Below are 72,089 nucleotides of genomic sequence, written 5' to 3' on the forward strand. Positions count from 1 at the left end.
GGTTATGTCTTTATTTCTTGATTAAAATTTTACTATTGTGACTACTCTTTATTTCTTTGATTTCAGACTTTTGCGTTGAATCTTTCATCCTTGTTGTTGATTTAAATTGTGAGGCACTTTCTTTTAAATTTTGTTGGCAAAGTGACATATGATGGGCCTACCCAAAAAGGGATTCCTGATGATTAAGTGGGTGTTTAACATTAGGGTTTGGGGTTTTTAGTGAGAGTATCTGTGCCCCACCCTCTCCCAAGACTTCGAGTATATGATCGTGGATATTTGTTCACTGTTTTGAGTAATGAAATTTCACCCAAGCATATAACTAGATAAGGTTACAAGTTAACCAAATGGACTTCTAGAGAAAAGGGTGTAGGTGTAGCAAAGGATTGTATAGTATCCCATCAAGAAATCAGTACGTCGTAAGTAAAAGTGTTTAACCTTAATAAAGAGCCAAGTTTCTTATAATGAAAAACTCGTTTGAGGGAGTCTCATACAAATGTTACTCTAAATGAATGGGTGAGTGGAATATGGGATATCTATGATATTTAGAAATTTATAAGTATGTTATTCTAGATTTGAATGTTGTTTATATGTGACCAATATGTTTCGAGGAGTATTTGAGCTTTGAAATATAACCATGTCAAATTTTTGGATTGAACTTTACTTTTAGTAATTTTAATTAGGCAAATAGGTTATCATTCCTATGTATGTATGTGAGTTATTAATCATTTTTTTAATATAAGAGTAAATCCTAGAAGAAGTCTAGACAAGATCTAGCATAAGTTAAACATTTAGTTGCACAACTTCCAAGAGGAAGTCAAAGGCTAGTGGGGGAGGATGTAAGATCCCTCCTCATGTGTACTTGTTCAATATGAATTTCTCTATTAAATATGTTATAGGAGATTAGAATGCCTTAATGGAAAATTAAGATCAGTTGATACATCCATGATATAATACTCATTGATTTGAGAACTTCTACATTATCTCAATTGTTTTACATTGAAATTTCACTAACGGTGATATGAGGCATTTTCACCTAATGATAAGGGTGTTGATTTCGATATCTTGATGATTAAGTTTTATGCTTCAGATAGTTTAGTATTCTTTAATTGGTGTTGTTTATGATGTTAGGTATATGCATGCCTAATGATGATTATCTTAGTATTTTAATATGAATTAATGAATAAGTTATATGTTATATTTATTATGTGGTTTCTGATGATTAATGTGAGTAGAAAGGAATTAAATAGTTAATTTATTTGGAAGATGGATGTTTTAAGTTATGTAATTTCCCTGATATGTTATATACATGTATACATGTGATTTTCTTGAGCTACTGATGTGTGCAATGAGTGTGTAGGACATTTTAGCCGAGAAACCTGATGGAGGAACAGAACTGATCCCTATGTGCCATTTGTGGAAACCTTGTTGTTCGTATCTTAATTGTATTGTGGGATGTATGAATGTATCATTTTGTATTCAGTAAATGTTAATGTTTTATAACAATGTTTTTATAGTGTCACTTGACACTCGTGAATTGTATGTGCATTCTAGCATGCTAGTTAGGGTTAACCAAGTAGCCCTTAAATCTAAGTCAAACCAAGTTAGTGACCTTTTTCGCTAATCTATTTTTAATCAAATTATTTACCCCTAATCTAGATTAGTGCTTAATCTACATTTTGGAGTTGTTAGATAGTCTTAAAAATTCCTAGCATTTGTTTGGTCCCAAATCAATTCCTAAGGCCTTAAATCATGAAATTTGAATACCCAAGAGGTATGGGTATGGGTTGGGGGCATTTTCCACCCCCCTAGCCCCTTTTGTTGACTTTTGAGGTCACTCAAAAAGTCCATTTTTTCTTTAGTGCGAAAATAGAATGATTTCACCATGGGTTGAATGACCCTAACCCCACCTTGAGGTTAGCCTTAGGTTTAGTTGAGTTAGAAACCTCTAGATTTTTAGGAAAGTGGGGGAATTTATTGCCTTTTTAGGTAGTTGAGTTTGGATCTTATTTAGAGGCATTTTTTTGAGTAGTTTTGGGGGTTACCCAATCTCTAGTTTTGGAAGATTGAAGGCAAGGAAGGAAAATATCTTCTCAACTTGTTCATTTTACCATAACCTCTTTGTGAAGGTAGGAGTTCTTCATCTCCTATGTTCATGTTGTTCATGTTGTTTCATGCTTGGTTCATGCTTATGTTATTGTGTTGTTCATTAGTATGCTTGTATGTATGTTGGATATGCTTGGGAAGGATTCAAACATGTTTTCTTGAATGCTTTTCCTTGAATTTTGAAGTTTTCTTGTATCGGTGTTTTGGCATTACTCACCCTCAGATGGGGCAGAAGTGGCCAATTTTGGGAAAGTTCTTCAGTTGGACTCCAACAGTGTAGAGTCTCTTCTTAGGATGAGAAGAGGGAGAGAGGGTAGGGTGTTATGGGCCCCTACCTGTCAACACAAATCACGTATGATTTTTGGCATGTAAGAATGGAAGAACGAAAGTTCTTGAGTTATAGCCCCGATTGGGTACTTGTTTTGGTGTTGTGTCTGACATCTCCTGTTGGAAAAATCCACCTTCTCCCTAGTGTTGATTCAGTGTTGAACCTATTGTGCAAAATTGGGATAGGGATGCATGCTTGATTTGTTCTTCATATTATGTTTGTTTTACACCAGGTCAGTTCTTGTCTTCTCCATGATTCCCTTGATGCATTGAAGATATTGAAAAGGATCCCTTGTGAAGGACCTAGAAGAGAATTCATATTGTATTATAATATTATGTAAAAAAAAAGTATTTAAATTTTTGTTGTAGTGGCAAGGATGTTGGGTTTTCTTATTGGTTCTTTCTCGACAGAGCCTTGAACCAGGTTGATTAATAAAATAGAAAGGATTGAGAAACTTTCTTGCATTGTATCTTATGTTATTCAAATCTTGCATATGTGTATTGAAAAGTAGATAAAATGGTGATGTTCAATTATGCAAATTTTCAAGTTCAAATATGTTAAGAAAAATTTGCATTTGAGTTGTGCTTAAATTTTATAATTATACATGTGTATGAGGAAGTTAAGTGAATTTATTTGAATACTTGTTTATTACATTTAATCCTATTATCATTTTTAAATATTTAAAAAAATAAAAATTTGTTGGTGTGTTTTTGCCATGTATTTTTGGGCATGACAAAATCACATATTTTAATTCATTTTCCTAAATTATTAAAGAAAGCTCACTCTTTTTTACAAAAATATGAAAGAAGTGAAACTATATTAGCATTGAATAAGAATAACTTGGAAACAAATAAATAGGTTGAAAGTAATTCTTGAAAAGTTTAATATTGTCTATGAATAATATGTAATTTTAAATATTTATTTTTCAAAATGTTGTACCTCATTGTTGGATAGTTTGTGTATTAAAAAATGAAATGGATTAATAAGTCAATACATGTGCATAATACAATTGAGCTTAGATAATCTCTGAATATCTTGCTAATTGAAATGCAATATGGATGGCGCTTCGAAAAAAGGGGTCCTATAAGGTGAAACAAATTGAACCAATTATAGTTGAAATAAATCATTTTTTATTATATATTTAATTGATAATAAATATGTAAACCTTAGTTTTATTGAAATGATATAAAATTACTTGAATACAATTGGTTGATTTAGTGTAAAATTAATTCACTAATAGTACATATTGAATACAATAGTACTAGCCTATGACAAGTACAAGAAGAGCTCTGGTGGACCTCGAGTCCCTACCTTATGACAAGATTGTAATAAATTGAAGGTTAATGATGTATGACAAAAATCATAAATTTCCAAAAAAATAAAATTGAAATATAGCTTATTAGTACAAGCTTAATTTTAAATAATAAATTTATTACTATAGAAAATTGAAGATTGTACTTATATAACATTAAAATATTTTTTAAAGAATGTAAAATATGTATTTAAATTAATAGATTCAAGAATTTATAGTTTTGTATTCTTTTAAATTTTTGTTGATTATTTTATATTTAATATTATAGGTTTTGTTTTACAATTTTCAAATTGACATAAGAAATAATTATGTTTAAAATTGATTATTGACCTTGTATTTAAAATCCTTATTAACTTTACATGTTACTAAGATATTTAAAATAGTTCATAGTTTAAAATATGTTTCCCAAATAATATTTAGTATTATAGATTTAATTTTACAACTATTTTATTTTTTAAAATTGACATAACAATTTAATTAATTATGTTTAAAATTGATTATTAATTTTATATATTAATGAAATAATAAGGTTTCAAAATAAAATCTTTTAAAACTTAGCAACATTCATTAGAAAATGAATATTTGTATGGTTATTTATTTAGTTTAGTGGTAAAGAGACAAAATTCTACTCATGTTGTATTTTCATATATTAATTATGTTTGACCTACCTGAGTGATCATCATATTTAACTTGCACCAATTTACAAATATTATCCTACAAGAGACTCATATTTGTGTTGCCTACGAAGGCTAGAAGTTGAATGGTGAAAGTGTTGAATGGATAATTATGTACATAGAAAAATATATAGACAAGTAAGGAACCAAACTTACATGATGCATTTTGTCATGCCAAAACTAGGAAGAAAAATACACCAACATTTCTTTTTTAAAGAGGGTTGTAACCAATTTACACACGCACTAACTTAAAAGAAAAGTTAACGGTAGAGTGAATGATGATAAGGTTCAAGTTTGAGGATTTATGATTAGGTCACAAAGTGTTTAGGGTTTAAGTTTCAAATGTACATCATTATTCAAGCTGATAGTTAGCAGGCAAAATTAAAGAATGTTTAAAGAGTTTTGTTCATAGTTCCAGGTTTGGACATACTATTAAATTAAGAGAAATGTTAATAGAACCTAATACATTACAAGTTTCACAATTTACCATCCACATAAAAATGTAATTATGTTTAGTTCCAATTAATATTTACTATCTGGATGATAGTTCAATGAGGATAGTAATGCAAGGTTGCTAAGTTTCATTAAGTTTAAACTTCATGCTTAAGTTGTCCTATTTACTCTAGGATCCAATTCCAAAAGTTAGTTAAACATTTATCTATAATGTAATTCTTGTTTATGAAGACATCTATAGGATTTAATAAACCAAATATGGCACCCATATGTCCTTGATAGGAACATATATTATAAAAAAATTTAAGAATCTATTACTAATGTTTGAGTAATGTGACTTGTATACAAAGAAGAATACTTGTGAAATCAATTTCACATGAATTTATGTAAATAAATTAAAATATAAATAATAAAATAATATCTAAAAAGACATGCATACTATATTCATTATAATATATATAGAGTAATATATAAAACTATGTATTAAAAATATATTATAAAATTTTAATATAAAATATATAACAAAATAATATATATAATAAATAATATAAAATATAGTATATTTCATATTATCTAATATCTACATACATCATTCAATATAAAATATTATATATATATATATATATATATATATATATATATATATATATATATATATATATATATATATATATATATATATATATATATATATATATATATATATATATATACACACACACTTATTAAGATATACATTATATATATAATATTAATAACATAACTACATTACTAATAACCAAATTAAAATATCTGAAAAGATGGCGGAGAGGAGAAGGAAACCAAGGTTTTGAGAGTTTGGGGATGATATCATTTGCAACAAGGAAGAGAGAGACATGCAGGCTTGAGGTTCCCATGGTGACCACCCAGATTTCAACAGGATAAGCATGAAGGGCATAGGGAGATTCAGAGAGAGGAGAATTGGCACATAGTTGATGGTTCATACCACCAAAAGGATATCACACCCATTGAGTTCAGGAAATCGGGAGATGCAGGGAGATGGATCAGAAAGGATGTTAATAAGAGGTCAAATGCAATAACTAAGGACTCCCAAGAGATAATAAGCAATAAAGTGATCAATATTCAAATAGATTTGAAGGAATGGAAATCCACAATATCTATCTTAAGAGAAAGGGCTTTCTTCATGAAATCGGGGGTGTTGGAGTTTGAAAACATTACCAAGTTTTCAATTATCCCAATGAGAATATGACATATCTAGGGGCAGCTAACTCCCATTTTCAACATGCCATTTCTGACACTGGGCCAACCATAAAGCATGACCCTTCTTCTACTTTAGGGTCTACTAAACCTAGGTGGGTAGACCTCAGATTCAAATGATATCGTACTAGTGCAAAAACATATCCCTAAATCTATTAAGCAAAATTTACCCTTATTTCTCCTAATGACTCATGAAATGACACAGATCTACAATAGCTAAATGCAAAGCTATGAATCTCATAAGATGAGTGAGGGTTAAACTATTCTAACTCTTCAACATAAAATTGTAAAGATGATTTGAATTTGATTTGATTTTATGTGGGTGGGGAAAGTGGATGAAAACCATGTATAGACAACAACTCAATGACCCTGTAGTTGATCAGTGCCTAATCCATTGGGAAAATTCATGAATCTCCCTCATGTATTTTGGATATTTGATACTTATTTATATATTCAGATATATGATCTATCCATTCACCTTGTAAATAGACATCAATGTTTGATCTAAATCTCATTCTTACCTGATATTCCCTTCAATAAAACTGCAACCCTGTTAAATCTCTAAAGCATTTACATAATTCCTTGATTTACAAGCAACAATGAAGCAACATACAACCTTAAGGGACTACACTTATGATTTAGGCTCTTTGTTCAAAGACCATAAAACATCAAAGCTCAACTGAGAAAGGAGACAAGATTTAGACTAAAACTAAACACTTGTTGCTCACTGTATTAATTTCCTTGAAATAACACATGAAAATACATGAAATGACTCACAAATCACCTAATAAACCAGACTATACAATACCATATGTTGTCATACAAGAGAGAAAATGGCAGGAATGAGAAACTGATGGGATGGGAAGGGGGTATCACGGCCAAAGCAAAGCTTCATGGTCTGGAACCAGCACATCCTAGGTCTTCCATTCAGAATACCTCAATTCTAGGGCCAATCCTACTAACTATCTTCATACCAAAAAAACTTTCCAAATTTTCCAACCCTTACAAATGAGAAGAAGAAAGTATAATTATCAAGAGGGCGATTCTTGAATTGAATCTGCAACTGACAAGTGTCCCCTTTGAATTCCTTCCTAAGAAGATCAAAAGCCTCTCTGTACCTTCTCTTTGTAACTAAAAATCAAATCCCCATGATTCTGGGTCTTAGAAGCATAAAGAATATCAGATATTTGGTAAAAAATATAACTAATTTCTGATGTCGCATTTAAACTCAAAGTAAAAAGTGAAAAATCAGTGATATGACCTTTAGGAACCAAGAAACCTTAATATCTGTCCTTTAACCAATTTTGCTGATCAATGATGAGTTTTTCCTATTCTACTGAGAATTCCCTAAATTTTACAATTTGTCTTATAGCTCAAATCGGTGAGCACCTATGCACAAACTAACTTTAGAAATGGATAGTTCATCTTTTGCCAATTCCAACGGTATATTGGAGTGCATATTTTGCCTATAGGAAACCCCCTGAAAGTCAATTTGAAAAATAGTCCCCTGCTATAACTATCAGGTCTGCAACATCTTTGATTTTAAATTTCAAAAAATTTAAAATGTCCCTAAAGTCAAAACTTTATAAAATGACCCCATTTTTGATTTAAAATGAAACTGAATGTGCATTTTTTACAAAATATATTAAAAAATTTTATCTTTTCAAATGCTTCATATTTTCTCTCTCCTTCAATTTGGGTCAACAAGCTTTGACTGACCTTTTGCCACGTGGTGGCCTCTGATTGGTTGACCTATCATGTGGTGCTCACCAGCTTGCTAGCATCATATAATGACCTTGCAACTTCATTTTGTGGGCAAGCCCAAGCTGTCGGATCTCGCCACATGGCAAGATTTGATAGCTCCTATCAATTCTTTCTGGTTATGCCACATGGCATGCTACCATTGGCCGCACAAACTACCACATCATTCACTAACAAGGTCACCACCTCATCTCCTGACCCAGGCCTGCTAGGCACTTGGGCTGCCACATGGTAGCCTCTGATTGGTTAGCCAATGCCACATATTCCACCACATGGCCCCGTACATCACTATGCATCTCGGGCCCACTACCACGTGGCACTTGGGCACATTCCTGCATTACTTATCTAGAGTGCAACTTTAAAATGCAAGATTGTGCCAATCGTCTAATTTGGACACATGGTGCAATCTCACGCATCTTGCCACATCATCCTGTATGCGCATTTATTTAAAACTTTGTTTATGTCATCTTCAGCTGTCTTTCTTGTTCAGCATACAAGGGGCCCACAATGCATGCACAGCTTCCAAAAGTTGATGTCTTTTAAGACATCTCACTAGTTGCATGGATTTATATTTAAAACATTTTGAAATCTAGCCCCTCCCCAATGTGGGATAATGGCTCAAACGTATCTGCTCTTTTCTGCCATTTTAAAGACATTGGAGCTCTTTCCTTGTATCCATGGGCATTATTTTTGCTAATGCTCTACCTTTTCCATGGGGCTATGGACATTTTTCTTCATAGCGTCATTTTGTTCCTCACGTGGCCTTTAGCATGAGCTTCCATTTTCTTGCCTATGCGTGTGAATACCTCCTATATGCTCTGTTCTTTCTCATGTGCAGGATGCTTTGATTGTTCTACTTTTCTGTGATGCTTTTAACTGGCTAGCTCCCATCCAATAGTTCTACTCATGCCCCTTTTTCTATATTAAAGACATGGATTTCACTTTATTGCAGCCCTAGTCATTTTGTGTCTCTAGTCCCATTTCCAATTCCATTTTCTGTTGTATACATCAGAGTTAGAGGACTACTCTCCCCATGAAAAAGTGGTAGATCTTTCCATGCTTTATCCACCCAAGTGCTAGATTGGTAAATCCATTATGGAGTGTGACCATGGTGAAGAGTATTACGAGTATGTTTATCCCAAGCTTTATCAACACAATTTCTAGATTCAAATACCCACTGTGCTATATGATTCTTCATTAGAGCATTGTCCACCCAGATGTTGTTTTTGAAGACCTGTTATGAGATATGCTTTGTGGTCACCCTTGCACATGTTTCTCCTACTTCACCTCTTACAACATGGCATCCTACAATTTTGTCATTGTCTAGCACTGTGGATTCCTTTCCGCGAACACCTTTGCTGCTTTGGAATTGGCGGATTTCCTTCATGCAATGGCTTTGCTTTGATCGGTCCATTTTGTTTAATGCTGGCTATCTTCATTTTTGCATGGATTACGTGAGAGCTCTTCTTTTGTGCTCAAGTACCCTTTTTTAACTAGTGTTTGACTTATTGCTTCATGCAAATAGCATAGAAGCTTTCCTTATAGATGCATGAATCTCCTCCAATAGCAACTCATGGAGCAACATTTGTTGCATTTACTCTCATTTTGTCATCTTCCTTTCGAGCCAACTTCCTTTTGTTCCTTTAAACATATCACTAATTTTTGGTTTGAATGCATGGCACATTTTATTTACTTATAGATTTTCTATTATGAAAATGCATGGCTCTTGACTGTTAGAAGGTTCTTTAGAAAAGTCATCATCTCAAATCTTCGGAGTTGTGATCACTTTTTTAGTATTCTATTTGAAATTATTCATAACTTATTGAAAGACTGGTATCTTTGATGTGCATCTTCCTCTTTGAGTACATGGATTGATTTATGATAGCTAATCATCTGGCACACTTTTTCTCGTGAAAGACTCTTCAAATATACAATGATAATCACTTCTCACATCTCCTGATACTTCTAAAGCTTGGAAGACAAATTGAAACAAGACCAGTCCAAAAGCCTTCTCCCTAATCCATTGTAAAAACTTCAGTGTTCCTATCAATCTGATAAAATTAGTCAGACCCCAAAGTGGGTTTGGCTAAAAAAATTTCATTTTCTATTGACTAAACTATAAAACTGATCCATTCACCATCCAACACTGAATTGAAACAAAATAGAGCACTAAAAACAAATTTGAAACTCATTTACCCACTTTCTACAAACTGTGAAATTAATGCCAAAGGGTCCCTTGACTGGCCTTAAAAACTAACCAAATCACCTAATCATGCCCTGAAATTGAACACACTGAATCTTTGCTCCGCATTCTTGTGCCTTGTCAGATCTTGTCTCATGAAAAATTTCTATTAAAAAAAAATTGTCTGTCAAAGTTTCCTTCCCAGAATTACTTGCAAGCAAACACGTTAAAAAACAACAACCTGGGTTTGGATTTGGCTCAAAAAATTGGGCAAATGAGCACATGGGGAAACAAAAACTGGGGCACTAGTTCTCTGTCATGGGGACATTATGGATATGTGATCTCAACTCATGAAAAATAACTGGGCATAAATGGAAAACGGTTAAAGTAGGCTACTTGGATTTTACAGATTTAAACAATGGCAAGATAACGATTTTTGCAAATGTAAATGACCTGGAAAAGTGTGCATACGGATTCTTCATGACTTGAAAACTGACACACTTGAAGTATTTTCAGAGGAAAACATAGGATTACAATCCATTCAATCTATCCAATCATGTATTTGGAGCTATTGCATCCCGAACAGGGGTTCCAACAAATCTACAAATGCTGACATAGTAAAACTTTAGCAATTGCATTTGGAATCGCGTTTGAAAATTGATCAAACGGATTCACCATAAGCTAAAACTTGAAACATAACAAGTCTCTAACATCTACAATGCAACATAATAGGTATTTCAACATTTGGGTCAATTGGTCAAAAGTTATAGCACATCAAACAATGCTTCCCAGAATTATGAACATTTTGCAAATGTGTGGAAATAGTAACTAACCAACTTTGAGGGATTCAAAACCTAGTCAAATGAACTCAAAATGACTCAAAATCTAAAACATAGGCTCTCAAGTATGGACATTATATATTCCCAAAGTGGAAAGTCATGAAATATTTCTAGGTGCAAGATATTCAATGGCAAACACAGCCTCCTATCACTGTCTGACACGTGAAAATGCAGATTTGAAACTAGCTCAAAACGAGACTTCACAAAATGGCTCAGAATCTCAATTTTTCTTCATGGAACACTTAGACAAGTTGAATGGAAGGTGCTAGAAGCATTGAACACCTCTTAGGCCTCCTTGATAGCTAGGTACATGTGCAATTATGGGCAATTAGAGGGCTTGAAATCTCAAAATTTTCAATATGCAACTCAAAATTAACCATGCAATTTTTAGTCCCAACATGGGGGAGGATGGCCATCTTTGGTCATGATGAAGCAATGGATTTATGAGACTTGGGGACTACAAATAATGATCAAGACCCTGAGCAACAACTTCTTTATAATCATAATGGTGTCCAAATTGGAGAAAACTAGGGTTATGTTCAATGGTCCCTTTCTGATGGAGGGAGTGAGATTCTTTATTAAAGACTGGGTACCCAACTTCAACCCTAAGCAAGAAAAGGTGGAGGAAGTGCCAATTTGGATCTGGCTATACAACCTTTTGCACAAGTATTAGAATAAGGATATTTTTAAAATGATAGGGGATAGACTAGGTTCTTTCATTAAAACAAATGAAGTCATTGAATAGAAAGATTTTAAATAGTATGGAAGGATTTTTATTATGTATAAACTACATCCCCTACTTCATCATGCTATTGAGATTAGAATAGCTCAGGGTTATTGGTGGCAAGAGATAGAGATTGAGGAAGCAATCAGTTGATGTAAACTCTATAAGATTTGGGGTCACACAGAGGAAGTATGCAACATCAACAAAAAGGAAAAGGAACTGAGTGAGGAAAGGACTATGGAGTTAAGAACGGACCAAGGTCCCTTAGGAACAACATGGGATGAACCTAACCAGATGGAAGTGGCAACTGAGCTCCTGTCATATCGCAAAATAGATATTGGCATGTTTTCCCTTTGGTAGAGGAAGGTATAGTTAGTGAGGAAATGTTGGATCCAAGTTTAACAGGTATGGTAGAATTTTCTTTGGGAGGGTAGGAGGTTGGTAGGGAGCATGTTTTGAAGGTGCCACAGGAGGACTCTTTAAAGCTTATGGAGGCTAGGATGGTAGAAATTGAAGATACAATTAATTAGGATGGAGAGGAAGGGACTATTATGAGTGCTTTAGACAAATTTTCAAAGGACTTGAAGACCTCAAATGAGGAGGATGGGATCATTCCACTCTCCTCACCCAGAAAAATGGGAGTTTCCTATCTTGGGGGAATCTCAAAAATTGAAGAGTGGTTAGGAGATGGAGATTCTTTGAAGAGGAAGGATTAGGGAATGTAGAACCATGAAAATTTTCATAAACCAAATCATGCAAGGCTATTAAGTAGTTAGGAGGGTCACAAAAGAAAAAAGGGACAAAAAATAACTTGGAATTATTAGCAAATGTAGGGAATATGTGAGGTTAAACCTACTTGATATCCAAGAGGAACATTGTCTCTCCTAGGAGACTATGAAATTCCTAACGTGGAATGTTAGGGGTTGTAATGCTCTTGACAAAAGATGTTTGATCAAGTGATCCCTTGATCAAGGAAAAACAAACATAACATGTATTCAGGAAACTAAGATGGAAGTAAAGGAGGTGGCAGAGGTTTTTGGAGTTGGACATAAATGGTCAGGGTTCTTCATTGAGATGATTGGAGCCTCGAGAGGTTTGGGTATACTTTGGAATTCAAGGTTTCTAAAGGGAGATCCCTTGGCGAAGGCTATATTTTGGAAAGATTTTTAGGTTCTCTTCTCAAACTATAAATCAATCTAGATTTTTGATCAATATGTATGGGCCTACTAAGACAGAAGACAAAAAGGATGTTTGGGGGGAGATTTCTACTTTCAATGCCTCTCTAGGAAAAGAGTTTAGAGTGATCACAAGAGATTTTAATACCACTCTGACAATGATAGACAAAAAGGGTGGGGCTCATTTTATGGGTTATATACAAGAAGTACGTACTAAAGGAAGACATTTCACATGGAAAAATAGAAGAAAGGGCTTCTCTCACATTGGTGAAATATTAGATAGAATCTTCCTATCAGGAGAATAACATAAGGTACTAGTAGTCTTTGAAGGAATAATTTTAGAATTATCAGGCTCTGACCATTGTCTGGTCTCAATGGTGCAAGTATAGAATGACAAAATACCAATCATATGCCCTTTCAAATTTGAATTAATGTGGTTCAGAGAGGAATGTTTCATTGATAAAATGCACTACTAGTGAGCGAATGCCCCACCTATTGAAGGTAATGTGGAATTTAAGTTTTTCTCAAAACTCAAACATCTAAAGGCCATGCTCAAGGACTAGAAAAATAATCATTTTAGAAATATCTTTTAGAAAATGGTAAGAATTGAAGCTGATCTTGTAGCCTTAAATAATGAATTTTTGAGTGTAGGGATGGATGATGTTGATTATAGTATGGAGTAAGATCTTCTAGGTGAGTATCAAGAAGTCTTAAAAAGAGAGGAAATCTTCTTTTAGCAAAAATTAGGGGAGAATTGGCTTAAAGTTGGAGATAGTAACTCAAAAAAAATTATAGTTCAATGAAGACCAGATGAAGTGTAAATCGAATTCTATCCATCAAGAATTGGCAGGAAGTTCTCTTGGAGGATATGGAAAACATTAACAAGGAAGCTGTGGAATTTTTTGAAGAACTATGGAGGGAGGATCAGGTGGATAGGGGTAGGGAACAAGAGAAAATTTTGAGCGTTATCCCATGATCAATTTCTAAAGAAGATAACAAAATGTTAATGGAACCAATTAAAATGAATGAATTGAAAGCTATAGTTTTAGGATTAGGAGGGGAGAAGGCACTAGGTTTGATGGTTTGTAGGCTTTTTTTATCAAAAATTTTGGGAGTGGTTGAAGGAAAAATTGTTGGAAGTGGTGGAGGAATCAAGAAGTGTGGGTTTTATTTTGCAAGATTTCAATAATATGCTAATTGCTCTCATTCCAAAGAAATCACATCCATCTAGGTATGAAGAATTCTGGCCTACTTTGCTTTGTAATATAGTTTATAAAATTGTTACAAAAATTATTGCAAAAAGGTTAAAGTTGTTGTTAGATTCTATTATCTCACTTGAACAAAGTGGTTTCACCCCGAATAGGAGCATTGTGGAAGGTATCATAGTTTCCCATGAGGCAATACATACAAAAAAGAAATGTATGGACAAGAAAATGATGCTCAAATTGGACATTAGGAAAGCCTATGATAGGGTTGATAGGGGTTTTCTTGTGAAAGTGCTACAGAGGTTTGGATTTGAAGACAAATGGTTGTAGTGGATTAAGAGTATGATCTCTAATTTTAGAGCTTTAGTGCTAGTGAATGGAAGTCCATAAGGTTTTTTTAGAACTGGCAGAGGAATTTTTCAGGGAAATATGATGTTTCCTTCCTATTTATCATCCTTTTGAAAGCCCTAGGTAGATCTATTACAAGGAAAAGAGTTCAAGGATCATGAAAAAGCATCTTGATTACCTGGTCAATAGGGGCAACCATCCATTCTCAATTTGTTGATGATGCATATTTCTTTTAGGTTGCATCCATGGTGGAGGCTAAGTGTATGCAACAATTTTTAACCAAATACAACATGGCTTTAGGGCAATTAGTCAATTGGGAGAAACTTGAAATGTACTTTTTCAATATTGAAGTGGGATCACAAAGGGAAATTATAGAACTTCTTGGAGTCAAAATTGGCACATTACTAGGAAGATTTTTAGGTACACCTCTATTTGGTGGGGTAGGTATAGGGAACATATGGGACAAACTAATTGAAGATTGCAAGAAAAAGATGGAAAGTTAGAAGGGACAATGGTTAACTTTGGCAAGAAGAATCACAATGCTAAGAGTAGTAATTTCAGCCTTGCTGATATACTCTATGGCCTTCTTTAAAATCACTAAGAAATTTATTTTTTCAATTGCATGAAGTATGAGAAAATTCCTTTGGAATGGGGCTAAGGAAGGTGAAAGGGTTCCCCTCATGGCCTAGTCAAAAGTTTGCAAACCAAAAGGGCGAGGGGGTGCAGGGCTCAGGGACTGGTCCCTCCTTAATTTGGCTCTCAGAGCCAAACTAGTCTAGTAGATTTATAATGTAGGTAATCAAAGATGGATCAATCCTCTCAAAGCTAAATATCTTGACAACATGGAAGATAATCACATATTAACAACAGAAGATCCCACAAGGGGTTTGGCTATGTGGAATTTCCTAATGCAGTGCATATTTTTAATCACAACCCACTTAACATGGAAAATTGAGAATGGAAGGTAACCAAATTTTTGGAAGGATTCATGGGATGGGGGCCCTCAACTAGAGATATTGAGAGTCTCAGAATAATTGATAGATACAACTAGGCAATAGTGGGAACATAAAGTTAAAAGCTTCATTGAGATTCTAGCAAATGAAAGAGGTTATATTAAATTAAAATCTAGCAGACAAACTTAGCTTGTAAGAAATTTTTAAGCAAAGAATGTTGGCTCTTTCTAGATATAGGGACTAGTTGTTCTAGCGTGGCTCAAAGAGTGGCAAATACATAGTCAAACTAGGATATCAGATACTTGAAGGTAATCGAAACCACATACCATGGGGATATAATTTGTGTTGGATAGTGCATGACTTCCCAAGGTGGGAGCATTCACATGGCTGGTAGGAAATAGAAAGACCCTGTCAGGGGATAGATTGCTAAAAATGGGCTTCCAAGGTCCATTTCGATGCCCTCTGTATAAATGTGAGGAAGAAACTGTAGACCATCTCCTTCTCCATTGAAAACTTGTGCAAAAGGCTTGAGATATGGTAAAATCCAAACTGGGGTGGGCAAGTCTAGTATCATCCACCTTACAAGGATGGTTGGAAGCCTAGCCAACAAAAAAGAACAAACAACTGTTCAGGTTAGCATGGAGAGTCATTCTATCCATAGCCTTATGGGAGCTATGGAAAGAGAGGAATAAAAGGATTTTCTAGGAGAAGGAAGAAGCTTGACTGAGGTTTGGATAGAGACTTGAAAGGGTGATTATAGAGGTAATATCATCTATGCCATTAGTGCACAATGCCCAATATTTAGTATACACTAGACATGATGCTCACTTACAATTTGGCTTCTCATTTATTAAGTATTTACCCATTCATGGGTGTAATGGGGCTAATCCAATCTCAAAAAAGGAGAAGGCATTATGGATACCTCCAAAGGAGGGATGGATCAAAATTAATTTTGATGGGGCTGCAAGGGGCAACCCATCTGTATGAGGGTGTGGATGTGTGGCAAGAGATCATAAAGGCAATATGATTGTTTACAACCAAAAGATTGCTAGATGGTACAAATAATATTGCAAAATGTTTAGCTACCAAGGAAGCTTTGGGATTTAGAGTAGAAATTGGATGTCGATGTATAAATTTGGAAGGTGATTCAAAAATCATTATCAATGGCAGCAAGAAAGGAAAGATGGAAGCATGGAATTTGGATCAAAGTATATGAAAAATCAAGGAGTTACTATTAAACTTTTAGGACTTTAAAGTTTCACATTGTTACATGGAAGCAAATAAAGTGGTGGATTTGCTAGCCAACTTATGTGCCAATTCAACATTGGGTCCTCAATATGTAATTTGTGAGGACTTTCACCACCTTGGAGAGTAAATAAAGAGAGGAAATTTGATGACCATTAGTGTAAATATTCCACTCATGGTATCACAATTTGATGTCTGAAGCATTATGATTTAGACTCATGAGGACATTAATCACCCCAAGGTAAAGAGAATTGATCATGATGCCAAAGCATCCCTCATGTGTGTCAAAGAAGTGTTTGGTTGGCTTTGGTATGTTTTCCAAAGAGTTTCAAGGATGTTAAATTTAGGCCAAAGTTAAGGAAAGGTCATTGTTTTTCACTAAGACAAAAATGGAGGAAATTTTTTCTCTTGGTTTGGATTTGCAAATATAGACTTATGAAGGTTAGATTTCTCTATGGTGCCTAAAACACATTTTTGTTATTGAGGACCCAAGCTTTATGAAGGGTGTTTAGTAGCTATTTGGGCCAAAGTATTTGGATGATTTCTGGAAGAGGAGGTCCAATTTGGACTTGGCCTCTCTATTCATGGAGCTTTCTTTGTTGGTGGGGGGATCAAAAGATGAGGTTTGACAGGTGGTAGCTGCAAGAGTTGATAGGTAATGGCTTCTGGGACTAGACACAATTATTGACCGAGAAATTTTGAGGGTGGGAATTGAAATGGGTATCGAACCTTGGCGATTGATTGGTGAAGGGGATTCCTCTATCCAACCATTGGTGGTGTGGTCATCTTCAAACTTGCAAGGCATGCATATCCCTAAAGTTTTTGAAGGATGGAATTTGATAATGGATTACATGGATAAGAACATTTGGGTGTCCAAGGAGGAGGGGCATAGTTTTATGAAGACTAAGGCAAGGAAGAGCACTTTGTACCCTAGACAAAAATTCTAACATCAGATTGTGAAGAATTCTCAACTGAAGAGGAGTCAACTATAGAGGGAATGTGGGTTGATGCTTCTTTGATGCCAGAGGAGGGAAGAGGTAGGGGAAAGCATCACAGGATGGGGTAGGGATTATTGGTGGAGGATGACCATGCAACCAAAACATTTACTCGTAAGGAAACAACAAAATGGTTCAAGGTGTAGCTGACAATGGAGGTGGTGGCACTTCTTTTTGTGTTTAAGTTTGGATAGTGTATGGGTGGGTGTTTGTACTTTCATAATGTTAATACTCTATTTTGTGTTATATTTACCTAATGGTATATGTAAGGGTAAGGGTAGCTTAAAATGTAGGGCTTGATGACATACAATATAATGTACTCTCTTTATCAATATCAATACAAAAAAAATTACCAATCAAAAATAATAACATAACTAAATTATATTAATAAGAACTACCCTAGCTCACTTTTGAAAAGAGCTCCTCAAGCTCAATAAAACAAACTCCAATTACATCAAAACCCTCGCTAGACACCTCATAAGATGTTCTGAATAAGCATTAAAGATATCTTTTTAAACATTTAATACATATTTTTTTAATTCCAAAAATAACCATTTTTTTTCTAGGAAAATAGTCATGACCTACTCACAAAAAACCTTACTTGAGAAAAAAAATTCTTTAAAAAATTAATGGAAAGGGACCATCAGGAACATTAGTTCCCTGCCTTATATAAGGTAGGGACTAACAAAAGTGCAACATTAAAAGGTTGTGGGCAACACTTAAAAGATGGAGGGCCTGCTGTGGTAAGGGTGGGGTGAAAAGACCCCTCCCAATTTTTTAATTTTTTTTTGAAATTTTCTTGCCAAATATTTATATTTATATTAATAAAGATGTGTCTTATGCAGGTTGGGGGTTCGTTTTCCAAGGGGTCAAAGTCTCCAAATTTAATATCAATTTTGTTTTATTTAACAATCATTTCTTGGGAAAGTGGGGTGGGGTGTTTTATTTTTAAGGAACTCTTGTTATTATTAATTAAGTATTTTTTTAATTTTGCAAGTGGAAAATGAGATATTGTTATTTTATTCTGTATATTTTTTTTTGGTATGGGAGGAATTAATTTTCCTTCCATACATTTTCAGGTCTCCATTTAGAAAATTTTCTTTACCCTTATTTTTTTTCTTCATACTTTTCTACCCCATTTTTTTTTTTCAACTTTGGAAGTTTATTACTTAGAGTTTTATTTGCTCATTGTTCTACTCAATGAATCTTTCCATTTGACAACTAATATAATTATTGTTCCTATTCATTTTATTGACTATTAATAAATTTATCATACTAACATTTTATTTACTTTATCAAATCATTCAAGAATTATTGAAGCCACTAAGTAGATTTAATTTTCCTATTGCACTAAATTACACTTAGCTTATATGAACTATATTAACATGGTGTAGAAATTGAAAGAGTTTATTTTATAATGTTTAAATTTTCACTATAAAAATAGAACAAAATTCAAGATCCATTTATTCTTTCATTTCAGTAATAACAACAAGAATAAGAAACATCCCCATATGATTTTAAATGAACTTTTATTGACATCAGATACTCCTTTTTTCCATTTCTTTTCAAACTAATACAATGAAAGTATAACAAGAAATAAGCATTTCTTTCCCAATTATTTCAACATAAATTCAATACACATTTTCTTAAACAAATTTATACTTTCTCACAATGATAAATACTAGTTCACAAAAAAATCAAAACTCCTTCTCACAACTCAATATGCATCAAGATTACAATAATAAAACAACAATAATGGAGGCTTCTCCTCTTCAATGTTACAATAAAGTAATACCATATCTTTGCCTCCACAATGATACCAACATGAAGACTTTCCCCAAGGCTTTACCCATAAGATTTTGGTCACCATAACCTACAATAAAATAGAGCATAACTATTAACCATGGAGTGCTCACCTCCCAACCTAGGTCTCAAAGAGACCAACTAGCAAGCTAGGAGATCTAGTAACCAATGAGTAACAACCATTTCAAATCACACAATATATAACACACAATAAAAACCCATCCAAGGCTTGCATAATCGGATTCACCTTGAACCCATAACAAAGGGGTAAAGGTGGACTACCATGTAGGATATTATCAAATGTAAAACATATTATAACCATGCATTTCCAAGACTAGAATTCACATAAACTTCCCATACTTTCTCCTCCTTATCTCCCCCAAAGCAAGATAAATAAAATTGGCATGCAAGGGCCCATACACCTTGCATTTCTTCCATCTTCTTTCCATGAGAAGAGACTCTACACCTCCATGGAGTCCAACTAACCCCTTCCCCCATACTTGGCCACTTCTTCCCTATCCAAGGGTGAGTAATGTCATTAAACCCTTCACAAATCCCTCAATACAAAACCAAGAATGAAATCAAGCCAAAATCTCATCCCTTACATTTCAACAACACAAAACACATGAATCACATATGCAAGAGAATGAAATCACATCTCTATTTGACAAAAAGAACAAGAATTCCAATGTCAAATGAGGTGACCAACCTTCACAGGTGTTATGGTAAATGATATTTCAGAAGATCCCAATCCCTTTTACTTCCCTCCATATGAAATCCTAATGTCTCTAAAAGTAGAGAGTAGATGAACACTCTCTAACTCCTCAAAGAACCTCTAAAAATGCCTCCAAATCCTACCCACCCACTAATATTAAATTTAGAATTGACCCTTGAGACATTTGGCTTTCCCTTGTCCCCTATCATAAATTTTATATTGGAAAGGAGTGTGTGTTTGGGTAAAGGTCAAGATTCCACTCAATTTTAAAAGGAATATTAAAAGGATCACCAAGGCCACTAGGGGGTTCTAGTAGTGTTATAAATATTCCTAATGCATACTCCTAACACTTAGGTACTTTGGTTTTTCTAAAATTGGCCCCTAGGACCACTTTTTGGCCTCTATAAGTGACTAGAAAAATTTAAATTCAAATAACCTAATTGGTGGGACTCTACAAGTATCTCCAAATGAAAGGGGTTTAATTATGTTTCTAATAAGTCAATTATTTTTAGGGTTACATTTCTAACCTTAGTAGACATGTCGTTACATATACACATGACAAGTGTCTAGTGACACTATAAAATAACATTACACAACATTGACATGCCACTAATTACATAGTAAAATCACTTAATACATACATACAATTTACAATCACAAATTAAGTCACTTAACAATGAGGTTCAAAATCTTCATTAGATTCAACCTTGGTTTTATAGTTTGCACATATGGTTGGTTACTGATTCTCCAATAATTTCCATTGTAATTTTCCTACACACTCCATTTGAACATTAGTAACTTGATAAACTCACATGTGTATATAAAGAAAATTACATAATCAATTGACTCGACAATCTACATTATTATTTTAATAAAAATTTCTAGTTCTACTCCTGATAACACATAATTGAAATACCATATCATATTCATCAATTTGAATTAAAATATTGGAATAATCATCATAATGCATGTATATACCTAAACATATAAACATCATGAATAGAGCATACTGAACTATCTAAATGCATATAGCCTAATCATAAAGGTACCATAAATAAAATCATCATCATGAGGGGAAATAATTCATGGCATCTTTAGTACATACTAAAAATCACTATTAAAATAGTGAAACAATGTAGTAAGCCTCAAATCATAGGGTATCAAAACATGAATGTATCAAGCGATCTCAATTTCCATTAGGACACCTAAACCATAAAACCTTAACTCATATCCATTGAGGGATAACTTTAAGAAATCCCCCTTTAGAAAAAAGTATAAAATTTTGGTGAATTGAACATTAGTTCAAGGGAAAAAAAATAAATTTCTATTGGCAAAATTTTAATTTTAAGTATAATTTTTTAATTTTATTGGTGATTATTTTTTAATCATATGAATATCATATAAAATCCTAGTGAATCTTTCATTTTTGATGAAAAACATGGAAAAAAAGTACACATGCCTAGAAAAAATGATTTTATTATTATTATTATTATTATATAGAGCCTAATTAATTATCAAACTTTAAGGTTAAATTTAGCTCACTTTTATCATTACAATTTCCCTCCAAATTATTGAATGATGGTTTGGGGGAGGCACCCCTATTATTTTTAGTCATCTGATGCTCCTAAATCAATGGCCTAAATCCTATTTCAAATCAACACTTTAAAAGGATACCAATATTTATAAACAGTTCCCAAAGTAAAGACATGTATCCCCAATCAAATCTATTTGACAAAAAAGTGAGAAAGGATAAAAAAATTTCATGAAATGTCTTTAGAATAGAGATACATGTAAAATCTACATACTTAAACTATAGTGTAAGTTAATTTTTTACCAAATATTAGCAAATATGACCATCAATTAAGACAAACCTTAAAAATTATAGGCAAAAATATTTAATTTACTATGTAGAAAAATCAGATTCCATTGACGAAGTTATCACTAAAATATAAATACTTGTATATTATTAATGGTCATTAGCCTAAGGATGGGACCCAATTTTGGTAAAGTGTAGGCAACATGGGCACCCCAAAAGTGCAAAAGAAAAGCCAAATCTAGGGTCCTCTATTGGTCTTAGATTGGTTTTGACAATTGAGTGTCAGTACACTTAAGAAATTTCTAAGTTGATGTTGAGCATAATATAGATGCCAAGTTACGATATGTGACCAGTTAGAAGTTCAACAGGTGCCGAGTCATTCAAGTGTCGAGCAAGTTTCAAATGTTGAGTGACAATTGATGCCAAGCCAGTATATGTGCTAAGTAAGGTATAGGTGTCAAGCAAGACAAAGTTACTATAGGAGCTAAGAAAGACAAAAATGCTATATGTGTCAAGCATTAGTAAACAGTAAGTACCAAGTAACACAAAATCAACATAAGAGTTTGTGCCTTCACAAACTCAGATGTAAACCATTTTTGAGCCAACTCAAGATGAATCTCAAAGGATCTAAAAGATAAGATTGAATCTATTACATTCCCTATGTAATCAACATGAAACTAATTTAAAAAATGGAGAGAGCATGCAACCAATCAAAAAATTGGAAAGAATTGTGTGGGAAAGATGGATGAATCTTGATCATAGATTCATACCTAACCCTAAGTCTCGAAGCCTTTAAAATGAGGTTAAAAACCTAATTCATAAGTGTAAAAGAGTCATGTGGAAATGCATGAGTAAATGGTAGAAAAGTTTTGGAAGGGGTGAGAAGACTTAGAGGAAGAGAAACACTATAGAATCAAGTTGATCAGAATAGAGCATCAGCACTACGAGTAGAATTATATCAGATCAGGAAGGATCAAATCACATTGGACAGAACAAGAATCTAGAATTAGCAATTAAGGATTGTAAGTCATTAGGTCAACACATTCTACTATAATTTCTAACCATTGTATTAGGAGAATGAAAGTCCTATTAAGATAGGTTGGCTTAATAGCTATTTGGTAGAAACTTTAACAATGCATTAAATCCTTTAACAGGGTGACATTTCGAGTGAATGTTTGTAAATCCTTTAACCAGGTCACTTTTAATAGGGTGTAAAGCCTTTAACAAGGTAGGCCTTTCATAGGGAAAACCATTGATGGTGGTCAAACTTTGTAACCTTAACTAGTTACATATTGTTGTAGTGATAAGTTGTGGGTATCATCCCCACCCCAGTTTTACCTTCTCATTTTTGGAGGGTTTCTAGGTGACCAAATCTTATGTTATCTATTTTCATGCATGTATTTACTTTCATATTAATTAGATATGTTAAATGCATGTGATTGATCTCAGTTAAAAGTTTTAGAGGTTAAAGTTTGTTACTTTTGATTCACCCCCCCTCTCAGAAGTAAATCTTCCCAATTGTAAATTCCAACAATTAGTATCAAAGCCTAGTTCTCACAAGTAGAAGCCTTACAGCTTGGAGAAAAATATCTAGAAATGGAAGTCTACAAACTTGGGAAGATCATATAAAACCAAAATATTGGGATACATCTCATTCTACATTCTCTAGAAGAAGCCAAGGAAGAACTGAGGAAATCCCTAAAGAGAAGAAGAGAGTTTTCCATAGTTGATACATAGTACAAGGAAATTAACACCTCAAAAGTGTTTACAAAAGGATATTCCAAGGAGTTTGATGCATCAATAGCAGATCTAATGGAGAAGAATAGAGCTCAAGTAGAAGAGATCAGAACTCTCAAGATTGAACAAGAATCGCAAACCGTGATGCTTGGTGAAGTGACATAACAAAAGAAGAGAGCTATATAAGATAAGGCTAAAAAATTGGAGAAAAAGTCAACTACGCTTGCAAGAATTTCCAATATGTAGCTAAACACCCTAAGCTAGATGATGAATGCACATCATGAGCTGAATGTCAAGGACATTGAGATCTCCACACTGAAGATCCAAAATGAACAACTACAAAATGACTTAAGAAGAGAAAAGAAAATTTCAAAAAGCTTCAACAAACCTAATGAATCCATCAAGTACTTTGAATAGCTTCTGAAATCACCAAGAGCCAACAATGACACTTTAGGACTAGGATACACCAGCATTGAAAAAGGAGATTCATCTAAGAATACAAAAGAAAGAAGTGACAAAGGTAAGAATACTAAACCTACTTGTCATTTTTGTGGTAAAAAAGGACATACCTCTAATGTGTGCAGGAGCAAGAATGCCAACCAGCATGACAAACCCAAAAATATGGGTCAATGTCACAAGTGCAACAAGCAAGGACATCATGCACATGATTGTAGAACTTGAACCATCAAAACACCAAGATTTGAAGGTCACTGCTACAACTACAAGAAGTATGGATATAGAGATTTTGAGTGTAGATCGAAGCCTATGTGGACACAAAATCAACCAAAATAGACCAAAAGTCATGGATATCACTACAATTGGGATTAAAACACCAGTCATAGCTGTCACTACTATCAAGAGTATGGACACATTCCTAAAAATTGCATAAGAACACATTTTAGTGGAAACTATAGTAGATGGTTGAGCCAAACTACATGCTTTAGTTGTTTGAAGACTAGTCACATCAACAGAGATTGTCCAACAAGGTTAAAGGCACCCAACTCAGAGTTCAAAAAAGGAAAAGGGAAGATAGATGTTGAACACATCAGAGGAGAAATGAATAAAACATGGAATAAGAAAGATGGAGGTAGCACATCCAATGAAGGGATCACTTCACCCAAAAGGTCAAGTGGTCACACTTCATCTAACTAAGAAAAAGAAGGTATGCGGAATTGATATACAAAGCTTTATCACATATCAATTCCAAGAAAAGTAAATACTGAAAAGAAGAGATCGACATGAATAAAAATACAAAGTTAAAATTTCAAGTTTTTACAAGTGTATATTGAGTTGTCTACCAAAGTCAATAGAAGCTGAGTGATTAGTTGCAACTGAGTTAGCAATGGCTGCCGAGTGAAGGGAAATTCCAATGGAAGCCAAGTAAGCCAAACTCCAGTATATGTCAAGTGTTTTGGAAAGACATTGGAAGCTAAGTAAAGTAGAATTGCTTAAGGAGCTGAGTGGATAGCTATAAATGCACTAAGCATTAAATGCTATGCAATAAGGGTATATGATCACATTTTGAATCATTTTTCACCATCGTGAGTAAAGGAAAAAAGACAAGAAGAGTAAAAAATGATTTCCAAGCAAAATTTGAACATTTGAGAAAATTTCAATAGAGATTCAACATAGTTTCATTGATTTCAAGATATTTATACTTGTGTCAAGCTATGCAATTTCAAAATTTCTTTGTGTTTAAACCATAGATTGCACAAATGGCCTCTAGCTCTACAAAACCTTAGGATAAAGAGTCATTTGAAGTTCAATTAGTGTCAAATGAAGTTAAACAACTCAATTCCATACCTATCCCTAAAGTTGCATATAAGAATGACCTTGTCAGAGCCCTATCCATAATTCCTCATAAGGTTGTAATGGTTCAAGATGTTAGGAGATGCTACAACTACAAAATAGGTGCTACTGGAGACATGGAAATTTGGGAGGCATATGATAGATTATGTGAGAATGGAGTCTTGAAAGAAGAGTTTTAAATCATTAAGAAGAAGGGCTTAACCCATGCTGTAGAGTTCCCTACCATCTTTAAGACTGAATGGATTAGAATTGTAGTTAGTAGGATTTGTGATGATAGTTTGTGGTTAGAAGATGGGCTAGTTAAAATATCAAAAAAGATCATTCATAGGGTAACAGGGTATCCAACCCTAGATTAGCCCAAAACACTAAGGAGTGATTCCAAGGAAGCTATTGAAAATAATACTAGAGCTAAGTGGAACAAGAGAGGCATGACCATAGATACCATTAAGGATCCTCTTGTTGATTTTGTTGTCAGAGTCATATCCCACAAATTGTACCAATCTAGAAAACTCAATAGTGTTCCATCTATTGCAGTAGATGTTGGCTACAAACTTTTTAAAAAGGATCATATCTATGATCTAACAGAATTGCATCTACAATAGCTCAATGAAAATCTAGGAGTTATAAGAAGAACAAAGGGAGCTCAATGTAAATTTGGAGCAATTTTGATATGTATATTTTTCTATGTATAGAATGAATTCCCATCTTTTGGAAAGGTTAGTTGGAAGAAAAATAGGTCCATAGTAGCTCAAATGAATGAATACATGGAACAAATGGGGGCAAATTTTGAGACACTCATGACCAGCTACTTTGAAGATTTCAAGAATTCAATGAAACAGAGACTTAGTATTCTAGTCTCAATTGTGGAATAGCATACAAATGATATTTGTCTTCTTGTTGATATTGACTACACTTACATCCAAGCAGCCATACCAAGGGTAAGATGGCTTAGACTACTTGGGTATGAGATAAATATTGATGAAGCATCTGTAACAATTATAGCACTACTTGCAGAGGAGGTAGATAAGATTGCCCAACACTTTGGCACTTATGATATAGTAAGATCCAAGGTGGATATGGAGCTAAGGTGCATAAGGACCAAGAAAAGAAGAAATTCATAGAATAGGGAGGACCAATAGAGAAAAAGAGGGGAAAATATGTGGCAACTCTAGAGTCAGATGAGGAGAGAATTGAGTCTAATGATAACAACCAGTTCAGAGTGGTAAGTCACACCACTAAATCAGATTTGGAAAATATTTGTGACAATATAAGAGATAATGTAGACTTGTCAAGACTTAAAGGAATTTATTTTAACTAGTTGACAATAGAGGAGCAAAACATAGTAGAAGAATCAGTCTACACTATGATGGCCAAGTTCAAGAACACTCCACTTGAACTAGATAATACTATGCCTAAGGAGCTATACTCAATTGTAGAAAATAAATGGCATTATTTCCTAAATATGGAGAAAGAAATAAGAGAGTTAACATTGGCTTGTGTGATTCCTGAACTAACAAAAGGCCAAATAAGTAAGGCAAGTAAAAAACATGGGAGAAAATTTGCACCCAAATACAGAGCCTTCAACATTTTACAAAATAAAATTGAAGATGTTGTGAAAAAGTCCACTCTGATGTGGAAAGTAATTTATGGCCTTCAAATAGTTAAGGAAGGACAAGAAGATCCCTTTGAGGGAAAGAATGATGAAGATAATGAAGAATAAAATGACAAGGAAGAAGAAGAAGAGAAAGAAAAGATAGATGTTATAGTGGAGAAGGAAACACAAAAAGGTGATATGGCAATAGTTGAGGAGTAGCAATAGGAAGAGAGTGTGAAAGATACACAAATGCCACCACCTAGACCTCCACATGTAACACCCACACCTATAGAGAAAATAATTGTAAAGTATGTTCTTGACACCTCTAGTTAGAACATCAACCCACTAACTACAGAGGATCTTAGAAAGATCCTTCACCAAACAACTCTGCAATCATAGCTATGTACCAATCTAGTTTTGGTGAGTGTGGAGGAACTATAGAAGGTAGTAGCTAAGATAACAATAGATAAGGTGAATCCACAAGAACCACCTTCACATACTCCAACATCTACAAGTGGACAACTACAAGAGAAACTAGCACAAGATGCATCCGCTAAGGTTGATTCCATAGTCACAATGACTTCAACTACTAAGGAGCAAGCAAAGGAGAAAATAGGATAGAAGGATATATCTATTCCTACAACACAAAGTCAAGGTGCACCTCCTTAAATCACTATAATTTATCAAAGGAAAACTAAAGAAGACACATAGGAGAGCCCTAAGGAGAAGGAACAAGAGGCAAGCCAAACATTGGTCAATTTTCCTACTATAGGGACTCCTATTGGAATAACATAGTAGTCAAGCATTGATGTAGTACCTCTACAAATATCAGCACCAGACTCGAGCTCTACCAAGGTAGCAAGGGTACTTCACTATGGAGACCCTACACTTGATGAGGAGATAGTCATACCAAGCTAAGATTATAAAATAATGAGCATAGAATAGATCAATGAAGTGCAAGAAGCACTGGAGAAGAAGAAGAAGCAAGAGATACTTAGAAATGAGTATAGGCAAAGGCAAGCATTGATAGAAATTAAGGAAATCTTTCTAGATGCTTTTAGCTTGCAACTACTTGATGAGACAAGGCCCATAATGGAGCAATTATCCAACATAGTGGACTAGGTACAAAATGAAGACCTTGATACCAATGCCAAATTGCTTGAGTGGTCTAAAAACAAATTCCAGATGAAGCTAAATGAGAAAATATCTGGTGAGATAGCACTGTCATAAGTGGAGCTAGCAAAGAAGGTTGAGAAGGTAAAAGTAGTACTTGAAAATATATTCTCATTGTACTCCAAACTATGTGATTCCTCATACTTCACACAAGACACCAGCCAGAGAATATTGAGCTTGGAGAGGAACCTCAAAGTATCTAGCATGCAACTACCAAAAGATCCAACTCAAAGTGAGAAGCATTTTGCTACAACACTTCACACACAAAAAGAATTAGCTACACTCATAGCAAATGAGGCAAACACCAAGGCCAAATTAATACAAATCTAGTCTACCATAACCCCTCACATGGAAGTTTTGCATAAAGAAATGGTCTATGCAAAAAATATCTTGAAGAAAAATCCCAATCTTTCTACATTAGAAGGCCTAGTACACCTTGTAGTAGAGACAACCATCCAGCTTAAAGCACTAGAAATTGCATTACACAATTGAGATGTTGCTCTGAAGATCATAATGGAGGTCAAAAAATCCTTTTTGGCTAAGTATTCAATTCATTCATAGAACCCTTTGACATAAGTGCCAAAAAGGGGGAGATTTAATAAATTAGGGGAGATAATACATTATGGAGATATTACCCAAAGGGGTAGATAATAAAATTTTGAGTTTTGAGGAGAGATAAGGAGATAAAGCCAAAATGATACAAAAATTGCAAGGAAAGGTGTGTGAAAGGGGGAGTAACAACAGAGTAAAAATACAATAAAAAAGGAAAGGAATGATAAGGTAGAGCATGGAAACAACATGAGACAAATCCAACATAAGGAGTTTTGGATACAGAAATGGTACATCAACTCAGGGGGAGTTACAAGTTTTGAGGTATATTGTCTTCTGAAAAATTTTGAACAAATTTTTTGAAGTTTTGTACATATGCCAAACAAGATGAATATTTTACTCATAGAGATTAGATTCATAATGCATAGTTAAGTGTTTTTGACATTCATGTCAAAGGGGGAGATTGTTGGTCTCAGATTGGTTTTGATAATTGAGTGTCAACACACTTAAGAAATTTCTAAGTTGATGCCAAGTATAATATAGATGTCAAGTTACAGTATGTACTGAGTCAGAAGTTCAATACCTAGGTGCCAAGTCATTCAAGTGTCGAGCAAGTTTTAAGTGTTGAGTGATAATTGATGTCAAGCTAGTATATGTGTCGAGTAAAGTATAGGTGTCAAGCAAGATAGAGTTACTATAGCAGCTGAGCAAGACAAAAATCCTATATGTGTTGAGCATCAACAAACAATAAGTGTTGAGTAACACAGAGTTAGCATAAGAGCCTGTGCCTTCAAAAACTCGGATATAAACCATTTTTGAGCTAACTCAAGATGAATCTTGAAGGATCTAAAAGATAAGATCAAATCTATTACATTCCCTATGTAATCAACATGTAACCAATTAGAAAAATGGAGAGAGCATGCAACCAATCAAAAAATTGGAAAGAATTAAGCAGGAAAGATGGATGAATCTCGATCATAGATTCATACCTAACCCTAAGTCTTGAAGCCTTTAAAATAAGGTCAAAACCCCATAATTCATAAGTGTAAGAGAGTCATGTAGGAATGTATGAGTCACTAATACATTAGGGGTCAATTTGTGATGCCAATTTATGACATTTGGCAAATGTTTTTTTTTTTGGCTTTTTTTTTCAATTATAGCTCGACGAAATTGTAATTGTGACATCAGGCAATGTAGGTGTCGCAATTGTGATGTCGTCGGGCTATAATTGAAAAAAAAAACATTTGGAATGCAAGTTTTGTTTGACAGCATACAATATATGCCATTTCAAACATTTTCACCCGTCACATTTTCATTGGTACAGAGCCAATGTGGAGGAGCGCGCAAATATCTTAGCCTCATCAAGGTGTGGAGTAATTATGGTAGATCTTATCTACTAAGGCATGGGCAAGGGGATTGGTTGAATGCTTTGAGAATTTGGATTTTGATCAGGTCTATTGAGATATGAATTTGCTTTAGGGTGTTTGGTGATCTTGAAGTTCGAGCATTTTGGATTTGGAGAGGGTGTCCACTCACATGAGGAGATCGATTCATTTGTCAAATGTTATTTGATTGCTTCAATTTTTGTTGAGATTGATACAAATGCAATGAAATCTTGTATCAGATTCAACGAGTGAGATTTTTTATATCTTCATTTTGTTCTATTTCTTTTATGATTGTAGTGCCACAAACCCTCCAGTACCAGCTATGAAACCAACATACATTTCTTCCTCCAGAATCTCAGACATACATTAACCACGTTCCAAGGGAAAGCCTAGGTTTTGTACTATATAGAGTAGCTAGTTGAAGGAAGGGTGATTGCCAATGTTTGGTATTTACATATCTCCATTTTTTTTTAATGTTAATTGTTATGCATACAAGAATGTAGGGTTGTAGTTTTTTTTAATCACTTATATGTTAGTTTGAGATATTGTTATTATTTTTCCCATAAGTTTTCCTATGTTAAGAACTATTCATTCTATATTTTAGCTATAAAAAGAATTCAATCATGTATATAAGAATGTTTTCTTCCCATCTTGTGCTTCATTCTCCTTAATGTGCGATGGTATTTTCCTTTTCTATTTACCCTTTCATGTGTTCTATTTTATTCCTCAGGAACTCCAATCCATGCCGATCCCTCTGTATTTCTTTTCAGGATACTCATGCGATGGTTATACTTCATATCCACCAATGTATTGATTGCTTCTAATTCATAACCCAATACTCACAATAATCTCAAATCAATGCAATTGTGGGTTTGTTCAAATTTGTGACAGGAAATATTGCAATATTCAGAAGAAATTTTTCTTTCACTAAAGAGAAGGCACAAGAAATGAAAGTTACTTTGATACCATGATAATAATATGAATAAATTGATAATAAAAAATTATTAATCTGAAGGCTGATACTTATATTTCTATTGCTGCCTATTATATATATTTTCTAAGTCAACCCTCATACTAATATATATACTGATAGCCACTTAAAAGTCATACTTTATTAGTAATGACCATTCATACAAATGGTGATCATTCATAATGAAAATTAATTATAATTATGTTTATAACTTTATATATATGCATATATGTATGTATGTATGTTTATTATTTCCACATATATATTAAATATACAAATATATATACAAACTCATATCCATTCCAAATAATAACCAATATATTTCATATAGAATTCAAGATTAATTCTATATTAATCCATTACTGATTGACTGAAGCTATAACACTAACAACAATATCATAGATTCATGAATTCAAATACAATTGGCCACAAATAATACAAGCTTACAGAACATACAAGTATATACCTATGCTCCACGGTATAATGGTCCGCCTAGGGAAAGACATGAAAAATAGCAAACTACATTTTTTCTACCCAAAAAAGATATAATACACTATACATTGAATGCCCTCAAAAGGCTGTGAAGCACTGTGGGAGTTCAAGAAAATGGCATGTTTATTCAACAAACCCTGGTTCTGGCAGTGAATAGGCCAGTGGGTTTGGAATTTTATTACACTGTGCCAAACTATTCACAAAGATCTACCAAAACACATAGAGAAAGGAATCAAAGAAAACTAACTAAGAATAACAAGAAAATGTGAATTTCAATTCATATTAAGGTAGTTTCTCAAGTTGCAAGCCAGACTGTGATAAAATTGCAGTGTAAATGTTATTGCTTGCTATTAAGGTTTGAGCAAAACCTCAACCAACACGTACAATAGGCCTTGGATGACCTTATATATCTCTATATGCCATGTTCCAACTATTGTAACTGACCCATGACCACCTTTGGAGATTTTGTAAAATCTTGCCCAAATGTTGAAGTTAAAATGACAACTTTACAACTTTTCAGCATCTTGAATCCTATCAACCTACCATCACCTCAAATCAATGTAGAATGCCTTCCTCAGCTACACGAACCATGTCTCCATCCTTTTCAAAAAATTACACACTTTTTAGGGTCATTTGGCATGATCTCATTTTGCCAAACTTGGAAATTTCTTGTCACCTATTGGCAACTTTTGTCCATACACACACAAACTACCCTAACACACCACTTAGACCCTCTTGGAGTCTTTATTCATCAATGACCTAGCTAGGATCACAAAGACACACAAACTACCCTAACACACCACTTAGACCCTCTTGGAGTCTTTATTCATCAATGACCAAACTAGGATCATTTACAAGCTAGAATATCTTGGGGTTTTAGCCCAAACCCTAGGTCCTCCTACACCACGATGCTAGGAACATGTCAAATAGGTCTACATGAGAAAAGCAGCCAATTCAAAATAATGTTGAAAGAAACATAGAACTAGAATGAAAAGGAACAAACTCAAAGCAAATGTTTTTGGTTGATTCAAGATTTCCAAGAACCACTTATGCTCCTACGTCACCTTTATAAACTTCTAAATTTGGCATGAGCTTTAATGGACATCCACTCATCGAAATTCCCATTTGGCACAAGCATAGATTAAGTTTATGAGAATAAAACAATCATGTGTCCCACAAGATGACATATAGTGAAGAAACCTTTCAAATACTTCATACAAACATGTGTCCCCAAAGATGACATCTACTGAAGAAACCTTTCAAATACTTCATAGGCTTGCAACTCCCACTCCACATCTAGTAAAGAAACCTTTAAAATATTTCATAGGCTTACAACTCTAATTCCACATGCTCTAATAATGGTCAAAAGGTTGTATAACTCGGCTTTATTCTTGCTAATGGCATTTGATTGTTAGTTTACCATTAACTTGGTGAGAGAACTTTTTGGGTTGGGTTAGGTGTTTGAGGACCTTGGAAACCATAGTAGAACCCTCATGAAGTTGAGTCCTTGTATTTGTATATGTGAGCCATTAGTAGCCCTAAGGAACATTGTTAGTTTGGATTGCAATTTGATCTTTTGGCAAGACTTCCTAATAGTTGATAAAGAGCCCTTACCCATCTCTGCATCATTCCCCTCATCCTTAGTAGGGATGAATCTTCTACATAGTACCACGTAGATTTTTTTGAGACAAAACATATGAAAAGATTAGATAAATTCCATCTAAATTAACCAAATTAGATATATAAATCCTATTTTAACTATAAGTTTGCACATAATTATAGAAAAAGACTATATTCGTATCTCCTTCCTAAAGCCAATCAACCCTTACCTTCTACTTCCTAAAAATAGTTCTTATTACTTACTTAAGTTCTCAAATGAATTGAGACTCCTCTCTACTCAAATCCTATGAAAAGACAAGATCTTGAATTTTTGTAAGTGACAACACACGATCTTGTGCCTACCTCTTCCTAGCATAAATATTACCAATACATGACCATTTCTTGATATGCCATTTAAACATAGTGCAATTTTTTACTTCTATCATATGCTCATATGGCAGGCCTCCATCTCAGAACCACGAAGCCATGAAATGAAGCCACATTGGTTGGAACTTAAAAGGAGGATTATTAGGAAGTAAAACTTGAGTAGCATAAAACTTAATAGGACAATTATCTAAACCCCTCCAATGAAGAACTTCAAAAACTAGATAATGTACCCAATTTTGTTGTATTACTAATCTCTGACTACTATTTCTGATCTTCCTATCCTCTGATATTGATATTCCTATTTACTCACTATTTCCATGTCACTGTTATTCACATTCATTTTTTATAATTTATTCATAACATCAATCACTATTTTGCATGTATATTCACCACTATCTTTCTCTCTGATGTCACTATTTTTTTCATTGCAGTAGCACTATTTGAATGCATATCTGCTCACTATTTCCTTACATTGTTTGATCACTATTTTTTCTCTTATACATATATTATTGCTACTTTTATATGGCACACACATTGTTTCTACCCTTGGCCACCTCACTGCTCTTTGTTGTCTGATGGCCATCATAATATTCTTACTGTGTTTCTAGGTCTACTTTGTGTAACCAAGAGCATTGTTTCATACAATAGCAAATATTATATCTTCACCAAAAGTGTTGTACCATTATTAATAGAAAATGGTCTTTGACATTAGTGCTTGGACCCCTTAGACAAGACAGTAAATTGATGATAATTATATGGTGAATATCCTTCAAATAAAAGCTGTGAATGTATTCAAGGATAGTGAATCACCTTGTAAACACTCTAAATACCTTTAACAAAAAGGTGAAATTATCTCTCTTTCTGCCCCTCATCATATGAGTCATGCTCTCTAATATTATCATAGTTTTGATCTTCTTCTTCACTGAAATTAATTGCGATCATGTTGTTTTAATGTCATTAAATCTACTCATATCATTGTTGATAACTCTTTTGTAACCTCTGATGATGATGCTCCTCTAGACAATGGTAAATGTACATCTTGTCATGTCCTATCATCTCTAAGTTTCTATAATAGTCCATCTCACTATCTCGTCATCACTGTTATGGATTCCATTTGATGACATATCTATTTTGTTATTTTCAACATTTACCATTGTTCTTGATCTATGCTCACTGAACATACATATAAAAGTGTGTCAACATTTCTTCATCATTGTCCTTTAATGTCATATTTCTTTATCACTATCCTTTAACATTGTTCCTAGATAACAGTGACTGATTTTGATGACTTCTAATTGATCTTTGCTCAAGATATCTCCAATTCCTTCTCACTATTTTTAGTCTTTTGCAGCACTTGTGTTTGTCTTTGAATGAGCATCATTTAATGACTTGGCTCTTGTCCATTGATTTTATTTTTACTATCTTTATTGCATGATTTTTGACTGCTACTGTCCTTTAATTTGTTGATCACTATTTTGCACTGGAATTCTCATTCTTTGGGCTTTCCTTTTAGATTTCAGTATTCATCTTTTCAACAACAATGTTCTTGTCTTATTTTATGTAATTCTTTTCTCTTAGAAAAACTTGTATCTTTTTCTCTAAGACACATGCCTTCCATTATCTCTTTCTTACTGTTATAATATTCACGAGACCTTATGCTCTATTGAACATCCTTTTGACTGAGTTATCATGACCATCACTTTTTTTTCAAAATTCTATAGTGGTAAATATCATTTAGGACCTAATATTCATGTAAAATCCCTCTAAGTCACAATATTTTCCATGGATGTCTAGATCAACCTAATCATCCTACATTTGATGTAAGGTGTCATTCTTACCCAACTACCAATAGTAAGTTTCCCAAAATCATAAAGATTTGCTTTGCAAGCAATGCAGCATAGATAGATCTTCATTTATATAATGAAAGTTAATAAAAATGGAAAACTGTTATAAGAACTCCTATACTAGAAACATTTGTGTAAAAATGTATTTCATCTGCTTCGTATCTTCTCTAATAGCTATCACATTCTTTCGATGTTTTCATCAGTGCCCTTGATATTGTCTTCATTTCTTAGTTTCTTTCCTTTTGTCACGACTCTTCATAATGCTGCTACTAACTTCTCTTATCATCTTCAAGATCTCTATAATATAAAAGACCTTACTTGTCATAGCAGTGACATCTATTGATCATCACTGTCTTTTATTGATGTCTCATTTTCTAAGAGATGCATACTGTCTTAAAGCACTGTTGATATCATTGTTACATTGAATATCACTATTCCATTGAATATCACTGTTATCTGTCACATTTTTTTCATTCTGAACATCAACACCAGAATGCACCCCTTGAGACTTGGGTTCTTTAGAAGAAGAAGCAAGGTATATACTTATGAATAAATATTACATCTTAATTTAAATGTATGAAAATAATTTTCATTCCTTTTAAGCTTCATTCATCTCGAGGTGCAATTCACAAACTCAATAATAGTGGCTTTTGTTCTTCAGGATACTTTTAGGGGAAGAGTATGTGAATTCCCCCTCATTTGTGGAGTCCAGTTTAGAGGAGATGGCTATTTACACTGCTAAGGTTTGTTGAATCTAATTCTGAATAACATTGCTTGCTATTGTATCATCACAGAAACGAAAGCAAATGATTTAAGAGTTAAAAGAACAAAATGGATTTTTTGAAAAGGATTTAGAAACTTTCAAGCAAATACTATTGCTAATGATTTATTGCTGCTCTATTTTGGTATTTGATGATTGTCCATGCTTAAACATTTAATGTCATTATGGTTATATGAATGGATTCTTTGCCTTAGAACACTATCATCTTCAAAATCTCATATGAAATCTATATGACCATTTCATTTCTTCAATATGCCTTATGGATGTCCCTATCTAACTTTATATATTTTAATTGCATATAATAACTAATTTATGTGCTTTTCATGACTATGTTTGACTCATATAATTGTGATCTCGCTAGCACTATGATGTTGTTTAATATGTCTTGCTAAAGCTTGTAAATTTTGTTCCTTTTTCCATGTCATGTAATATGTCTTGCCTTGTAGCTTATATGTTTTGAAATTATTGTTAGGACTTGTAGCTTGTATAATTTGATTGCTAGAGAGCTTCTATAGCTAAATAAGAAGGCCATTGCATGAGTTATAGCCACGTGATCGGGTATGAAAATTGTATATTTTTTAATCTAATGTATATTTTAACTAGACTTGTAGCTTATATGTTTTGAAATTATTGATAGGCCTTATAGTTTGTATAATTTGATTGCTGGAGAGCTTCTACAGCTAAGCAAGAAGGCCATTGCACAAGTTATAGCCGTGCTCTCGGGTATGAAAATTGTATATTTTTTATTCTAATGTATATTTTAACTAGAATTTTAGCTTATATGTTTTAAAATTTCTTTTAGTGGCTTAATGTTGTAAGGTATCTTGAAATAAGACCTTCAGGTGATTGGTCAAAGTTTTACAAATAATCTTATCCACAAATTTTCCTAGAGCAATTGATTGAATGTTATAAAAGGTGATTGGGTTAAATGTCTTAGGAATAAAGTCAAAGAAAGTATTTTTAAAATATTAAAGTATTTAGCTAGGTCTAAGAATATTTGTGTACTTTCAACAGTTTTTCTTAGTTTGTGAAAGTTGTAGATCAAAATTTTCATAGCCCAATTTTTGCTTCTTGCAAAGAATGATCATGTCAGATAATATAAGTAAAGAACAAAATAGGGAGACAATCGCTAGATTGTGGTCTAACTTGAAAAGAAAAGGTGATGGAAAATGTTATTGTCCTTGCAATATTTGTAAGGGCTTAAATCGTAGCAGACTGCTAATCAAAACAGTTAAGAGACATTGTAGAAAGAATGGTCACATTGAAGGGGGGCATGACTATCATCCACTAGTAAGTCATTCATTATATCATCTTAACAATTTATATACATATGAAATAACTTGATGATGAGTTGATGATCATGGTTTATTTATGTTAATAAATTTTATATAAGTTGATCTCCCTAGGGAAGTACATGATATGAACCACAACAATCCAAAGAATATGGTTTTCGAAGTGGAGGAACATGGAGGTGCAAATATCCAAGGTGAAGATAATGATCCCATGGAAGATGGCGATCATGCACTAGAAAACATAATTGAAGATGATGGTATAAATACATTGATCCATGAAACATTTAGTCCAAGCGTATATGATCATGATGATGATGATAGCCTCGATGTACCTCTACTTGAGAAGGCATACGAGCCCCTATACAAAGACTCCCAAACAACTCTTCTCTCTATTGTATTGTTGTTGTTGAACTTCAAGGTTATGAATGGTTTATCCAACATAACAATGTCACGTATGTTAAGGTATGTCATATATGTCTTTATAGTTAACAAAGGGTGAATAATGTACCACTAATATTGTTTATATTAACAACTTATATTTTTTGCTATAGATTGATAGGCGAGTTTATGTTACCATCATCAAATATTCTACCTTGCTCATATTGAGAATTATCTGCTTTTATGAAAGATATTGGAATGGAGTATGAAGTAATACATGCTTGTCCCAATGATCATTATCTTTTTAAAAGCTACAAGTTTCAACTACAAATAAAATACTGCTAATCTAAATTAACTATTAATCTAAATTAATTAAATAAAACTATTTAAAACACATATTGATGCGTGAATGTATTGAGCCTTATTTTCTTTTAGGTCAAAAGCATTTGTAAGTGTTTAGTTTAGAAAAGGGAATTCATTAAATATCTATAAAAGGGAGTTGTACCTAGAATAAAATTCATGGGGAAAACATAATATAAGTGATTACCCAATTTTTTGGTTAATAATTCTACCTCTGTAGGTGATGCAGAGACCCTAGGTGGACTTGCAATCATTCATAACAAGAGGGACTTCCATAGTATTCTCACAATACCAACCAAGCATCTTCATAAGATCCCTCTCCTTGATCCAAGCCAACTCCATAACCTATTAGAGTGCACACCAAATCCTTATGCCACCTTAGGTTCTACATCTTTGGAATAATCCCATGAATGTCCCTCAATCCATCCAATGGATTCATCCAAGCAATCTAATCAACAAACTATCAAATGCTCACAATGCCTCAATAGGCGCCAAACTTGACTTCACCTTAACTAGGTGTTTCCTCCACCTCCACACACATCAAAAAACTTCAAATAGCATGTCCCCAAGGTGACTAAGCCCTTAACTCATCAGCTAATACAAAAACCCAGTTTTAGCCCTTCACTAAGCCTACTTCCCTAGTAGGCTTATAATGTGAGCCTGATTTAAGTCTTTTATTGTGTACCTTTTAATGTTTTTAATTTTTATGTGATGCTAATGATGGATGTGATTATGATTATGATGTGATTATTCTCACAATAATTGAATTAAATTTGTAGGAAACTAAACCCCTTTTAGGAGCATCCCGCATAGTCTCATGGATCGACAAGTATAAGTCAATACTCCTTATAGACAATCTATTTAACACACTTATCAATAGTAAGATTGATGTCTTCTAAGATCTCTCCCATTTGCAGGTACTAGTGAATAGGTATTTGTCAAAAGTGTCTTCCTTGAGTGAGGGAAATATAGGAATAGAAGAGGAAAGTGAGACATGTAGTTTATCTAGAATAGGGAGATTAACTAGAGGTCAAAGGACTAGAAGGAAATTCAATAAATGCATGAAATTTTTCCTTGCTCAAGGGGGGTCATGTTCTTATGATGATGAGATGGAAGGAAACATCGAGGTGCCCTTGAGGTACCAACATCTACAAAAACATTGGGTACCCAAGGAACTTCCTCCAATAAACATCAATTTTTGTGTTAATGAGAGGATATATCGCATAACACCATCATCATTACATGGTTTGGGCCTATTTTCTATGGACGGCATAAAAGTGTCTTACAACAAAATTTCTGAATTGATGGAGTATGTTGAACCATGTTACGATTACAAAAGTTGGATGCATATTGTTCAATATAAAAAAAGTATGCGTAGGTATGCCCTCTCAGAAAATTATATACAACAACAAGATAATAATCAAAGTAAAAGTGTGGCTATATACATTGATGGAAGGCCAAAAGAAACAAGAAATATTGCAGTTTTTATAAATAGTACATGACCTAGGTCAACTATAAAGCAACCCAATTGCATATCCGAGGCGCACGAGGGAAATCGTGTATTCATCTATGTGATAAAATCAATATGTGCAGGGGAAGAGCTTCTTATTGATTACAATTTGAACCGCATAGATACAAACAAGACTACTATCATGGGGGTGGTACATACTATTAAACCAACTTCTAATCAATGACTCCAACATACCATTTAGTCAATAAATTTTTTGCTAACATTTTTATACTTGATCTTTGACACAGGGGCACAATATGGAGCAACCACCTAGAGGGGATGTTTGCGATGTTCTTGACTCATCTACACATGAGACGGTAAAACTCATTGCAATGGTGCAAACTAGATAGAAGCAAAATGCTATTTTTTTAATGTTGTTTTCTTCATTGTTTTGGAGTAATTTTGATAATACTAATACTATTGTTGTCACAGAGGGCCAGTGGTCGGAGGGAGGGAAAGGAACCTATAGTCCCTAATCAGCAGCCCCCCCTGAGGAGGATCCTTTCTATATTGATTTAACAGACACCGATGACCCAATCAGTTCGACTAAAAAGTTGCTAAAGAAAATTGGCAAAGAAATTCTACATTTGGAAACCATAAAGCGTACTACTCAGGAAATAAGAGATAGGGGATCTAAATTGATGCACACCTCTAAAACCTTAAAAGTAAGTATTAATGAAATTTTTAATTATAACAAGAGTTCAATAATGGTTTTAATGTTATGCTCTTTTATGGCATTAATTAAGATATGGATGCATTGTCTTTACAAAGTTTTTTGCATGATTTCAAGCCCCGTTCCCATGATGAGGGTGCTGCAAGTGGTTCAGGTAGATCGCATGTTCCATTCCCCACTTGTGTTTTCCACTAAATATATATAGGAATGATCATTATCATTGACAATACATGCTCAAAAAGTCCTTTTTTTTAATGCTCTAACAATCTTTTCCATGCTAGTCCATGCATTCTATATTTATGCATGCTCTAACAATTTTATTCTTTAGCTTCACATCAATTGAATCCTATGATGATGTCACCTCCATATAGGAAAACCACAAATCTCTTTCTGACTATTGAGTCGACAACACGCAGCTTACAGGCATCGACTGTTGCACCATCTATTGGTACACAAATCCCTCTTTTTCTCTCTTATGATAGCAACAAACAATTTTTTTTTTACAACTTTTTAACATCAATTATCATTTGTTCTTTTATACTTCATGACAAAGACTTATGAAACTTATGAAACTTTTTGCAATAGGAGCTGGAGCATCATTTCTTGGATGTTCCTATGTTCCTAGTATGGGAATGGTGAAGGATGTCATATTGATCGTCAGCGACGATGAAGGCATTCCATTAAAAGTAGCCAAAGTTCTAGGTACTTTAAAGTTATTATCATTCTATAGTGATATAATAGTAATTTATTTTTTGATCACTCTTCATCGACTAATGATCCCATGATTGTTTTGTAGGGAATGATGTTTTTTGGAGAAAACTTGGTGATGAGTGTTTGTGAATATTCGGGCCCACCCTGTGTACCTAGTGGAACATCATATCCTAACTAAAACCCCAAACCACTATTTTGATTTCATATCATTGCTATAATAGTTTTCCTTTTCATCCATTTCTTGAACTATATTAAAGGTAGCTTCACTTCATTTATGAGTCTAACATGTTTTTTTTTACTTAAAAGGTGGAATAACCAAGACAAACCATTGAAGGATGATCTTATAAAGAGCATGACCCAACTCTTTGGACCTCATGCATTCGAGAGAAACAAGCTCCTTGAAAAAGCTGGTTTATGTTTGAAGTATATTAGGGACCAGTACAGAAAAAAATTACGAGATGACCCCAGGTACGAGCTTTCGCCCTATGTTCCTGAGGTTGAGTGGTAGGCTCTGATTTTGGATGGAAAGTATAAAGCTGACAAGAAAAATAATATTACACCAGTGGAGAGTACAACAAGGTATGTGATACTATTGAGAATCTAATTATGTACTAATTAACCTCTATATTTATACTATCTAACAAATTTCAAACTTTTCATAGATTGCTTGACACATCAAAGGCAACAAAGGCAAGACTAGAAAAGCACAGGACACACAAGCTCAGCTCTGGTGGTTTTTCAAAACTTCAAGCAAGAGTTGTAAGTATTAGTAAATGAAAAATTGTATCAAATTTTTTATATAATGTGATGGGAAATGCTAGGATAGACTAGCTTGTCTATGCTCCTGATCCTCAACTTGGATCTCAGTGTTCCTCCACACCAATATATGATGCAGAGTAACATGCTTTGGAAGCACCAAAAAACTCCTAGCACCTTGGAACAACTAAGCAATTCAATTTATCACCTCAATCCTTTGTTCTCCACAAGAACATTCAAGGCTTGATTCACCTTCAAACAAGGAACTAATCTGCTGTTACAACTGCTCCTTTAATTCATGGATCCAACTCATCATATAAGGTTGCATACTAGTTACTTCTCCCTTGTACCATTCAAGGCCTCATACAACCAACCTTGACACCAAGTGTTTTGGACAACTCCAACCCTCTAACATAAATGAAAACAAAAATAAACATCAACACAACCCAAAACAAATCAGGTCTAAGGAAAACTTGTTGTTACCAATCACAAGGAAGATTGCAGCACTTGACCTTTATTCTACACACCCAACCAAGAGTGCAATTGGATCCTCTAGGACTCCCAAACACCAAAGAAAATTTAGAACAACTCCAACATGACCAAAATAAGGTTTAACAAGGGTTGGAAACCCTGCTAACTATTTACCATTTCCTTTTGATATTTTAACTACCCTCTATTGTTTGATGAAACAATGCAAGTAAAATTCACCATACCATGCAAAAATGTAGGGCTCAGAGTTCAAGAGATGCCTCACAGAAGAGGATAAGAGAATTGGCTTCCAACAAGGCTATAGAGCTATGGCTGAACGGCTACGAGCTAAAATCAGTGTGGATGGTTCTAATAATGATGCATCTGAGCCATAGGTAAATAAGCTAAATGAAATTTATTTCAAATTGAATACTTTACCAATTAGTCTATTTGATTTTAAGTTCCAATATAAAGTGAGTATATCTATTTTAAGCAAGCAATGATAAAAATGAATAGGATGTTGGAATGCAGCCTGACAATCCTTCTACACAATATTTGGATGCTGAAGGTTCGCATGATGTGCATCCCAGTGGTGGAGGTATACATTTGCTATTAAATTTTTTATATGTAATTGTAATTGGTGTTTGGATTAATGTAACATTTTGTATAGCAGTTGTAGAGGATCGAGGGATCGATGTTCATGAGCATGTTGACATTGAGTCCAGACAAAATGATGTGGTCAGATCAGGTAAAGAGCACCACCGTTATGTTATTTAAAACAATTAAATACTTGTAACAATTATAATAATTTTTTTAAAATTTGACTCTTGTATTTTTTATTGCAGAGGACCCCCCTTTGCAATAGCATAGGAATTTGAGATCATGAATAACAGAGAATAGAACAACTGATGAGGGGGGAATTGATGATGACACTGATGCTCCTCTTAGATCTTACATAGAAAAAAGAAATAGAAAGAAAAAAAAGAAATGATTGTCATCTACATATCTTAATTGATAATGACTGAATTTTATGTCTCAATGAATTTAATTATGTGCTAATGAATGTTCATGAATTATGTGTTAATGAAGAATATTGATGAATGTTGCATGTTATGTGTTAATGAATGTTATCATGTGATATTGATTGAATGTTACATTTTATTAATGGTTGAAAGAATGAATGAACGTTAGATGTTAACAGGGAATGTAGAGTGATTCTAGGGGGAGGGGGTGTGGCCAAATGAGCTTCCATCTTCATGTGGTTGGCCCTATTTAGTAGAGAATATTAAACTATTCTCGAAACAAAGTGAAGCTCAATAAGATACTAAATATTTCTCTATTTTGTCCTATGTTTAGACCTATAACACTGTGTCTTGCTAAGGACCCTTTCAAGTGGAAGGACACGAGGATCTTTTACATAGATGCAAATTTGACAGGATCTATTGATGATTGCAAGTAACAATTGGGTATACTGTCAACATGAGCTTAAGAGCAGTTTCCTAGGTTTGTAAGAAGAATATTACAAGGAAGCACATTGAACAATATGGAAAACAATCTGGTATTATAGAATCTGAGGTGATGTTTTTATTTTCTCCAATCCATCTCCAACAATATACTGCAATGCTCAATGTTTTGAAGATGGTGAAGAATCCACCGATGTATGAATGATTCAAACACATTAAGTTTTATTTTCATTAACATGTACTTCTTGATTAAATGGTTGCGGTTGGATTCACATTGGATGACATTTACATCTTATTCTAGATTGTTTCTGGAAAGATATACACCATGGGCACTGGTTATGCAGAAGATGAGGAGATAGAAATTATTCCTCAAGTTATGATTGATAGTTCAATGTCTACTATCAAGTGTTTATAATAAATCAATTTGGTTTATATTACTTGATATTGAATTATCAATTTGCAGCTGTGTTCTATATTTTTAGTTCATATATTTTGTGCAACTATATATTCAACTGGTTTTGAAGAAATGTGCAATTTCCCTAAAATTATCTATTGTCATTGAAATAACTAAGGGGACATCTTTTATTTAATTAGTGTTTAGATGCAACATGTCCATCAAGTAGTTTTGAATTGTTAATTATTTTGATTAAGTACTTTTCTATTCTGTATGGTTATTGTGTTTCTAATATACACATGAATATTTCCAGGGTAAAACATTGGCATTTGTGTTGCCTATTTTGGAGACATTAACAAGTGGACAATATTCCAAAGGTAGGAATAAGTCCTATGGAAAGCTACCAAGTGTGATTGTTTTGGTTCCATCTCGAGAGCTTGCAAAATAGGTATTATGTCAGCATTGACCTGTAAACTATCTGATTATGTTAGTATTTTGAAAATATGTTCTTTCTTTGGAAATTTCTCTACGTCAGCAAATTTGGGAACTTTGTATGATGACTTTTGATATGCAGGTTCATGTGGATTTTGATTTTTATGGTGGATTTGTTGGCATTAATACATGATGTGTGTATGGAGGTGCTTCGTATGGTCCATAGGAGAATTCACTATGCAGAGGTGTAGATGTTGTTGTTGGAACACCAGGTCGTATCAAGGTAAGTGACTAGCTTTTATTAACTACTTTCTTGATATGCAACAGTTCATTGGTAAAAAAAATGTTTCGATTTCTTTACACAGGAGCATATTGAGAGAGGCAGTCTAAACTTGGAATCATTGAAATTTTGTGTCCTTGATGAGGTTGATGAAATGCTTAACATGGGCTTTGTGGAGGACGTGGAAAACATCCTTGGTATGATTTGTAATTTTGTATTGAAATTGTAACTAATAGACTATATGACTTATTTTGTGAATGACATAAATTACATGTTTGCTGAGTTTTCAATAAGAAGTGCCAATTTCCATGATGTATCTTTAGCACCTCACTTTTAATGGTTAGTTTCTCATGTTTACTTGTTCTTATTCTCAAATTGAATTTAGTTTCAAGTGTTTTTTTTCTGTAGTGTGTCAAATTGTGCTATCTCTGCATTCAATTAAGATATCCAAATTCTTACAATCTTGTGATTTGTATAGATTACTCAAATATTTGGTGCTCTATACTATATCAATTTGTGCTTGTTTATTTGGATTCAACTTACAGTGATCCATATTTCAATGAGCAGTGGTTAGTGGTTAACTAAAGTTCATATCTCATGACCCATGTTTAAACTTCATTGAACCATATTGAACATCAAAAATATTCTCAAAATTTGTTTGGAAAAATTGACCTTATATTGTGATATTGCTAACATGATTCAACTCTTGACCCATGTTTCGCAAGTAGTGGTTCATAAGAACAAATTTCTCATTACATTCACTTGTATGTAGTCATATAGTTCGCTGAGGCATTTTTTTGATGTTATTTTGAGTCAGAAAAGCTACTTCTGGGGCACTTATAGGGCCAACACGAGATTTGTAAAGCTAATATGTGACCAAACTCTTCATAGAAAGAGCCATCATTTATAATCTTTAGCATAAAGTCTTGTTAAAATCTTAAATATCTTTTGTTTATATTTAACATTTATTATTTAATTAACTTTTTGGAATTTAGATTTGAATTCTATAATTTTATGGAAGTATTGGTATTTAATGTTTTAATGTTATTTTAATTTTTAAATTATAATTTTGATGTGTGTTTTATGATTGCACCAACAACAAAATAAAATATGAAGGTATCTTATCCTTTCTTGAGCAAAACCCCCTGCATAATTAGATTGTGAAAGATCATACATGATTCCAAGGTTCTTTACCAATCATGTCTTGACTTGTGATAAGTTCAATGGTTGATGTGATATGTTGGTGTCATAAAGGGACTTACATTTAAATTTTTCTTCACTTCCACAATATTGATTGAAACTACATCACTTATTGCAATTTCGCTATGCTTTTTCTTTGAACGATATAACTGAAATGAGATGAAATTAAAAGGAAAAAGGTTAGAAGGATCTAAATCTATTCCTAAGGACAATGATGTGAACGGATAGTTCTCTAGTAGACAAGCTCCCAATAACTAAGCTCTACTTCACCAAGATCAACTACAATTATGCCATAACTGGTGGAATCTTCTAATGGTTATATTCAAAGAACTTTCACATCTCTATGAACAATATGATAATGAACAATGAACATTTATTGATAGAAGTTAAGCATCCATAAAAGGGGCACAGGATAACTTTACACAAAAATTACAATCAACAAACTACCAAAAGAATGATTGAGGGAAATTTATCAAACACTATTGCATTCTCCATTTTAATGAAGACACTTTATGTAACAAATCAATTTTCAATGAGGGAACATTGAAACCATGCAAGCACTAAACTACATCTAGTAGCACCAAATCTTTATTATCTTGGTAGCTTTTAGCAATAATCTCAAAATTTTCTCGTTTACAAATGAGAAGGGAGGCCTTTATATAGGTCTCAGATTACAATGGGCGATCAGGATTGAAATAAAATAAATAGCGTAGATTTTGCCACTCAACCCAAATTAGGGTTAGGGTAAGAAGAGTAATCTATAAGTAATGAGTGGGTCCATGTGGATGAATAGAAATACATATGCACAACAAGGCGGGGTAGTAAGTGCCCATTGTGTAAGTCCACTAAGGAAGAGGGGTGAAATGAATGCCCACTATGCATTAAATATCTTGCAACATGTAAGTGTGCTAGGTGCCATGTAGGTGTGGGTCTTTTCTACCCACATCATTTTGCAAGACCCAGATCCTACTTTGATTATTTCTTTTGAAATTATCTCCCTTTGATCATTTCCTTCCTTCTATGTGACTGTTTGGGAATTCTTCTTCTTGAGATAGATTGGACTTTTTGACTTTTGATCCCTTTGATCATTTCCTTCCTCCTATGTTCCTATTTGAGAGCTCTTCTTCTTGAGATAGATTGGACCTTCTAACTTTTGATCTTGGGTTTCTAGAGGAAATTCAAGATGTACTTGAACTTTGATCTTTTAAGTCTTGAAATTTGAATATCTTGAACTAAAACACTTGAAAATTGGAATTGGAATTATGTGATTTGAATGTCTTCCTTGAACATCTGGGACTATAATTCTTCCTCTTGCAAAATAAAAGAAATTGACATAGGAATTGCATTAGAAATTTAAAATACAATAGATGAAAAATCTTATGTATTTTCTCTATGTAAAAATCATCTCTTGAAAAATCCTCTGCTTCAGAATTACTTCTCTTTGAATTTTTTTCTTGGCCAAATGTGAGTTTGAATGCAAATCCTGCAAGATTTTTCATGGGGTTGAAGCATCACAACTTCCTCAGAGGTTACTTATCCCCATAACTTTATCTCATGCATGTTTAACCATGGAGTGGGGCCAGATGTGAGTTTGATTACAAATTTGGTGGGATCGCTCATGGGGTTGAAGCACCACAACTTCCTCAGAAGTTACCTATCCCCATAACTTGAGCTCATGCATGCTTGACCATGGAGTCGTGCCCACAATCAAGTCCATGTAGTTTGCTACCCCATGCTAAACCTTTAGATTGTTGTGCATTGTGATCCATTCATGTAGAGCCCTCCAGGTTACTCATTTTCCATCTACATGGTGTTTGCTTTTGGCCAATCTTTACTGACTCATCACAGAAACCCATCTTTCATGACCATGAATGGTCTACTCAGAACTCTCATCTAGCTAAAGGTTATAGTGGTGAATCACAAGAAATTTCCAAGAGCTATACTCATCATGCTTAATTATGGAGTTTACTCTATATTCAATTCCACTTGTTAATTTATTTGCAAAGCCTTAGTGAGAAAAGGGGGTTTTAATTTTAATACTTGCAGTGTATACTTGAAGATAGGTGAAGTAACATAAATTTGAGTCATAAGTAACCTAATCCAATTTTTTTGTTGTAACAATATTAACAAATTTGGAGTAGTGTTGGGATGGGTGACCTCCCGGAAAGTCTCGGTGCTTCACTCCTGTGAGCATCACCTAGATCCAATGAGTGCTAAGTGTTCCATTTATTCTCATGAGAGATGGATTAATGTTGAATCACTACTCATGAAACATGGGTAAATGAGTTAGACTCAAAATCACATAGTTAAATCCTGATAGCAATATCACAATTTGACTTACTGTGGAAATTATCTCCTACTTATCAATATTAACTCAATTTATGACATCTTATCATTTTTAGGATCCTCATCTAGGTCAATCTTTGATACCTAACTCTTGGGATGATTATGCTATTGCTACTACTCCCATATCAAACTTGAAAATTAAAATTCCAATAAGCTTATTATTTAGAATAAGTTTGATGCTTTGGGTGTGAATTGCTTTATTTTTTTCATTAAAACGCTGATTTTGTATTTGGGTGAGAGTTTACAGATGTACACTTCCTTAACTCATCATTACATTTGTTCAGGGAGCTGTTATTGTTTTATATTTATTTATTTCTATCAATGTGCAATCAAGTTTTAATACAAATGATTGGCAATTGGAACCTGGGATGCAATGGAACCAAAGTATTTTGTATCTATTCATTTGCGTCATGACCATTAGTGAAATTACCAATTTGGAAACTTTTGGCATTAAGTTGGTTGATTCCATTGAATGATGATACATATAATATTTATTTTTGTGCCCCAATTTTAAGTGACTATAAATTTAATAGGTTTCTATACTTCAAAACTTTAATGTATGTCCACTGCATCTCTTAATAGTCCCATTTCTTCCTACTATTTTAGGAAAATTTGAGGATGTGAGTAAGGTTCAGATACTTCTTTTTAGTGCAACAATGTCGAACTGGGTAAAGCAGGTGGGGTTTCTGACAGTGCTCAATGTGGCCTTTTAATTTTTTTTAAAGCATGTATGCTATTTATTTGTAGCAACTACAGTACATGTTGACACTTGCACTTTTCAAGTTGGTTTCCAAATTTTCTTATTACATGCTAACACTTGATATCTTGTTTTTACCTCTTCAACAGATTGCATCAAAATTCTTTAAACTTGATAGAAAAATTGTAGATCTTGTTGGTGATGATAAGATGAAAGAAAATGCAAGTGTGAGACACATTGTTCTTCCCTACTTTTATAAAGCAAGAGCAATAGTTATACCAGATGTCATTCACTCCTATAGCAGGTTGGGAAAGAAATATATGATCTATGTATTTGGAAATGGTTTCTATAAATTCTGATTATTGTATTGTCAAGCATCTCTCATGAGCAACTCCATTCTTAATCGGAAGGTAAATTATTTTTTACTTTTGCAGTGGCGGATGCAGTATTATTTTTACAAAGACAAAGAATGATGCATCTAAGCTTGCTGAATCATTTCCTGGTAAAGCTCGTGCATTGCATGGAGATATACAATAGTCACAACACGAAGTAGGTTATACTAACTCTTAGATGTGAACTGTTTGTCTTTAAAATGCTTTTTGCTGAATGAGGATACTTGTTACAAGTGGCAGGCTTGTCAAAGATGATGTTTACTCACCTATTTGTGTATCTTTAGATTCAATAGAATTTTTTGGATATTTTTGAGATATTTAATGTTTGAGATACTTGCACTATTGTAACCAAAGAGAGAACATCAGTAAGTTGTGCTCAAGTAACAATGGTCATGTATTGTTTCATTTTTGTGAAAAAGGCACCATGCCCATACAGATGGGATGCAATGAAAAGTGTGAATTATTAAAATTGTGGAGTTATGGTGTTTTCATTTGGTATGGGATTTTTGGGAGCCTGATTATGTTTTGTGCAGTTTTAAAAAAAAGAAAAGATTGTGAATGTATATTACAACCAAAAAAATGTAACATATTGATATTAAATTACATTGTATAATTTTTTTGAAGTATTGAAAAAGCCATATCAATATCATCCTCTGAATAACCTATCAATATGTTCTTTTTTAATTGATGTTCAAGAAAGTTACTAGTTCAGAGATTAGAAATTGATGAGATTATCTGGGGACTTGACACTGCTGAGAAATAATGTTTGATTGAATGAAGACCATATATTCTAGTTTTATCAAGAAGGACGCAGGAATGGTTTTGTTTAGTCAAATATTGAAGTCATTGGTTGAGAAATGCAAAAGCATTTTGTTAGATATGGTTGCGATTTTCTATTGTGTAGCTGCAATCATTGTTCTTATGGCTTGTCAAAGTGGTATTCAAGTAAGAAGAGTTTTCTCCTTCACATTTGTGTTCGATTAGCAGAGGGTTCCCTTGTTTCTTGTGGCATCTAGAACTCATGAAATGAAAGGAACACTATCATCAATGGTTTTTTACTTTGAAGTTGAAGTAAGCATCCTGGCCTGGAGACACTATGAAGATTGGTGCATTCGTCAAGATAGATGCACATATATGACCAAAATTGTTGTAGTTGTGCATTAAAACCTAAAAAGACCTATGATAACAATATCATTCCTTTCCACTTTACCCTAGAAATAATCTAAGATATTTCTGTATGAGGCTTTTCAGTATTTATTTTTTTGGGGTATAGTGCTTTTGTACAAATTGAGTCAAACCTTCATTTTTGAACTTTCTCAAGTTGCAATTGTTTTATAGTGGAAAGGAGACAACAGGTCCCCTGGGTGAATATTATTAGCCCTTATCACTATAGACTAAGATTTTCTTGATCAGACTATGATTTAGGTGAAGAATTCTTGGACTGTAGTGTTTGTCTCATCCTTGACCCTTGAGGCAGTGGCCTATTGTCTATATCCATATGTTTTTTTGAAAGAAAACAAGATTGCCTCTATTAAAATAATATCCTCACTTAGTTCAAATAATTGAAGTTAGATAACCTTAGAAATTATTGATCCTTTAACATTTACTAAATTTGGATGGTGCATTCACCAAATGGATGTGAAGATGCATTTCTGCTTTATTCATTCATCCATAGGCATCTGGCATGCTTTAGATGATAATCGGGTATACATTTGCTATAGTTGTGAAGACATGTTTAATTTTTTGGAGCAAGCTCATTATAATTTGTGTATAATAAAATACACAAAAGAACTACAATTTTATGTAGAACCTTTTCTTTATATGGTAACACTAATTATACTGAAGTTGCTTGGACTGATTGAAGTTATTCTTATGATATTTTGTACTCTAGGTCTATTCAGTTAGTGAGAAAAGTGTGCTTTCCCAGAAAGCTTACATGCTATTCTATATATGAGATAAGAAAACTAGCATTCAAATAGTAGGTGGGTCTGAATCTTAGTATAATGGCTCTAAACTAAAGAAGAGGGTGTCATTGAACATTGGACATCCAAAGGAAAACCACTTACAAGATTCATATGCCCCCTAGGTGACATAAAACATGCATTCTTTCCAAACGATAGTAATCTCTTTTAGTGTTGTAGGTGTAAACAAGATACCCCAACAGGTAGAAAATTTTTCAAATGTCAATTTCATTTCAAAAAGTCTAGAAAAGAACACAAGTTCTAGCTAGTCATGCAGTAAATCCAAATCATCAGTAGATCGTGATGCTACATTACAGATGGTGCCTCGAAGAACCAATGGTATTTAAACAAATAATGTCTTCTAGTCAAGTCATACCATAAGTAATGGATGCACATTGAATGGGTCTAGTAATAATGTTAAGAAGCAGGAATTTGAAATAAAGGGAACTGATTCTGTGGGTAATTTTAATGATATGGTTGTTAGACATTCTCAGAACTATGATGTGAGCAATGATAATGAGACTATATTGGTAGAAATTCTGAAGCTTATTCAAAAATTAATGGTAATAGATCATGAGAATGTCAAACATTCTACAAATGGTTTGACAGGTATTATTACTTGGCATCATGCTACTAAACTTCCAAAAAATGATTCAAATGGTAAACATGTAGCTAGTGAGCATCTAGAGAATGGTAGTGTGGTCCACAATTCTATAGATAATGAGAGTGAGGTTGCTAAGCTCCTATCCCTAGAAATGGTTCCTTATTTTAGATGCTTGTTTTTTGTATTAATGCTTGTTTTTTGTATTAATGCTGCAGTGTATATGTTTTTTTTGAGAAAATTGCTTTTAGTTCTAATGAATCTTTATATGTTCCTTTTGGCAGGGAGGCAAAAATGGTACTTTGCTCTATAAGGGAAGGGAAATGAATGGGTCATGTGTAAAAGCTATGCATCCACATAGGTTGTAGAAATATAGTCAAGAAACTAAATGTATTTCTAACCAAAAGTACCAAAAAAACCATGAGGACAACCACTACCTCGTTAGTAGAAATAGATTGAAGCTTATGAAGCATCTTCCATGTCCTTAGTTTTTAGAAGCATTTTCTTTCAAGGGGCATTTTCTTCTAAGAGCAATGCATATTTTGAGGAAGAAATGATCCAATGAAAGGAAGAAATGTACGAAGTTACAACTTAAGAAGGCTAACATTTTTCTTAAGCAGAAACACTCTGCAAAAATGCCTTCTAGAAAAGAGTATCCAACTGCGAAAAGTTTTGCATGTTTAGTCACTTCTAATTATCCACAAAAATCTCGTGGAAAGGGTCTGTCAAACAAAATAAATGGTTGTGTTTTTGTGTAGCAAACCAAGACATCTGAAATTAAAGTTGGTGTGGTTCAGAATGGGTGTAACATTGCTAAATTTTGTGATACTTCGATGCCTCTTGTAAATAGGTAGCTTTCTAGTGGAAATGGTACTAAGCTAAAGAAACAAAGAGAAGTTCCTGGCAGACTTGGTTTAAGTAAAGCTAGACAATATTTTGATGTTGAGCAAGACTCTAACATTAGCACAGAGAAAAACTAGTCTACTCTCTGTCTTTCTATGCAAAAAATTGAGACATCGAAAATTACAGCTGGTGTGGTTCAGAATGGGTGTAACATTGCTAAATTTTGTGATACTCTGATGCCCCTTGTAAACAAGTAGCTTTCTAGTGGAAATGGTACTAAGCTAAAGAAAAAAAGAGAAGTTCCTGGCGAACTTGGTTTAAGTAAAGCTAGACAATATTCTAATGTTGAGCAAGACTCTAAAATTAGCACGGAGAAAAACTTGTCTGCTCCCCATCAGTCAAATAATAGCTTTACAGATAGAGGAGAAACATGCCAACAAGATGGGGCTCTATCTATAAATAATAGAATAGAAGTCTATTCATGCATAAAGTGTTTCTATGGACAATAATCAATTATCTATGTCTATGCTATTGTGTTTCCATAATCTTGTGTGGTTTATGCAGGGATGAAGAATATGACCATGGCAGAAGGAAAAAAGTTAAACAAGTATAGGACGAAGATGGCATAGATGACTCTTATGAAAATATTCCAATCGACAGAGAAATCATTTTCAATTACTTTCAAATAGAAAAGCCAAGATTGCTGGTAAAGGGAATTCATTCACGAGAACAAATCAAGAGAAATTGTAGCACAATGCAAGATAGATTTTTTTGTCAAGCTCAATGCCAAACCAATGTTGGGGAAAAACCTATAAAATAGAGGGAAAATCACATTGCTGGCAACCATTTAGAAAACATGGCAAACACTACAGAAAGTTGATAATGAAGTCAAAATATCATGAAAAGATGCATTACTTCAAACTTTTTCAATGATTCAACATTAGATCCTTGCAGCCAATATTTCCTTACACTTTCAAAATTCATCAAATAAATGTGAGAAATGGAGATATATTTCTACTTGTCAAACTTGCAAATATGTTTGTGGCTGAAGTAGCAGGCTAAATATGCTTGCGACAGGGTCGCTATGGCAGCGGCAGCAATTGACATCACCACCACAGTGGCCCCATCACAATGCTTTCCATGGATGTTGTAATTGTGATGTCCTCCCCAACCATTACAATGGCCCTTAGCATCACCGCCACAATGACGTTGTCACAATGCTTGTTGTGGACATTGCAATTGTGATTTCCATGAAAAGCATTGTCATGGTCGTCGGTGTCGCTGCCACAGCGACCCCGTTGCTAGATGCCATCTTGACCATATCGCAATGCTTGTGGCAGACATCACAATTGTGACATCCATGGCAAGCATTGCGATGGCCGTCGGTGTTACCACCACAGTGACCCCATCGCAAGATGTCATCGCGACCCTGTCATAATGCTTGTGGTGGACGTCACAATTGCGACGTATGCCACAAGCATTGCAACAGGGTTCGTTCCATAATAAAGTGGTTTCAGTGCAACGGATAGGCATCGTAATTGTGACGACATAGGATAGACGTCGTAATTTGTGACTAAAAAACTGACATCTATTACTGTCGTAGTAGCAACACATTGCGATCCTAATTGTGACACTTAGCCATCTCAAATTGGTGCCAAATGTATTAGTGAGTAAATGGTAGCAAAATTTTGGAAGGGGTGAGAAGACTTAGAGGAAGAGCATCACTACAAAATCAAGTTGATTAGAACATAACATCAACACTATGAGAAAAATTATATCAGATTAGGAAGGATCAAATCAAATTGGATAGAACAGGGATCTAGAATCAATAGTTGAAGATTGTAAGTCATCAGGTCAACACATTCTACTATACTTTCTAACCATTTTATTAGGAGAATGAAAACCTTATGAAGATAGGTTGGCTTAACAACTATTTTTTAGAACCTTTAACAAGGTGTTAAATCCTTTAATAGGGTGACATTCCAAGTGAATGTTTGTAAATCTTTTAACCAGGTCACTTTTAACAGGGTGTAAAGCCTTTAATAGGGTACGCCTTTCACAGGGTAGACCATTGATGGTGGTCAAACTTTATAACCTTAACTAGTTACATATTGCTGCAGTGATAAGTTGTAGGTGTCATCCCCACTCGAGTTTTACCTTCTCATTTTTGGAAGGTTCCTAGGTGACCAAATTTTGTGTTATCTATTTTCATGCATGTCTTTACTTTCATGTTAATTGGATATGTTAAATGCATGTGATTGATCTCAGTTAAAAAATTTAGAGGTTAAAGTTTGTTACTTCTTATTCAAACCCCCTAAGAAGTAAATCTTCCCAATTGTAAATTCCAACATCCTTGATGAGTGAGATTAGCCAATTGGTGAATATTAGCCACTAAATTTATCCTTGTATCTGTCATCATAATCATCTAAGTCCATAACTTCCTATCACTTAGTTATGCAGATGTATCCTAGAAAATACATGTAATGCTATGATTTAAACCATTATTTTGAGTAACCATATAAATCATTCCAATAAAAAAGTATAACCACTTGTGCATGAGACCTTAACAATCTTAACACATTGTAATGTACTTGTAATATTTATAATTAAGCTACTTAATGGCACTTCAAGTGAGTTAAAAAAATTTGTCTTCAAATTTCTAATGATTCATAAGGGGTAAGTATTAAATTATATTATTGTAAGAATTATCAAATCATTATATGAAAGAGAGTCAGAATTATAATAATTTCCTCTATATTGTAGCAATAACCATGACAATGTCTCATAACATCACCTTATTGTGCTCATATATCTAGTCAAATCTCATATAACATATTTAATAAAGAAATTCATATTTAAATAAGTACATATGAGGAAAGGTCTTACATATTCTTGGCTTTCCTTATTGCTCCAAGATTCTCTCAAAATTCTTGTAGTTGTAGCTCAGCAAGATCATAACTATGATCTTTCTTCACAATTTTGTATCCCAAGTCCATTGCAATGGAAGGCATGCTATTTAGTTAACTCAACTAATAGAACTTGTGTGCAATCACACATACCATGAAATCAATTACTGGGTCATCCATCCCATCGATCACCATGCCATGACTATTCCACTTCACCTTTTTTTGCTACTCAACAACATCCCTTACAAAACTTCTTATTGACTTAGGTCTATCCAAAGTAGGATAACCAGTAACTCAGTGTACGATGGCCTTGTTAATCTTGATCAATCCACCCTCTAACAAAATCTTCATGTCATGTACTCTAATCAACATAATCTTTATCCATGTGAATTTGAAAACCTTCAAAAAGGCTACACCATGGGTCATCCCTTTCTAAAAAATAATCTTGTACTCATCCTTCAATACTCCATTATCACACAATTTATCATATGTTGCACAAAGTTCTTAGTCTCTAATTTCTCCCACGTTACACATATAACATGATCATACATCATGAACCATCAATACCCTTGGTGGAATTGATGATAGGACATCAAATTCATCACCATTTGATGCAATGTTAGGATATTCTTTGAAATTTGGTGGGGGACATTGATCATTCCTCACAATCTATGAATTTTTTCCTTCAATATTTTTTTTGCAAATGCAAACACAAATGATGTCATCTCTGAACTAGGGTTCATTTTTACTTCAGTAACTTTAAAAACAAATTACTCAACACTGAAAACTTAAATTACTATGATCCTTTAATTTTCCAATTACACATTGGCATTCACTTGCTATATCATTGAAATCGCCTTTGAATTGCTTCAACACAAAAAATCACTTGGTAAAATGAAAATGAATATCAAAAGTTGATATATACCTCTAATTTGTCTATTTAGGTCTACAATAAATGTGTTGATACTCTTGGAGGTACACAAAAATTTTCTTAGCCTTCACAAGTTTTGTTCGTCCTTCTTTCTATTCAAATACTCAATCATTATCACCTTACGTGGTCAATACCAATTAGTTTGGCCAATACATTAGCTCGGTCAATGTAAGCTTTTGGTCTTTATCTCAATTCTTGGTCAATATAGATTGTAATATTGATGCTTGAATCTTGATAGTATAACATATTCCATTGCCCAATACTTCTCTTAGATTTTTCCTAATGCATCTTGTCCAATCGTATCTTATTTGTAATGTTTTATGATGTAAAATATCATTTTTATGTTTTGTCATCAATGCCAAAGGGGGAAATTGTTAGCCCCAATTGATAATGTTATTATTATATGTAAAAGGTTCATGTCAATTTTTATTTCATCATTGATGTCAAGCCTTACTTTGCTAGACATTATGCTAATTCAATAGAGTAGCATATCATTGATTAATTAAGAGGATTTGATTGATGAAGAGGATTTGAAGGAAGTATATTGATGAAAAAGTTTATAAGTATGGTATTCAATGGGTACTTGAATGAGTTGGACTATGATGGCATAATGTTGGTTTGATTTTTTTACAATCATGTAATGTTCTAATTAAGTGATGAAGATCATGTATATGAAAGACAAGTTTCACCAACCTAACTTCAAGGTGAAAGAAGAGATGGAACATTAATCGAGATACTATAGTTATCATTGAGCGCCTAGAAAATAAGAGTTAAATTTTACTATTAATCAAGTAATCTTAGTGTTAACTGAGTGATGTATTTCTTGAGTAAATGTTTTGTGTTCACTGAGCATGACTAGAAAGAGAAAGTTAAGAAAATATTACTCTGAGGCAAAATTTTGATGAAAAAGAAGAATCTTTGATAAGTTCAAAGGATAAAGTCAAATTTAATTATGAGATCTATGACTGGAGAAAATTTAATAAAGATCTAATGAAGGATATTTAATAGAATGAAGATGAGTACAAAATTCAAGGTGTAATTATTTTTCAAGTGATTAAATTCATCGAATATGAGATATACAATGTTGATTAAGCGAAAAAAATCTAGAAGGTAGAAGTCACTTATTTAAGGAGATGAAAAAGATAATTTTTGGTTTCTAATTAGTTGTTTATTGTTCATTGTTTGATCCTAATTGAAGAAGAAAGGAAAATATAGAAGGTGAATCAAGTAGAATAGAAATGCAAATATCAATGAAGAGGAAGTGCTAAGTGATAGTTTGCATGTGTGAATTATCTTGTAAGAGATCAAATATAAAATAGAGATCTAAACAAGAAAGGTAGTACCTAACCTAACAAGTCACTCTATTTTTACTTTCTTACCACTGTAGTAGATAAAATCTCTTAACTAAGTGGACCTAACTAGTCTTTGAAATCCTATATGGTAGAATCAATTAGTTATGTTTGTAAATCCTTTAGAGAAAGTCACTCTTTACAAATATGAAGGAGTGATAAGGTTTCGATGATCTTTGGCTAAAGTCCTCTAACTAGGTCATATTGATAATGTGCATATAATCTTTAACAAGGTCGGATTGTAACAGAGCTCACTTCTAAAGAATAAAATATTTGGGTTGTTGATTCCTAGATGGTTTTCCCTTTATAGGGTTTCCACATTAAATATATGTGTCAAATGTGTGAATTCTTATGTGTTGAAAAGTTTAATTTCTCGTCATTTGTTTGACTTTGAAACTCAGTATTAGCTCATTTATTACTCTAATACTCAATATAAATAAGAAGATTGAGACAATAATGTAAAATAAATTTATTATAAGTATGATTTAAGAAGTTGAATGTGGTTATAAAGTTACTCATGTGAAATTTTATGATGTTTAAATTGGTACTTAAGTTTTTGAAAGGCCTATAGTATAACTAGATATAATTGATTCACCCCTCTCTCAATTATTTAACACTCTTTAGTAATATCCTCAATGGTTACTTTAGATAACATTTGTTAGCAATGTCTTTTACAATATCATGTACATCATCAACAAATATTTAATTGAAATATTCTCAAATTCCTCGTCTTGATTATGAAGTTCAATACATTGTTTAGGCTCAGTATCTATGACTTGTATGGCTTCCTTAAGATCTTTAATTTTAAAGATCTTCTTCCACAATATTTGACTATTTTTGTCTTGTCTTATTTTTTCAATATTCTAGTTAAAAGTTGTAGGTCTCTCTATTTTTGCACAAATCTTGCTTATGTCTTTTCATTGCATCACTAATTTTTGTAGGATAAATCCTAGCATTATAATAGCTAGGAATATCTCCCTCATTTTTTTCTCTCTTTTTTTAAAGCATACTACCATATGTTTTTATCCTATTATAAATTTCATCTAAGATCATGTTCCCAACATCAATAGGTGCATACCCATATTTATACATCATGTCAATCAATGCATCTTCAATCTTCTACTAATCACCACCATCTAACTTAGAATACCTAATATATTTGAATGCTCCTAGTCCACCAAATTGTCTGAGAAAATTAGCAATCTTATCAATAGCGATTTTCTTTTTTCTTCTTGCCTCTATAAATTGGATGATGTCATCAGACTCTTTTTTCACTATCATCTTATACAATTAGATTTCTTCTCCTTCTCTTATTTTTATCTCTTCTAATATATTTTAACTTGTGACTAAGTAGGTTTGATTTCTCTAACAAATCATTTCTTCAAAGGTAGAGTGGCATCTTTATTATCTTTGGTCATAGACCATGTAGCTTTAGGGCTTTATTATGTAGAAGGTTGCTTCCTCTTCCTTTCTTATCTTTAGCCATAACAAAATCAAGTTTTTTTTTTTCCTTTATATTCTTCTTATTCAATATCTTCACCTTTTCCCTTAGTTAGCATAAGTAATTTCTTCTCCTTTCCTTCACTGAGTCCACCCTCTAGACTATCTATCATATATCTTGTCTTTCTCTCTATCTTGGGGGTCGTAATATCAAATTTGATTATTTATTTATCTTGCCTGTAAGTGCAAAAAGGTTTGGTTATCATGTTCACGGGTTCTTTTAACAATGCCTCTATGGCCTTAGTATCTTGATCAATATTTATCTTATACTCCATGGGTTCTATCTAAGAAACCCTAGTTTCAAACACTTGGACAAGTGTAGTATCAGTCTCAACAAGAAAAGAAATATCATCTTTTTAATTTATCAACAAGTTGAGGTAGAATTTATACCTCTTGAACATTATCTCTTTAAATTTATTAAAATAAGAAGACATAACACTTTCAAAAATTTCTCCCAACCTCCCAATGTATTCATTGGTCTTTTCATAGACCCATTCACATTTCCAATTGTGGGAAAATAGTTTTGCATATAGAAAATGTACATACCTACAGTGAGCCAAATTTAAAGGTGTCAGTCTTTGCAACTTGGATGACCTTAATGTTTTTCATCAATTATTTTAGTTAAATCTCATCAAGGTCTAGTTTGAATCATTTCTTTACTATATTGTAGGCTAAATCCACAACTCCACAAGGTACACTATTTGGTTGGATGGATTGATATGTCTTATAGGCAACTACATATGTGCCAAATTATGTCTCTAGATCAGTTACCATGCAAAATTTTAAACCTCTTACATCCGATTCATCTGTAGTGTTATCTTTAATTTCCTTCTCTAATAAAGTCCTAATTGCTTTGGCTTTTTCTATAATGGTATACTCGATCACCATATAAAGACTATCTTTTGTAATTTTGACTAGCACATCCAACCACATTGTTATATTGAGAACATGATGCAAAATGATTTTGATCCACTCTATTTTGAATACTTTAGGGAAATGAAAGATGTGAGTTAATCCCTTCATTTCCAAATTTTATGTTCTTCTTTTAGTTTCCCATCAAGACAAAGTTTGTTGTATGTCTATTGAAGTTTATAATATCCAACCTCGCCTATCTTACAATGATAGAATGCATAAATATCATAAATAAGAAAAACCATTGGGGGTAGTGAAGATAATGCTCCAATATTATCAGTTTGAGTAACCATTTCATAATGGGCTTGTATTTTGGTTCTTCATAGTCTTCATTTTGTATTTTGGTTCTTCATAGTCTTCACTAATGTAGAACTCGACACCATTGCAATAACTAGGTTTTAGTGAATGCCTTTAATCTAATTTGATTTTCTTTCCTTCATGCCAAATTAACTTCCACAATAAAATTCTTGATCAAATTCAAACTCTCAAACTCTAGATAGGTAGAGCACATACAAATTTCTCAATATCACACAAATAGCTTTGCAAATACAAAAATGTAGGGTGAAAAAATGAATAGGTCAAACCCTAATTTATAAGAAAAGTTACATTCAATGTTTAAAAGGATATAATAAATACTTTGTACCACAACTCTATTAACATAGTAAGAATGCCAACTACTTCTTATGCTCAATTAACTCTTTGAATATTTCCAATTTTTATAAGTTTTTCTATTGTATCTTACATTATGCTTATATGGAATCCACTTCATTAATTAAAGGAACTGATATAGGATATGATAATTTGAGAATAGTTCCATACCTCTTTGAAGGATTCAATTGGAGGTAGAGGTTTCACCTAATCTATTGGATGAGGTGCCACCGACTATAGAATTTGATGTTCTACACTCTTCTATATTCATTCTCCAAATCTCACCCATATAATAAAAAATATCATCAACATTAACTTTTCCCTTTCCTTAACACATAGAATAAGAGGAATAATAGGGAGAGATGGGCACTCTCACCTTTTTTGAATTAGCTAGTTCACAAGAAGGTAGGAAACTGGTTGGGGAGAATTTGGCAGGAGGTACAGATCCTAGAGGAACTAGAGAGGGTACTGATAAGAATCTACCAAAGAATGGTGGGATAGAAAGTATCTTTATGGCCAATATGGATAAGTTTATGTGTGATTCAGGCACATGTTATGGGGTTCAAGAACCTCTCTTAGATTCCCCTTTTGTAGTTCATTCTCTGGGGTAGGTTTCTGAGAAGGATAAAACTCCTTTGGTTATTGTCAAGACCATTAAGGAAAAGTTTTCTAAAGGGTCAAAGGTAGTATTTTTAGAGAAAAGGAATTGGTCTTCTTCTTTTTTCAAAAAACCTAATGGTAAATCATCCTTTCCATTGGTGACTGCTAAATCTTTTTGGGAGAAAGGTGAGTTTCAAATCTTTATCCCAGATCCTTTAGTTGATTTTGCTATGTTTTCCATGGATTTTACCCTAGTGGGCAAATTTTTAGGGGCTAGAACAAATTTAGATTCTCTAAGGAAAATGGTCAAACAGAAATGAGTTATTAAAGGGGATGTTAATATTGCTCCCATGTTGAATGGCTTTTTCTTGTTTATTTGCAACTATAAGGAAGATATGAATCTAGTTCTTTGTGGAGGCCAGTGGTCATTTGGGAAAAGTTCTCTCACTATTAAAAAATGGGAGCCTAATATGGATTTATTAGACTCTTTTTTCTTAACCACCCCGATTTTGGCTAAACTCCCTATCCTCCCTTTAGAATTTTGGCATGAAGATATTTTAAAAGGTATTGCTAGCTCACTTGGTGAATTGGTGGCTTTGGATAATGCTACAGCTACCAAAACCAAACTTTATGTTAAGGTGGCAGACCTGAATCATCTTCCAAAAAAGGTGGAATTAATTTCCAAGCTTGGAAAGAAAAAATAGGAAATTATTTTTGAAGATTTTCCAAATTTTTGGTATGCCTATAAAAAATAGGGCCATCTAGTTAAAAATTGTCCCAATAAAAGTAAGAATCATTCAAGAACCAAAAAGGAAGTGAAGAAGGCTAAAGTTTAGAAGAAAGTGTGGAAACCTAAAGTTTCTCACCTGAAAGAGAAGGAGGAGATCATGGTTTCAAAAGCTCAAGATGAAGCCACTGATAAAGATTTTGAGATTAGTCAAAAGGAAAGGAATAGATCTGTGGTGAATAAACCTGTGCTACAACCTAAGAAAGAGAACTCTAGAAAAGGTGATAATGGATCCATGTTTCAATCTATGAGGCTAGAACAAAATATAGAAGACTTGGTAGAATTATCAAAAAAATTGTTATTTATCAAAGGATGGAAGATCGATGGGGAGATTTAGATGAGAAGGAGATTCTTGAGGAAGGGGAAATCCTAGCTGACTTTCGAGATCTGTTAGAGGAGACAGATATTACTGCTTTTAAAGATATTGTTCCTTTTATGAATGATCTTATCCTATAAGTTTCAAAGGTGGAAGGAAAAGACTCAAAGCATAAAAAAATGAAAGGAAAAAGCATGAAAAAAAGACCAATATAGTTTTTAAGGGGGTAGAGACTAGAAGCAGTAAAGTGGATCAAAAAGTTAAGGTGAAACCTATTGATCGTACCCCAAAAAAATTTGGAAGTAGAATGGATCAGAAAACAAAGGTGAAACCAGATGTTGGTATCCCAGATAAACCTAGAAGAAGATCCTCTAGGAAAACTAGAGAATTAGAGAGTATGCAAAATATTGTTGATGGAAGACAAGCAACTATTCTGGATTTTACCCCTAAAAAACAGTAATAAAACTTATAACTTTGAATATTAGGGGGTTGAATAGCATCCATAAGCTTGATGTTGTTAGGAATTTTGTTAGAGAGAAAAAGCAAGATTTTCTTTTATTGCAAGAAACAAAGATGGATAAAGAGAAAGCTGAATAGATTAAATCGTTTAAAAATTACTCAATAAATGCTAGTAGTTTAGATGATGCTTCAGGGGGAACTCTGATGTTATGGAAGAAAAACTATTATTTGGGAACCATTTTGAATGCTAGTAAATATCTAATGGTAGCCAAAATTACTAGCATTGATCATAAGGAAGATTGGTATATTGTCAATATATATGCTATCAACAATAAGAACCTTAGGAAAAAGGTCTGGGAAACTCTCTCCAATATAAAAAGTAAGGATTATTTTGGTTAATGACCATGAGAAAAAGGGAGGAAATGTGAGTCAACTGGAAGGTTTACTAGATCTTATGGATTTCATTAACAAGGAAGGTTTAATGGATATGGACATCCATGGAATCCAATTTACTTAGAGTAACAAGAGTGTTGGTAATGAATGTATTCAAGCTCATCTTGATTGTGCTCTTATCTCTCTTAACCAGACAAAAGATTTTATTTGTAAGTTGGAAGCCTGTCAAAAGATTGGGTCAGATCACTTTCCTCTAATATTTACTATAGTAAAGATAAACTTCAAGAAAAACTTTCCTTTTAGATTTGAAAAGATGTGGTTATAGCATCCTCAGTTTGAAAGAAAATTGGCTGAATGGTGGAATATAGACATTGAAGGTACTACTCTCTATAGAGTAGCTTCCAAGCTCAAAAATGTTAAAAAACAAGTTAAAATATGGAACAAAAACTATTTTGGTAATATTTTTGAGAATAAATTTGCTATCAAGGAAGACATCCAAAAAATTCAGGATAAAATTCAAAAGGAAGGATACACTCCTGATCTTATTATAGAAGAAAATGATAAGTTGGCCCAATATCATGACATCATTACTAAAGAAAAGATCTATTAGAGACAAAGATCAAGATTGATATGGTTGAGTGAAGGTGACAAAAATCCTAGATTCTTCCATCTCTCTACCCTCAAGCACAAAGTTAAAACTCACATTTCACATCTGAAAAAGGGGGATCTAAAGATTACTGAGGATAAAGACATTATGGAAGAAATAGTTGTCTTTTTCTCTTCTTTAATGACTGCTGATCCTAATATTAATTTGGACCACTAGGCTGATTTTCTCAGAGTGATTCCACCTTTGGTCTCGAAGGAATAGAATAAATTATTAAGCTCTATTCCCAAAGATGAAGAAATTTTCAAAGTTGTTTGTTCTCTAGGAGGAGACAAAGCACCTGGTCTAGATTGTTTTCCCATGTTTTTCTTTCAAAAATTATGGAAACTTGTTGGAAAAGATGTTTGTGATGTTGTGAAGGAATTGTATGGAGCAAAAAAAATGCTAGAGGAAATCAATTCCACATTCCTCTATCTAATTCCCAAGAAGATTGGAGCTGATTCTCCAGATTAGTTTATACCGATCAGCCTTTGTAATTATTTCTATAAGATTATTTCCAAAGTCCTTACTTCTAGATTACTTCTAGTGATTTCTTCAATTATTGTTGATCAACAAAATGGCTTCATCCTAGGTAAACAAATTCTTAATTCTATTATCTTAGCCCATGAGAATATTCATTCTTTGTCATGTTCCAATAATCAGGGTTTTATTATGAAAGTGGACATTGCTAAGGCCTATGATAGAGTTGAATGGGCATTCCTATCTAAAATCTTACATGCTTTTGGTTTTGACCATAAGGTTGTTGGAGCTATTTATCAATTGATTTCAACCTCTTCTATAGCTGTCTTGGTCAATGGTAGTTCTTCTCATTTTTTCAATCCTTCCCATGGTATGAGACAAGGAGACCCTTTATCCCCCATTCTTTTTGTTATTATGGCTGATTGTCTAGGGAGATACATAGGGGATTTGGTTCAAAAAGGTTTTCTTAAAGGTTTGCAACCTTCTTCCCAACCTCTTATTTTCTCTCATGGTCAGTTTGTTGATGATACAATCTTTATGGGTAAATCTAAAGTCAATGAAGCTAGAAACCTAAAGAAAGCTCTAAATTTGTATTCTTCATCTTCAGGTCAATTGATTTATTGGAATAAAAGTGTTGTGTTTTTATTAACACCCCTATTTCTAGATAGAATAAAATTGCTAATATCCTTAGGTGTTCTATTGGATCTTTCCCTTCAATCTATTTGGGTCTACCTTTAGGTTTGAAAGTCCCTGATTCCTTCTGGGAAGATCTCATTAATAAATTCAATAATAATTTGGTGGGTTGGAAAGGAAATATTTTAAGTCAGGCAAGTAAATTAACTCTTCTCAAAGCTTTTCTTCAAAGTATACCAACTTATACTTTGAGCCCTTTTAGAATTCCAGTAAAATTTGCAAATACTATTGAAAAAATTTAGAGGAATTTTTTATGGACTGGGACTAAGGAAAAAAAGAGACTACCTTTGATTGCTTGGGACCAAGTATGTAAGCCTATCAGAGAAGGTGGATTGGGAATCAGGACAATAAGAAGTATGAATAGAGCTATATTGGCTAAACAAGGTTGGAGAACTTATCATGATGATAATGAATGGAGTACCATATGGAAACATAAGTACCTTTTCAATGTTAATACTCTAGTTGATTTCCTTTCTTCTCCTGATGTCCTTCATCCATCTACCATATGGGGTGCAGTTCAGGGGACAAGAATACTCTTGGAAAGGGTTGCTCCTGGAAAATTGGAAATGGGCAAAAGGTGAGATTTTGGGAAGATGTTTGGTTAATGGATCATCCTCTGCTGGAAGACTTTCAAGATACTGCTCAAATTGACATATGTAAGCAAAGGTATGACATTTTAGTGAGTCATTACTGGCATAACAATTCTTGGGTGAATTTGATTGATATTGATCAAGGCTTCAATAACATACAATTAAGTTTGAATGTCTTTTCTCTATATCCTACTTATGAGGATGAGATGATATGAAATGCTAATCCTAGTGGTCAATTCAAAGTTTCTACTCTCTTTACTTCTAGGGAGAAGGGTAATCATTTTTTTTGGTCACAAACTTGGATTAAGGGTCTCATACCTAAAATAAACATTTTTTACTAGATTATGCTTCAAAATAAAATCCTCACCCAAGATAATCTACAAAAAAGAGGTATTAATGTGGTAAATAGATGTATCTTATGTAAAAATGGATTTGAAGATAGAGACCATTTGTTCTTGAACTGTTCTTATAGTCAACAAGTTTGGGTTGAGATTCTCAACTTCTGGAATATATCTTGGGTTCATCAAAACAATGTTGAACTTTGTTTTAAAAGTTGGAAGTGTCCTTCTAGGGATCCTAATATTCAACTGCTATGGAGAATAACTCTTCCCCATCTCTGGTGGGGTATCTGGAAAAAAAGAAATAATAGAATCTTTAGAAATAAAGATTTTCCAAGATGGGTGCTTGGACAAAATATTGTTACAACAATAAAGGAAAATTTCAAATCTGAAAGGAAAGCTATTCAAACTTTTCAAATTAACAATCATTTGCAATCACAAGGCCCTAATTTGAAAATTGATAACCCAACATTAACTTCTAGATGGAATACTCCCTGTAATGGATGGATTAAAGGGAACTTTGATGGTGTTGCAAAGGGAAATTTGGGAAGAGTAGGATGTGGAGGGATCTTAAGAGATCATTCTGGAAATGTTATTGATGTCATTACAATTCCTATAGGTAATTCTTATAGCCACATTACTGAAGCTACTGTTGCTCTATACACTATGAATTTAGCAACTGATTCAAGTTACCCTAAACTATGGTTGGAAGGTGACTCATCAAATATTATTAACATACTCAATAAAAAAAAATTCAATTGCTTGGTCAATTGAGGCAATGGTCATGGAGATTAAATCTCTAATTAATAAATTTGAAAAAGTCATAATATCCCACACTTATCATGAGGCTAATCGGGTAGTTGACTGGGTTGCCAATTATGCAATCTAGATGGGTTATAAAATGACATGGATTGGTGAGCTATAAAAGCATGTTGATCTTAAAGCCCTTATTAATTATGATGTTACTCATGTGAAGGTGGGAAAGATATGCCAAGATTAGAAACTTAATTATTTTTGGTAGTTGGCCTACGGTTTTCAGTGTTACATTTATGTGATCACAAGGCAGGATTTGCACGTATCTTCTCTAAAGTGGGTTTCATGTGATGTGATGAAAATTTGGTCTCTATTTAACTTGTTTCCTTTCGGCTTTCACTTGCTTTTGGTTTTAGCCATTCTCTATAATTCTCTAAAAATGGGAGGTGAACCACGGAAAGAAGAACCCAGAAATTGTGATGAATGGAAGGCTTGGAAGGATGTTTAGAAGATTTTGTAGAAGGGGAAGGTGACTAGTTATTTGGAATGCCTTCATGGGTTCAAACTGCATGTCACCACGGCCTTTTTCAAAAATTGGACTAAGGACAGGGTCTCTTTACATGGTGTTACTATGAAATTCATGGAGCACTTCATAGCTGAGATCATGGGCTTACCCATGGAAGGCATAAAGTTCACTAAGAAAACTAGCATTTCTAATGTTACTTTCAAAAAAATTCCTAAAATGGATGCTGAGGAGAAAAATCTGGGAAAAAGTGGAGATTTCTATGATGTCAAGCAGATAAAGGAAATTTGGAAAGATGTGCTCTCTTGTACCCATGAGTATTTCATTCTGGATGGTAGAAATAAAAGAGTACATAAATTTAATTTTTCCTTTCTCATTTGTTTTAGACACAAGGATAGACTTTCTTTTCCTTTCTATTTGCAATTTTCTTTGCTTCAAATTCTGCATGCTCATAGGAAGAAGGAGTCGCATCCTATTTTACATGAAGGTTTAATTCTCCTTATTGAGGGTTAATGTAAAAGTAAGTCCATTTTTTCCATTCCTTCATTAGATAAAAATAAGGGTTCTATTAGTGATTCTCATTCTAAAAAGCATAAGAATGAAGAGAATGTTAAGGGTAAGAAGAGGATTCTCGAAAAAAAACCCTCACATTCTTAAAAGGACAAGGTGAAATTGAACACTGAGTCTGGGAACTCTGAAGGAAAGAGGATGATACTCCAGAGGAAGAGGAAAACATGGATATTGGAGATTTTAGTTCTAATCTGGAAGGTTACTCAAAGAGCAAAGGAAAAAATGGGAAAGAGGATGAGGAAGAAAATAGTGAAGAAAACATAGAACAAGGTAATACTAGTGATGAGGGTAATCAGAGTGATACAGATGTTCGTGAAGAAGAGATGGAAAAGCATAAAGAGGACCCTGTTACTATGAGGGAGGAGGATCAAACTATTAAGATTGCTTCACCCACCAAATAGGTTATGGAACAAGACAAAAATGAGGACCCTGCTACTATAAGGGAGGAGGAACAGATAGATAAGATTACTTCTCCTACTAGAGAGGTTTTGGAAGATGACAAGAATGATTCTCTACAGAGGGAAACTATGCTTTCCTTTTTGCAGTCTACTAAGTAAAAATTTGATTCCATTCTCCAATTTGATTGATGGATATATATTGAAATTATGGATCTAAAAAAGAAAATGGATATTGTACAACAAAATTAGGATATTGACCGTGCCAAAATTAGCCAACTAGAAGTACAGGTGGGAAACATCCCAAAAAAACTCAAGGATTATGAAAAAAACCTTTGAATTCTTATTAAGGAAAGTGGTAATAAAATGGAACAGGTAGCTTCTAGTATCTGTGCTACTGCTGTCAATCTTGGAAAATGCACAAATGAAGCGATCATATCACTAGGGGATCCAAGTAAGAGAACTAGGCAGAGTTCTAGCAAGCAGACTTAGGAGGTTGTTGGTGTTTCAGTTGCTAACTCCATTCAAGACACTGCAAAGATTGGAAAAGAGGTTGTCAAAATGATCAAAGAGATGCAATAGTAGCTCTCACTAGGTTTTGATCTTTGGTTTTTGTCTTAGATTTTGGTCTTTGCTGGTTGCAAGTAATGGTTTATGTTTTTTGTCCTATTTAGTGGTTTTTGTCTAGTCTTTAAACTAGGTTCCAGGTCCTTGTAAAACCTGCATACTTTTATTGGATATTTTATGTGGTTTTAGGTCCTTGTAAAACCTGATTTTGATGTCGATTCTCAGTAGGTTTTAGGTCCTTGTAAAACCTAGTGGACTTTAATGCTTTATCTTTTTGGCTTTTGTTAAAGGGTTTTGAGGTACCTTCAAAACCTATTTTTACCATAATCTAAAAAAAAATTTCCCTTTCCTTTGGGGTTTTCTTCCTTAGGTGTTCATGCTTGGTACCTACAATTTCTACCTAAATGAACAACCTTGTCACAATGATGACAAGTCATTCCACTAATCCTCTAGTTGTCAGGTCTTCCTCCAAAATGAAATCTTATACAATCTATTGTAATATGACCATAACTTCCACATATGGTATAGGTAATGTTTGTGTTGTAATCCCAATTAACATTATTACCGTCCTTGTTTGGTACCAATTGGATTTCTTTTCAGATCTACAATTTTGTGACTTATGTCCAAACTTGTTACAAGTATAAAACTACCATTGAATTGATATATCTTAGGGGATCAATTAAACTTGGATTGTTGGATCTATAATATTTGGGAGCTTAATTGGAACAATTGTTATATTTTCATTGATGTAAAACCCATTGGTAAGACAAGTGTCAAACCTATTGGAGAGGTATTCACTAACAATGTAGAGTACCATATCATTTGATTGATGAAGAGGATTTAAAAAGAATTGATCATGAGATGAGCTACAAAAAGGTTGAGTTGAGATGTGTCATCGGTTAGCTTAATACCTTAACAATAAAGGAATGGACATCCTTTCATAGTGATGCTATGGTTAAACAACATCATTTGTTTTACTCAAAATAGTAGACTGACTTCATTTAATTTTTCAACCCGGGAGCATAAACTTGAGAGGATGACTGTAAAGTGTATGCTCTAATTCTCCTTCAAGTCACCATAGCTAAAATGAAGGAAATGTTGAAAGAAACCTACGCTAGAAACTGAAACAACAACTTAACTTGAAGCTTAAAAGTAATGATGCAATAATAAACCTATCTATGCACCTATGCTACAAGAATAGTTCATTGATTCTATTATCAATGGCTGCAGGTGAAAAATAATTCTACTTTGCAAGGAAACAAAAAAGGAAATGAAATATACTCTAATGGAATAGTTCACTCACCAAGGGGGCCCCTTGGATGAGTTAACATAAAAGAAAATCAAGATAAAAGGAATAAACTTGAACTGCTCATTCTATTCATTCATGGTGAAAGAATTACACTTAAAAATAGTATCTCACTCTACTGCTATGAAAATCAACTTCCTATTCTTCTTAAAAAAAACACTTAAAGCTATAATAGATGTTAGTTAAAGGAAACTATAGCTACTCCCTAACTCTAAAATCACTCCATTAATGAGGATCAATTATAGACTCATAAAGTTTGAAACAAAATCCACACTAATCAAGATAAAATCCTCTAGGAATGTAGCAAGTTGTGGAAGCTACATTCGTGAGATGTTCCAAAATAAAGCATTTAATGACTTGCTCCACTCATGATGGTTCAAACATTTGATTGGCTTTGACTTTAATTTTGAGGTGTTGACCCTTGAATATCTACTGCAAGTACCTAAAAAATATTCAATGCGCACACAACTTCCACATACATATATTTATTTCATCATCAATATTAGAAAAGGTGTAAGTTCAAATTACCACTCTTGCAAATCCTATGGCTATAGAAGGAAAACTACCCAGCACATGACATAAATGGGGAAATATTTAACAACATGTAATATTACTTCATTATACCATTTTTGTCCATAGATTCAAGAAAATGTAGCATATTTGAACTATCCATACTTCTATTTAATGTCTTAACATATATATAACATATACATAAAAATATAAGTTCATCTGCTTAAAATTATAAATTCATGACTGTTTCTACAAGATAACTTCTTAAAAACAAGATAAAAAGACCTTAAAATAATGGCCTTTTAGAGGCCCATCATTCCCCTCAACTGACCTATTGTTGGTCCCTATCAACCATGAAGTTTTTGATCCTGGCCCAAACTCTCCAATCACTTGGTGTTCTCTCCCTTGGTTCATTATTAAGATAGTCAAAGTACCCATAATTTTCCTTGAACCTTCTTCATCGTTGAACTTTTGTTTTCATATCATAATCCTTTGCATTTTCATTTACTACTAGTAGTGTCTGCAAGAGAATAGGGGGTTGGTACTTTAATGGAAGCCAATATTTGTACTAATTCCTTCCCAAATCAATATACCACAAAATTCTAATAGTAGCAAGGGTTAAATTTTTAGGAGAGTGGGTTCTCTTATCTTCAGGTCATGTGGCATCCACATCCACCTTTTTCTTGTTGTAACAATAGTTTTCTCAACATCTTGAGAGGAATGTTGTTCCCAATCTACAAAGGCTTTTTCTCTAACTGAGCATACTTTACTAGCTCCAGTAGGATTGCCTAGAATAGAAATCCAATCCAGAAATGTTTTTCTAGAGTGTTGAAATTCTAGTCTCATAAGTAGAAGAACTATCATTTCATTGTTCCTATAAGGTGCATCTTGATGTTCCCTACTTATCTCATTTTGCATCCAAGACATCATTGTTGTTAGTTGTACATCTCCTATA

Source organism: Cupressus sempervirens, chromosome 4 (assembly GCF_028749045.1).
Source record: "Cupressus sempervirens isolate cs-2001-9-10 chromosome 4, ASM2874904v1, whole genome shotgun sequence".
Classification (NCBI taxonomy): Eukaryota; Viridiplantae; Streptophyta; class Pinopsida; order Cupressales; family Cupressaceae; genus Cupressus; species Cupressus sempervirens.